General features: G+C 39.6%; 1 protein-coding gene across 1 annotated transcript; it reads right to left on the bottom strand.

Moving 5' to 3' along the window:
• Window positions 25,566–32,929, bottom strand: LOC109231409 (glycine dehydrogenase (decarboxylating), mitochondrial). The gene is made up of 15 exons (XM_019397075.1): window positions 31,441–32,929; window positions 30,875–31,120; window positions 30,702–30,779; window positions 30,516–30,616; window positions 30,241–30,436; window positions 30,024–30,149; window positions 29,344–29,529; window positions 29,150–29,263; window positions 28,427–28,579; window positions 28,106–28,294; window positions 27,877–27,954; window positions 27,649–27,774; window positions 27,445–27,543; window positions 27,216–27,333; window positions 25,566–25,855 (listed from the first exon to the last, which is right to left on the bottom strand). The coding sequence occupies exons 1-15, from the start codon at window positions 32,674–32,676 to the stop codon at window positions 25,761–25,763; spliced, it is 3,141 nt and encodes a 1,046-aa protein (XP_019252620.1). The 5' UTR covers window positions 32,677–32,929; the 3' UTR covers window positions 25,566–25,760.

Here is a 67,829-nt window from a genome sequence, read left to right on the forward strand (position 1 = left end):
AAACTCCTTTTTCAAATAATATATCCCTAACAAACATGATTGCCGTTGATTTAAAAAGGAAAAAGAATATTTAATATTTAATATCCCTATTAAAGTCAAGTCAAAATTATCGTAGGTTCAAAGAGAACAAAGAAGAAGATAAAATAAGCAGGAAACTATTAATATTTCATCAACCTAATTCATTTTTTTGGTAAAGCTCTTAAATTAGAATTTTAAAATTAAAATCATAAATCTTTTAAATTTTATGTGTGAATATTGAAACTAGGAAGGAAGAATAATAATTTTTGAATTTAGAGTGATGACATTATAAAACTAAAATAAATTTATAATTGAATATATTAACAGATGATTGAAAAAGTTTACGCGGTAATTTTTTCTTTTATTGAATTAGGTACACAAGATCAACATTTGTTATTTTTAAGAACATATACTTTTATATTATAAATCAAATATAATATTTTTTTTATTGAGATAGTGTACACGCGCAACGCGCGTATCATAAGACTAGTATGAAGTTAAAAGCTAGAGAATTCATTTTCCTCCTTTTGATGAAATCTCTTTTACATGGGGAATGATTTCCCTTATATTACAACAATAACAATAAAAAATCCAGTGTAATCTCACAAGTGGAGTTTGGGGAGGGTAATATGTACGCAGATGTTACCCCTACCTTACAAAGATAGAGAGACGATTTCCGATAAACCCTCAGCTCAATGAACAGTGAAACTAAAGCAACAAAAAGATACCACGGTAATTAAAATGACAGCATATACAAATACGAAACAGGAACAAGAAAATACAACAATAGAACTAGTAATACAGGCAAGCCTAGGAGAGACCACGACTATCTGTCAAGCTTCCACCCTAATACTCATCATCTACACCTTCCTATCAAGGGTCATGCTCTTGGTAAGCTGAAGCAGTAACATGTCCTGCCTAATCACCTCACCCCATAACTTCTTAGGCCTACCCCTGCCCTTCCTCAGACCCACCATGATCAACCTCTCACACCTCCTAATCGGGACAACTATGTATCGCCTCTTCACATGCCCGAACCATCTCAACTTCGATTCTCGCAACTTATCCTCCATAGGGGACACTCCCACCATGTCCCTAATCACTTCACTTCTAATTTCGTCTTCCTGGTATGCCCATACATCCATCTCAACATCCTCATTACAGCTACTTTTATTTTCTGGACATGGGACTTCTTGACGGGCCAACACTCAGCCCCATACAACATAGTTGGCCTAATCACCACTCTGTAAAACTTGTCTTTTAGTCTAGGTGGCACAATTTTATCACATAAAACTCTAGATGCAAGCCTCCATTTTATCCAGCTCGCTCCAATACGGTGAGTAACATCCTCGTCAATCTTCTCGTTGTCTTGTATTACAGACCTAAGGTATTTGAAACTATCTCTCTTAGGGATGACTTGTGCATCAATCTTCACTTCCACTTCCACTTCTGCTTCGTGCATCCCATCACTGAACTTACACTCCAAGTATGTTATTTTTGACTTACTCAACTTGAAATATTTAGACTCCGGCATCTGTCTCCACACCTCCAACCTAGCGTTCACCCTAAATCGCATCTCATCGATCAGCACTATAACATCTGCAAATAGCATACACCATGACACTTTCCCTTGTATGTGTCGTGTCAGCACACCCATCGCCAGGGCAAACAAAAATGAGCTAAGGGCTGATCCTTGATGCAACCCCATCTCCACTGGGAAGTGATCTGAGTCACCTCCCACGGTCCTCACCCTAGTCTTAGAACCATCGTACATGTCCTTAATCACCTAATGTACACTACTGGAATATCGCTAGCTTCCAAACATCTGCATAGAACCTCTCTCGGGACTTTATCGTAGGCTTTCTCTAGGCTAATGAACACCATATGCAAGTCCTTTTTCCTCTCCTTATACTGCTCCACCAATCTCCTCGCGAGGTGAATGACTTCTGTAGTCGACCGTCCCAGCATAAATCTGAATTGGTTCTTAAAAATAGACACGCATCTCCTCACCCTCCTCTCCACCACCCTCTCCCAAACTTTCATAGTGTGACTCAACAGCTTGATACCCATATAGTTGTTGTAATTCTGGATATCACATTTGTTTTTATATAACGGAATCATCAAACTCTACCGCCAATCATCGGGCATCTTCTTCGTCCTAAAAATGACATTAAACAAACTAGTAAGACACTCCAAACCTGCCCGGCCTGCGTCCTTCTAAAATTCCATCGGTATCTCATCAGGCCTAGTTGCCTTACCCCTGCTCATCCTCCACAATGCCCCCTTAACCTCCTCAATCTTAATATGCATACAAAACCCAAAATCTTGTAGCGTCTCCGAGTTCTCCAACTCGCCAAGCACGATGTTCATGTCCCCTTCCTCGTTCAAGAGTTTATGGATTTATGTCTGCCATCTACGCCTAATACATGACTTTTCCACCAATACCTTGCCATCCTCGTCTTTGATGCACCTCACTTGGCCCAGATCCCTAGCCTTCCTCTCTCTAACTTTCCCTCATATCAAACACCAAAAAATGACACTCATGGAGAATATTTTCCTTCATACCTAGTGAAAGAAAAATAGATTAAAAATAATTATTCATCTATATTATTCACTAAAAAATGGGTTGGATAATGATGAACCTTTTAAAAATAGTCAAATATGGGTAAGATCCATATTATCCATTTAAAAAATAGTAACCAATATGTCTAACTTTTACATTTGCAAATACTCAAGTTGGGGGTTCCTCAAGTGTGAGAGATAAGAAATTCTTCCAAAAGTGATCATATTCAAGAAGTCATGGATAATATTTTATCCGTTTTTGCATTACCCATTTTTTACCCGCTCATATTCGATTCAAGCCGCCCATTTGCCACCCCTACTCATACTAAACACACCTTAAGAGTTCTAATTTCTTAATGTGATGTTTCCATTTAGTACTGCAAATAATTTCTTTGCAATTGGTTTGTATTACCCATTGTTAGCTAGGAAAATATCAATTGTAAGGAAATAATGATAAACTTAGGGAAATAGTTAGAGAACTGAGGGCTATCTGTTTTCTTTTGAAAACGAAATATACTATGTATGTTTCTTCACTCTAGGGGTGTGCATTCGAATCGGTTTATCGATAAATCGAATTGATTATTTGTTATCGAAATCGAAATCGAAAAAATCAAAACCTTATTGAAACGATAACGATAAGCATATGTACAAATCGATAATCGATAAGTAATTATCGATAAGGGTCAAAATCGAATCGATAAATCGAATGCACACCCCTACTTCTCTCTCAGCCAAATATGTTGTCCTCAAGGGACAAACAATCTCCCCTTTACATCGCTTTTTTTTTTCCTTTCTTTCTTTACATAAACCAAACAAGAGATTTTTTTTGAGACTTTTCCTCCCTTTATCATCATTTTTAAACTCTCCAAACGTAGGGTTATCACTTATGAATATCCCCTTTTCCTACTAAAGAGGAGAAACTGGCTTGCATTATCCAAAAGAAAGAAGAAGAAAAAAAGCTCAGACTTTTGCATAAATTTGTGACTGTATTGTTGTTTCGTTAATTAATATTTGCAGCCACTAAATTTATGATCAACTTCTATACGATAATACTTTAGTGAGAATGGATATGGAGTTAGATGGTCCCCTTGTACAAGAACAAATGCGATATCAAAATTGCAATAATTATAAAAGTATCAAGCTGCTAACCCATACTATGAAAGTTTAGGAACGGATGGTGGAGATGAAGGTGAGGAGGAGTGCGTCTATTCTCGAGAACTATTTTGGATCCACGCCGGGGCGATCGACTACGGAAGCCATCCATATTGTGTAGAGACTGGTTGAACAATATAGGGAGAGGAAGTGAGACTTACATATGGTGTTCATCGACCTAGAGAAAACATACGACAAAGTCTCAAGAGAAGTTCTTTAGATTGATAAGTGTGGTTTTTAACCACTTATTAGTACCTTCTTGCTTTAGTTTTAGCTCGAAAGTGGTGATTTTTATTTTCGAATCTAATGAAATTGTGTGAATTGCAGGCATGCTGGAGGATGTGAGTTAAATGAAGAAATCTAACTCAAAAAGAAGATGCCCCAGCTCAACTAGTCAAAGAGGAGCAATGCAAAGAATTGTGAAGTTCGCGGAACTTATTCTGCGGCCGCAGATAAAGTTGCAGCCCGCAAAAATACAAGTGCGGCCGCAAATTTACCTTTGAAGCTTCAGAAGAGTTTAGCAACAGCGTGGTCCGCACACCAAATTGTGCGGCCGCAGAAGCTGTTCCCACTAACAAGCTTGGAAAGAACAGAGAAGTTGTCAAAGACCAAATCTAAAGCCTCCTTGAAGCGCGATCCGTAGACAAATTGTGTGACCGCAGAAGCTAAAGTGCGGCCACAGAAGTTATTATGCGGCCGCAAAATCCCTCCTACTGCAAGAGCAACAGAATAAAGTGCGGTCCGCAACCAAATTGTGCGGCTGCAGAACCTCCCGAAGGGCATTTTTGTCGGCGAATTTTAGAGCACTATAAATAGATGAGAAACATTTTTTTAGGTCAACTTTTGTATTGTAGCAGCTAGTAGCGGTTAGAATTAATTATTTTAGGAAATTGGTGACTATAATTAGAGAAGACTCATTAATTTACCTTTTAATTTTATATCTTCAAAATACTTCTTCTTTTCCATTTTCCATGCCTATGAGTATGAGTAGCTAGATTTTTTGTAGGGCTGTGACCCAAGCTTAGTGTGTAAAACTTATGGATATTTAATATTAATGCTTGCTATTAATTGGGTGTATGTTATTAAGCCTTATTTTTATATCTAGAATTAATGATTGCAAACATTGATTCATGCATATTCGACTTAGCTCTTACTTGAGAAAGAGGAATCTAGTCTAGGAAAAGTTGGCTAACAAGAAATTGAACTAGTTGAGGTATTGATTAGTTTGATTAAAACATTTGAACTAGAGATAGGAATAATCCCACTTGGACTCATATCAATTGTTTAGATTGCTACCCACTTGGTCTTGAGAAAGCCAATTTGGTGTTTGACCGAGAGGTATTGAATGGGTATTTGAGAATTGAGAGTCATAACACACCTCGATCTACCAAACAAGCATAGATTTACTCTACCCATTAGGTTTACACCTAGGTGAAGGTTACATCTCTAGATTTTTTTCTTATTGTTTAAAACACCAAAAAAATATTTCACTCTCTATTTGTTTACTAGTTATTTCAATCATCTAGAGGTTAATTTAGATAATAATTTTCTACTGTTGTTTGAAAGATAAATCTGGTTGTTTCAAGTTCTTTTCTTAAGTATTTACCTTAGCATATATCTAAACTCCATGAGGATCCGATCCCGACTCGCGTTGGATTTTATAATTGCAACAACCGTTTCATACTCGTTATTTGGGTGTGAATTGGACGTGATCAGAGATATATAGAGGCTAGAGGTGTACCTGTAGAGTACATTAGGGTGATTAAGGACATGTATGATGGAGCCAAGATCCAAGTGAGGACAGTGGGCGGAGACTCGGATCACTTTTTATTTTTGATGGGATTGCATCAGGGATCTGCACTAAGCCCGTTATTATTGCCCTGGTGATGGATTTATTGACGCGACACATCCAAGGGGAGGTGCCTTGGTGCATGCTATTTGTGGATGATATAGTACTGATTACGAGATGATGAGCGATATTAACACTAGGTTGGAGGTTTGGAGACAGACCCTAGAGTCTAAGGATTTCAGGTTGAGCAGGACTGAGATAGAGTACATGTAGTACAAGTTCAGTGGTGTAACACACGAAGCAGACGTGGAAATGTGACTTGATACACAAGTTATTTCGAAGATAGAGAGTTTCAATTATCTTGGGTCTATAAAATGTAATTAACAAGGATGACACGCATGGTATTGGGGCATGGTGGATAAAATGGAAGCTCGCTTCTGGTATTCTATGTGATAAGAACGTTCCACCTAGACTTAAATGTAAGTTCTATATTGTGGTTGTTAGGCCGACTATGATGTATGGAGAGGAGTGTTGGCTAGTCAAGAGCTCTCATATCCAGAAGTTGCAAGTAGTGGCGATGATGATGCTGAGATGGATGTGTGAGCATAATAAGAGAGATAAGATTAGGAATGAAGAGATTCGGGACAAGGTGGGAGTGGCCCTCGTGGTAGACAAGTTGCGGAAAGCGAGGCTGAAATAGTTTGGGCATGTAAAAAAGAGATGCCCAGATACCCCAGTGAGAAAGTGTGAGAGGTTAGCCATGGTGGGTTTGAGGAGGGGTAAAGGTAGGACTAAAAAGTATTAGGGAGAGGTGATAAGGCAAGATATGACACATCTTCAGCTTAGCGAGATAGGAAGGTGTGGAGATAGAAAATTAGGGTAGAAGACTAGTAGGTAGTCGCGAGCGTATCCTTCTTTTACTTGTAGGATTAATAGTATTCTCATATTTTCATATACCTAGACTTGTATTATTACCAGTTGTTTCTTTTGCTTCTGTTTTCTTGTTATCCTACTGTTGTTAGTAATATATCGTGTTACTATTTTCTTTTCATGGTTTGCACACTATTGTCTACTTTTCATCAAGTGATGTGACTATGCTTCCTCTGAGCCGAGGGTATATCGGAAACATCCTCTTTACCTTTCACAAGTTAGGGGTAAGGCTGCGTACATACTACCCTCCCTAGACCCCACTTGTGCGATTTACACTGGGATTGTTATTATTGTTGTTGCAATATTTTAGGGCGCGTCAGTTAATCGGTAGCCACCCAGACCCCCCCCCCCCCCCCCTAAAAAAAAAAAAACAGAAAAAGAAAAAAAAACTTATCTTGTAGTGTAAAACATATGAATTCCAAAATGAGACTAATTTAAAGGGGAAAAATACTAGTAATTAATCCAAGGTCATCCTCTTATGCTGTCTACGAACTCAACCATTTCAAGCAAAAGGAGAAAAAGGGCAGATTCTTTTCAATTTATCATACCTTCTAGAACATGACTTTAAGGTTTTAAATCGAAAATATTACTTACACTCTGTGTTTTATACTAAATCGATAAATACCTGACGTGTGCTTTTTAAATGCACTTCTATCACTAATCAAGGTTAATTGATATACATTATCATCTCAATCTACCGCTTAATTATCATAAACTAATGAGGTTTGGTGTAAACTACATATTTTCCGTTCTAAGTCAGTTACTACAATTAGATATGACATGACGATATACTGTGGGAAAATGTGAATACATTGAATAAAGACACGATTGGTAAAACCTAGGTAAGCTTGATCCTTAATTTTCTGCTCAAACAAGTAAATGGATGGTTGCTTTGTTATAACTTCTTTGCAACTTGAAGTCTTGACTCTTGTAAAACAGGAGTATTTTGTGTAGTGGTTTAATCAGATTTATTTTCCCAACACTTCTAGTAATAATGATATACTTGGAATCTAAAAAAAATTGTACTACTACTTGTCAAAAGAGTGAAAATCGTTTTACTCCTGAAGTTTGATTAAATGCCATGTTCCTTCTCCAAGTTTGGACAATTAACTATTTTGTCCTTTTCTATATCGATTTTATAACTACTGACTATTGAAATAATTTATAGAGTACCATATTGCGGTTTATCATTAATTTATTTGGAGTAACGGTTTGCCTTGAAAATACGAGTAACAATTAAATTTGATTTGTGGTTTTAAAGATATGTGATTTAGTTCAATACCAATTAATAATCAAGAAATATGAAGTAGAAATGAAAGAGATAAGTGAATCAAATCAATGTTACTTGACAGTAATGACCTCGAGACGGTTACCTCAAGACGGGCTAAGAGCAATAAAGTAAGAAAAGTAGAGCAAAAGCAGTAGAGCAAAAGGACAATGCTGATGAACAGTAGGCAAAAAGTAGAGAGTATATTCTTTTCTCAGTGATTAGATGATGTTACAAATGATTGGGGTCCCCTTTATATAATAGGGGAACCCTAAATATGGAATATTTCTATTTGCAATAGGGAATATTTCTGATACAGCTGTCTAACCGCCTAGTACGGAATCGTACAATCATATTCCGGAATTTGCGCCACGATCTTGGGGACGTTGCAGGAATCTAGCTCATTCTATTACAAATCCTCAACGGTACAATTTCGGGATCGAGCATGCTCGGCCTCGGTGTACGTCGTGCTTCAGTCTTCGGGCATTGCACTCTGTCCTCGAGCTCGGATCTGGTCCCTCAAGCTCGAACTCAACCTTGCCCGAACTCGGGCTCAAAATGACCCCTCGAGACCATAGATCGGAGGCATACGATTCCGACCGTATACAGATAGTCCCACGTTTCTTAGAGTAGGACGATAAGAAACGAATTGAGTCCTTGATCCTTACCCTGATTTGTTACGACATCATAAGTGGCGTAAGCGACTGAGGAGACAAAAGTTTGGAAGCTGGCCCTTTCCGAGGGCGACTCCGGGAACTCTAGCGAGTCCGGTGGTGGGGAAGATTCTGAGGGTGAAGACGCTTCTGCCGATAAAGATCGTGCTACTTATGTTTCGTGCTCTTCGTGATTCTTCGTTTTTGAGGTTGATCGGCCTTTATGAGGCATTCTTGATCGTGACCTATAGCCCTTGTAAATGGGTTTAAACAAAACTTTTATCCTTCCATGGCTCCGAAATCTGTTACTCCTTTGTGCGGGTCAGAGTGTCTTAGCATAAAATTCCCTTTGAATGTTCACAGACTTGAGATGGTAATGGCCGAAAATAAGTACAGCCCTCGACCGTTTCTGATCAATGGACCCCAAATGATCTTTGAACTTGAGTTTGAGTAGCTCTTAGACTAAACAGTCGATGAGGTAAGGTAGCCCTTGGGCTTGATAGTTGAGTGGGTATATGCTTCGGACTTGAAATGAAAGATACCCTTAGGCTTTATAGTCGAGTGAGGATTTGCTCGAACTCGAAGTAAAGTTAGCCCTTAGGCTTTTATAGTAGTCCCCGAGTGAGAATTTACTCGAACTCTGGTAGCCCTTGGGCTTAGTAGTCGAGTGAGCGTTTGCTCGAACTCGAAATAAAGTTAGCCCTTAGGCTTTATTAGATAGTGCCCGAGTGAGGATTTGCTCGACTTGGGTAGCCCTTGGTCTTAGTAGTCGAGTGAGTGTTTGCTCGAACTCGAAATAAAGTTAGCCCTTAGGCTTTATAGATAGTCCCCGAGTGAGAATTTGCTCGAACTCGGGTAGCCCTTTAGTAGTCGAGTGAGCGTTTGCTCGAACTCGAAATAAAGTTAGCTCTTAGGCTTTTTAGATCGGCCCTTAGGCTCTTTTATATTGGCCCTTAGGCTCTTTTGGTTGGCCTTTAGGCTCTTATATATCGGCCCTTAGGATCTTTACGTCGGGCCGATTCGGCCTCTAAAGTGGCTATAATTTTTCCCTCTTTTCGGCTAAAAGACTTAGTGAAAATTTTTGTATGCCTTAGCATGTATTTTTTGTACCCGTTGGGTTTTTCGAGGGTTCGACGTATCGGAACCTTATTAGTAACTTGTTTGTGTAATGGTAATCGAATACCTCTTGAGGTTTTATTCGAAGGCTGAAATTATCGAAGCCTTTAAATTATTCGAGGGCTGATTTTATCGAAGCCCTTTTTGCTTTTGCCGAGGGTATCCGAGTTTAACTGGTTTTTCGAAGTATTTGAAGGCCTTTAATTTATGGCGGAAGTCGGACGTCTCTGAGCCGCATTATTTCGGCCGTAGCCTTTTTATATGACCGTAGTCGTTAATATGGCCGTAGCCTTCGGGTATGTCTTTTGGACTTGTTTCTGGATAACATTTCGAACTTGTTCGAAATGTTAATCCCCGAATAGGATAGCCTTGGCCTGTATATTGGGGGTGCCTCTTGAGGTCTTATTGTTTAGATAGCTCGAGTAGTTATTCCCCGAGTGTTCGAGATATGCTTCCGTTTAGGTTAAGATAGCCCTTGGGCTTTTGTATCTGTTACGGATTTCGGGTGTCTCCGATTCGCGTTAATCTGGCCGTAGCCTTTTTAGTTCGGAACTTGCCCTTTGGGCTTATCTTCCGTTTCACTTCGAGCTTGACCAAAATGTCAGTCCCCGGGTGGGGTGGGCGTGGCCTGTAAAGTTGAGGATTGCCTTTAAGGTCTTATGGTCTCGAAATGTTAGTAGTTTGATTCCGTTTGCTTTTGGGACGGCAGTCCTCGAGCATTGGGTTGGTTGTTCGAAATTTCGTCGTGGTCGGCCCTTAAGCCTGTTTACACAATAGATCAAGAGTATAAAATATGAAATTTCTCTAAAGGCATGAGATATCAAGGAAATATACTTCTCTTAATGGATGATTATACATGAGCGCATGTTTGATGTTTGGGGCTCGAGTAACCTATATGGGTACGGTTCATCTGACCGTTTGACCCTTATAACATTTTCCTTTCGAGGCCCCGCCGTCATGAAGTAATCTCCTTGCCACAAAGTATTCATTCGAGGGTAATGTCCCCCAATACTCGAGGCTTATTGTAGGGAACTTCGGATACTGTTGACTTGCTCTAAGTTAGCACGATCAATGGTTGCCTCGTTAAAAACCTTGCCGAAAAAACCCATTTAGGATAAAACCCGGTCTAAGGGAAAAAGAGTGCAACGCGTTCTTTAAGACCCATAGCTTCCTGCCGATCCTCACCGATAACCTACAAGCGTTAGTCGAAAAAATAGAAAAGATGGGGCCGTACCTTTACTCGGATTTTGGATATTCGATGTGATCTTCCTCGGCGTTGAGTCCCCGTGAATTTTGACCTCGATCATTTCGTGCGAAGCTTCGCCCAGATCCCATGCTCCTACGATCTCCGTTGTACGATTGATGTCGATCTCTACTCGACCTCGTCTCTCGATCAATGTCCCTTTTGACCCTATCCATGGGCCTGTTAGAATAAATAGACCCCGAAGGAGTCCCAGTTGATCATCCTCGAACCTAATCTTCGACTGATACCGATTGTGTACGTCGGCCCAAGTGACAGTCGGATACTCGATTAAACTTTGCTTCAGTTGCTGCGAAGCTATAGAACTCTGAGTATTGAGACCTTGAGCGAAAGCTTGAACAGCCCAGTCATCGGAGACCGGGGGCAAATCCATTCTCTCCGTTTGGAACCGAGACACGAATTCCTTGAGCATCTCGTTATCTTTCTGCCTTACCTTAAAAAGGTTCGATTTCCTCATTGCAATTTTGAGGGCTCCGACGCGTGCCTTTACAAAGGAATCTGCAAGCATAGCAAATGAATCAATAGAATTAGGGGGTAACTTATGATACCAAATTAAGGCACCCTTCGATAGAGTCTCTCCGAATTTTTTCAATAATACGGATTCAATTTCGTCATCTCCTAAATCGTTTCCTTTGATGGCGCACGTATACGAGGTTACGTGTTCATTCGGATCGGTCGTCCCGTTATACTTGAGAATGTCGGGCATACGGAACCTCTTAGGGATTGGCTTCGGAGCCGCACTAGGGGGGAAAGGTCTTTGCACGAACTTTTTAGAATCCAGCCCTTCCAATATCGGTGGTGCCCCTGGGATTTGATCAACACGGGAGTTGTAAGTCTCCACCTTTTTGTCATTTTCTTCAATCTTCTTTTCTTCGGACTCGATCCTCTTGTCGAGCTCTTCGAGCATCCTCATAATGGTGGGGTCAGTCCCCGAGTTATTTTCGTTCGACCTCTCTGGTTCTGGTTTAGCATGCCGAGTATTTTCATGTTCAGCTACGCACGGAGTCTTATTTTGACTTTGAAGTTGAGCGATGGCGATTTGCTGAGCCTGCAGCATCTCGAATATCACTTGGAGGCTAACTCCCCCATCTCCTACTCCTGGTGTTCCTTGGTCCCCTGGCCGGGCTTCCTTGCGTACACTCCCTTCGGGGTCTGTGCCTAAGTTGGTGTTTATAGCAATATGAGAACTAACATCAACTGGTTCCATGTTTGGCACTTTCCCAGGGTTTACCGGTGGTATACCGATCCCTACATTGTTGTTTTCACCAAGACCTTCGTTGTCATGAGCAGGTGTATTTTGTGAGCTAGACATGTTTCAGCCTGAGAATCAAAAATTCTTGACAAGAAAAAGTGTAAAAATAATGTGTGTAATAAGAATCAGTAAAGAAACAATCACTATTATCTTTAGCCCCACAGTGGGCGCCAAACTGTTTACCTCGAAAGTACGAGTAATAATTAACAATTAATAATCAAGAAATATGAAGTAGAAATGAAAGAGATAAGTGAATCAAATCAATGTTACTTGACAGTAATGACCTCGAGACGGTGACCTCGAGACGGGCTAAGAGCAATAAAGTAAGAAAAGTAGAGGAAAAGCAGTAGAGCTAAAAGACAATGCTGATGAACAGTAGGCAAAAAGTAGAGAGTATATTCTTTTCTCAGTGATTAGATAATGTTACAAATGATTGGGGTCCCCTTTATATAATAGGGGAACCCTAAATATGGAATATTTCTATTTGCAGTAGGGAATATTCCTGATACAACTGTCTAACCGCCTAATACGGAATCGTATAATCATATTCTGGGATTTGCGCCACGATCTTGGGGACGTGGCAGGAATCTAGCTCATTTTGTTACAAATCCTCAACGGTACAATTTCGGGATCAAGCATACTTGGCCTCGGTGTACGTCATGCTTCAGTCTTCGGGCATTGCACTCTGTCCTCGAGCTCGGATCTGGTCCCTCGAGCTCGAACTCGACCTTGCCCGAACTCGGGCTCAAAATGACCCCTCGAGACCATAGATCGGAGGCATACGATTCCGACGGTATACAATAACAATGATCTTTTAATTAACTAAATATTTTATTCAGGTATGAAGAAATGCATGAAAGAAAGTGTCCACTACTAACACACACAATGCATAATATCAATCGATTTACCATTATGTCTTTAATTTGTCGTAGACTCAGATGCGGAGCCAGAATCTGACGTTTTTGGGTTCATGATTTTAGTTCTTTTAAGTTACTGGATTCAAAATTAATAATTTGAACATATGAAATGAATTTCTTAAAACAAATATATAGTTTGAACTAAAGTTACTGGGTTCGGCCGAACCCGCGCCTCGGTCTCTAGCTCCGCCCATGTGTAGACTAATAGCCTGTTTGGCCAAGCTTTTTTTGGGTCAAAAGTATTTTTTTTTCAAAAATTGAGGTGTTTGGCCAAGCTTTTAGAAGGAAAAAAAAGTGCTTTTGAGGAGAAGCAGAAGCAGTTTTTGAGAAGCAGAAAAAAGTAGTTTATCTCCAAAAGAACTTTTCTAAGAAGTATTCTTGAGAAAAATACACTTAGAAGCAGATTTTAAAAGCTTGGCCAAACACTAATTACTGCTCAAAAATGCTTTTCAAATTAATTAGCCAAACACAAACTGCTTATCACCAAAAGTACTTTTTTGAAAAATACTCTGAGAAAAACTTCACAAAATAAGTTAATTTTAGAAGCTTGGCCAAACAGTATAATACCACATTACCTTAATATGACCCCATGTAAATCAAATTTTTGTTTTCCAACAACTTGTTTAATTTTTTGCAACACGTTCACAACTTCAGAACAAAAACAAGTAAGAATATTTTCCTAGATTCTTCAAGGAATATTACACAAGCAAGGTTGTGTTGGTGCAATCTTTGGTCAAGCTTCAGGATTTCTGGATTTCATATCTACGCTAATCATATATAGGAGTAATTGTGTAAGGCACTTTGAGTAGCTTTTAATTTTCTCTAACCATTAATTTCCACAACGTGTAGAAAGTACTTAGGCGACAAGAATGTTGTTTGGTTGACAGGAACAAGCAATGGAATTGTGTTGTTGATTCTTATACTTTTCCGGCGTCTAATAAGTAGAAAAAATGTCGTAGCCATTTAACCATTTTAGCTTTATTGGATTTAAATCCGGAAAGAATTTGATGTTTGCTCAAAAGTTATCACATATCTTATGAGTATAAAATAATATAAATAAATCACGGGAAAATCATAGCAAATCGTAATAATCCATTGGACCAAGCGAAGAACATGAAAATAAGTATTCAAGGTTAGGAGAAGAAATCTTAACAACTTTTATTGATAATATTTGTTTGGTCTACCTCTCCATGAAGAGGTTCAGAGCCTTACAATGGTGTTTTCTCTTCCCATAAGATGGGTATATTTTTATCTTCTCTCTCTCTTGTGAATAGTGATGAAGAAGCAACCCCCTTTCTAGGGCTTCCACTCTTAGTATTTATAGATGTGAGCTTCGTGAGCTGCCAATAAATGGCCGTGGCCACGCCGAGGTTCCGTCCCCATGGGGGAATGAATGGGTCGTGCCCTCGTAGATTAAATCGGACAAGAGTCGAATCCTGTTATGAATAAGTGGCTATATCACTTATTAATTATGGATTAGCTCAAGACGAGATTAACTCCGTTAATTACCGTGAGATCGGATTCTGACCCATACAGTTAGTCCCTCCGCTTATTGAGGTCGTGTTTCGGCCGAGCTCGATGAGCGGACTTCATCGATTGTGATTTTTTTTTTAAAAAAACTCGAATAAGGGGGTCGACTTATTGACGGCGGTGGCCTTAGCCGTTTACCCGTTGGAGATGGCCGTAGCCTTTCATATGTTGGAGAGCCTTTCATACATTAGAGATGGCTGTAGCCTTTCATATAAAGGGGATGGCCATAGCCTTTCATATAATGGCGATGGCCGTAGCCTTTCATATTTTGGAGATGGCCGTAGCCTTTCATATAATGGCGATGGCCGTAGCCTCTCAAATGTTGGAGAGCCTTTCATACATTAGAGATGGCCGTGGAGAATGAGTATGCGCCGGGTACGTATTTGGTCACGTCCAAAATTTTGAAGGCGTACGGCGCATTCTTTCAGCTTTCGCAGGCCGTTGCGATTATTCTGACGGCGGGACGTTGGCGGATGGCTGAGAAGCCGCTTCGCGGAGCACGTCATAATGACGCATGCTTCGGCAGAACCGAATCGTTTTACGGTTGGTCGTGCAGTTAATGATGGCTATTGGGTTTCGCGGAAGCCATTTATGTTGCCTATAAAGGTGGGTTGAGGCATTCATTTCTCATATCTTCATTGTTCATCAGAGAGAGATTCTGAGGAAACTTTTTCATTCTGCTAATTCATCTTCTCCTTTCTTTCCTTTGATTGTGATAACCTTTGTCTTGCCCGCCGAATTCTATCCTTTTCTCTTTAGTAGATCAACAATGGCAGACAGTTCTTCCCATGATGCTCTTCGATAGATTTTCCGGTAGTTGAAGGGCCACCTCCGGCAATGGGAGGTGCAGAACAGATAGAGACCGGAGAAGTTCCGTCGGTTGACGAGGTAGTTCCTCGGCCCGGAGGTCTGGCGATTGATTTCACTGTCGACGGTGGAGAGGACGCGGTGGATGAAGCCCCGTTAATGGGGGAGATTGGGGTGGCCCGATTACGGGAACAGGGGTCATTCCCACCCATGCAGACATCGTTCTCGCTAGAAGCGAGGAGAGGGTCCACACCGACCGCAGGGGATACTGCATTTTTTACGCCTATCCTTTCAGGTTGGGGTTCAAGATCCCGCTCCCAATGCTGGTGGTGGATTTCTGCCATTATTACGGGGTGTGCCCGGGTCAGCTCACTCCTTCCCTCTACAAATTGTTGGCAATGTTCACCAAGTACGCGGAATTGGCCCGTAGGGAGGTCACGCTGCAGCATGTGCTTAGTCTCTACGCTCCCCAGAGAGTCCGTGGCACCATGATTCAGGCGTGCCCTCGTGGGTGGGCCTGGTCATGAGATTGGATGACGAGGTCGACCCTCGCCCTTTCGAGCACTTCTTTTATATCAGGACCAGGCATCTGGTGGCGGATGCTACTGGGTTCCCAGAGGCTTGGAACCATGCATGTAAGTTCTTTAGTGGTTGAATTCCCTTTTCTTCCCCTAATTATGATTTGTGATCATGAGTGTTAACTCGTGTCGTTTTTTGTAGCCGACAGGTCGCCGCCGGCCCCATTGCCTTGGATACGTGAGTGGGTCGAGGCCGTACTCCCCCATACGGTGGGGATACGCACATGGGCGTCTTTCAAATATAGTTATCTCAAATTATTTATCATTTTAGAAGTTCAAGACAAAATTAATAATTTTTCTTCTTATTTTACCCTTAATAGTAATTTTTCTTGAGGATGGAGATGTCACGACCCAAAATCCACTAGTCGTGATGGCACCTAACCCAATCACATAGCACATAATTCGGGGTTTCATACCATCAATACTAAGTTTAGAAAAGTTACTTATCCTGAACAAGTCGATTTCACTACCGAGCAAGCCAAGCGATGATCCAAAAATACCATCACGCGCGTTCCGACCTCCGAACGGCACTAAACTAACCAATAGACAAATAAAATACATCAAACAATGCTAAAGGAACCAATCCCAATCGAAAAAGGTCGAATCTTTAATCAAAAGCCCAAAATCGGCCAAAAAGCCCAACCCTGGCCCGCACCTCGGAACCCGACAACCCATTCAATTACGAGTTCAACCATACTAGTTTCACTCAAATCCGACTCCAAATCGGTGTTCAAAACTCCAAAATTCACTTTATCAAATTTTAGACAAAACCCCCAAATTTCACTTTGAAATCATCAATCAAATGCCATAAATGAAGATAGATTCATGAAATATAACCAAAATCGAGTATAGAACACATACTCCTCCATATGGTGAAAATCGCCTCCAAAAATTGTCTAAATCCGAGCTCCCCAACTCAAAATATGACCAAATGAACAAACATTCCATGTTAAGTAATTTTGCCCAGCTATTATGCCTCGTTTTGTATGCCAAACAATCCCGAAACTTGCTTTTGATACCTCCAATGGATTCCTTGTGAAATTTCAGTCAAGATAGGCTTTTGAATCTTTCCATTTGACCTTATAATGAAGGAGATATGTTGGTTTCAATATTTGAAAATAGTGCAGATTTTTTAATACGAAGCAGCGACAATTTCGTAATTAATCTGGAAAAAAATCTGGCAACCCAATTCTTAGTAAAATGGCCATAAAATCCTCATATGTCCAAATTCGACGATTCTTTTTACTATACCTCCGTAATTATAATTCGGGTCTAATTCTTCAATCAAAACAGAAATTCGAGCTCATTTGCTTAATATGGTACCATTTATGCTTGAAGAAACAACGTCGAAACATAAGAAAAACGAGCGCAACACAGCCCAAACCTATCTGAAACTCACCCGAGCCCCTCGGCACCCCGTATGAACATACCAACAAGTCTCATAGTATAATACGGACCTATTTGAGGCCTCAAATCACCTATAACAACATCTAAACGACGAAACGAACCTCAAATCAAATCTAATGAACTTTCGAACTTTCGACTTCAAAAACTCGCGCCGAAACATATCAAATCAACTCGGAATGAACTCAAATTTTGCACACAAGTCCTAATACATCATACGGAGGTACTCGTGCCCTCAAACTACCGAGCGAAGTGCAAATGCTCAAAATGACCGGTCGGGTCGTTACATTCTCCCCTACTTAATCATACGTTCATCCTCGAACATGCCAAGAGTTATTCCTAAGCCGTCAAACCGCTGTGTAACCTTACCATGCACATACCCGGGGGTGATCCCACGTCACCCTATACCATATAGGCCTGACAACACAACATAACTGAAGATCATTACTTCAACCTTAGTCCGTAAACCACAAATTCTAATTTCCAACATCCGAAATTTACTACAAGACCCGAACTTCGCATCTACACACTGTATAAGTCTGAACAAGATATATCAAGCCATAACCACAACCCAAGATGTACTCACCCGACATACCACACGACTCGCATACTCGTAGCAAAATTTCTGATCACAGTAGCTACTCAAAACAACCCAATACCGGTAATAAACCTCATGTCAAACAAAACCTCGTTCTAAAGCCTTTGTGTACTGCAGATGATGAAAGAAACACGCAGAAACTCATAACCATTCATCCGATGAACAATTCATGAAGCTCCCCCTCCTTCGACAAGAACTATAGCCAATTTCTAAGCCGATCAGCGACATTATCCTTACAAATATACCGCAATCAAATCCGATAGCACCCATTCTAGGTCCGATGACCTCATATTATCAAATACAAGCTACTCTACTGATATGCCTCACCAATACTACCCGAAGCCATAAACCGTGCAATCTTTGCTCCAATACGCAACAATTCAAACGTACTCAAACATAGAAAATGACTCCAATGAGAGAACCATCCCGCAAGCTCAACAAGTACCACCACAACACAATTCTAAGAACCCATCACACGCCGTAGAACCAAAATACACGAATCTAACACAAAGGATCATATCCCAACATAACTTTGTTGCAATGCGCGACCCCTTCCAAACACTGGTCCACATGAAATACCTCAAGTCACAATGCTCAAAATCAACAATCACGCGCAATTTGACGTCTACTACCAAAAGTACACGACCATAACTGCTGAAGCAAATAACTCAATACCATAGTCCGGAATGAACATAATCAATGCGCAATCAATTATTCAACACCCAAATACCCATCTCGCTCAAATTCCGCTATAAAGCCCGAATACAACTGCACCGTGTGTGTATATAACTAACGAATCACAACTCCTCGTAGCATAGAAGAGTAACTCACAGATCATTTTAGAACAAAAGTAAGCTCAACAACAACCGAATGGCACATCCCTCAACAATAGCAGTATGGAGCCAACCAATCCGACCCGGTATAGAACACACATCCTCATTGGGCCTACCAACGGACCCTAAACCAACTCTGGTCACCCAAAAATAGATACATAACACTCCGAAAGTCCACAATGACTGAACCATAAAATATACTATCATCTGTCTAGCTTTGGCCACATCTTCACAGTCCACAACCACGAAACAATCTGTTTCTGAGAACTCCCGTTCTCCAAATTCATAGAACACACGAATCACCTTATCCGATCCCAACTACACCGCTCGAATGTCTAACATATCTCTCATACACGATCATCCCACGAGGAATACTTATATAATTCTTCCGTTCCATATAGAAAAATCTGAATATCAGCAATCGATCAAACAAGCGAGTGCCGCAATACCAATGAAGTATCCATAAATCAAAACACAGTGCCCCTTCTGAAACTTACACTCACATCAAGCCATATCTAATAGTAATATCATTTATCTAGTCCTCTGAAATCGTCTATGCTGCTTAAGGATTCATGACCTTCCCTTTAAAACTGAACCGTGACCTTGCACATGAAAATCTCGATCCCACGCAACGCACCACCTATATCATGTAATCATATGAAAAGCACGAGAATCTCATAACCAACTCTGAGTCACCAGCAGAATACATACCTGATTATTCAGAAACCCCCCATTCAATCTTATCCAGGAGAAAATCCCAATACACATTATGTTCCATACCAGTAGGAAATATTCACCTCGAACCGTGATAGAAATCATCGAGAACTCTTCGAAATCCATTTTCACATAACCAGGCCATCAGAACCGAATCTTTGTAACTCAACCAAGCCACGCAGGTTGCCAGACCAAAGATTATTGCCACAAAACACCTGTAGAGACTAACCACATCATAAGAACTAAAAGAGTCCATCACATCCATTACCATGCTGATCCAACCCGTTACCAAGTTGTCCTAATTCACCGAGTTCCTTCTGAATTACCTTCAAATTGATACTTCTCCTCGCCATAGTACCACAATCCTCAACAAAAACTCACCACATAAGACCCTTGCATAAAACCACACCGCCCTAAGGATCATAAGTCGTTGAGTGCTCTCTTAAGAACCCAAAAGTACCACAACCGAGGTACCCACTCTGAAGAGACCTTCTGTAAATTTAAAGCTGTTCATTTTAGCTTCCTGATACTGAATGTAGAATCCATATGATATAGAAATATTGCAAGTCTCGACACCATCCAATGTAAATCTCAGTTTCTAGCCATATACAACTCCTAAAAATTCCCACTTGATACATATAAATCTTGCATTCATTAGAACCATTTTCGAGAGTCTTCTACTCTACTCAGATCTCAATTAAACCGACCAAGCGGACCAAACGAGTTGTGCCCCATTAGCACAACAACACCCAAGGAAGTAATCCACGCCCCCAAGCAACCGAGTGAACCCCTACTTCATGCACACTACATCCTTTACGAATAATAACTCAATCATTCAATGGTTCCCATATACCCACAAAACATAATACAGCCCGTATCCAGAAATTCCTTTACTCGAGTCATCCTCAATCTCACCCTCTACAGAACATAACTTATTCACAAGTATACCTCAAACCGAAACCAATACAACACATAACCGTGCAATCAACTTATCAATAGCAGACTCCCCTACTTGGCTCAAAGCCAAGGAATAAAGCATCTAATAACTTACAATAGCCGCCCCCATACTGGCATAATACTGCAATAGGATTCAGCTAAATCCTTCATAAGCTCATGTAACTCAAACCATATAATATCTCAAATAATTTGCAAATCTTGCATTCATCCTCGTGACGGTCCGGTAAGCTTTCTCAACCAATCCAAACTCAAATCACAACACCTATTACCCACTAGTAGAAGGAAACTCTCAACACAACATCATAAGGATCACACATCCATAGATTACCCCGCAGGTGATAACCCACCCGCTTAGCCTCAAACTGACACCTCTCTATACCCTTTCACAGCCACAACTACTACGCAATTACTTAATCTTCCTGATTCTGAACTCATCAACAAGACATGAGAATCTAATTCGTTCCACATTAAACAGCATGAAGGATCCTTCAATACACTCATACTCGAGACTATACATCACAGCAAGACAGAAATCAAGCACCCAATTTACAACTCAATCAAACTCTTTTCGTCAAATCCAATCTATCTAAACACATCCCGCGGTCATATCATACTCATCACATAGTCATCCAATCACAACTCAACTAATAGGGAAACTACCAGACATATAGGTCCAAAAGCACGTGCTTACACAATCAACAACTCTATGCTCAAGCTACAGTCAAAACCCGGCCTCAAGTACTCCAGACTGGCCCATCATCATCACGCGGATATCACATCTCGCACCTCATCCATAGAATCGCAAGCCATCGATGCACAACTGATACCAAGCGCTCATGCGCGCATACGAATGCGTGGAAGGACTTCAAAGGATTACGCTTCAAGCTGAATCGATGTCGCACAATAAGGAAAGAAAGATGGGAAGTATATCCTAAATGCCCTGTAGCCTCTCAAAGATAGGTATGGACGTCATCATACCGATCCACAAGACTCTACTAGATACTTGCTCATGACCTGTAGAACCTATGAACCTAGAGCTCTGATACCAATATGTCACGATCCAAAATCCACTAGTCGTGATGGCACCTAACCCAACCAGATAGGTAAGCCAACTAATATCTATCCAGTTTCAATGATATTTAACAGGACAGTTAATCAAAGAAATTATCTAAATCTTATACATTCCCAAGGACTGGCAGTACAAATTATGAGCTTCTAAGAATAGAGTTTACAAAGCTGATATGAAGTAAATACATCTGCTATTTGAAAAGTACATAAACAAAGTTTTATAAATCTAAGGCTACCATGAACAAGAGGCAGTTGAGTCTGGATTGCAGGTGCACCTTCAATGCTAGCTCCCGCCATACACAGTAATATCAGTATCCAAAATCTGCAAGCAATGTGCAGGAAGTGTAGTATGAGTACAACCAACCCCATGTACTCAATAAGTAATAAACCTAACCTTAGGTTGAAAGCAGTGACGAGCTAAAACATGGTCGGGTCCAAAACCAGTAGTCAATAACAATTCATAACAACATAGAGCATATAAATAGGGAAGTAAATCAGAGATAAAATGCTCAGCTTTTTCACAGTTTTCTGAGAAATATTTCTGCTTCTCAAGAATATCAGTGAAAAACCAACCCTTTACGAAATCTTCACAAAAAAATACGAGATAGTTTGAAAACTGTAATTGTTCCCAAAAATGATTTCCACGATAAATAAGATGTTTCATTTTCTTTCCAGATAGCAAGTGTGGAATACCCCTTTATGCCCACATATCAATGTGTGTAAAAAGAAATAATGAACGACGTGATACCGTACAATATGAGGAATAATGCATCTGTATGCATGTATGTCATGTATGCATGCCAATGCCATGTATCCTAGTGATGAACCATGTACTCACACTCTCCACTCATAAATTCTCAACCACTCGGTACTGTATATGGCTCATATGGCCCAGGAAAGATCCATCCCGGAATATATACATCACATTATCAGTCCCTCAGTACCGAGGAAGGCCAATCCGGCCCCATGGAGAAGATCCATCTCCAGGTATATATAAATGCTCAACCACTCGGTACTGTATATGGCACATGCGTCCCAGGGAAGATTTATCCCGGAATATATATATACATCACTGACCATCAGTCATCAGTACCGAGGAAAGGCCAATCCAGCCCCATGGAGAAGATCCATCTCCAAGTTCAGGGAAGATCCATTCCTCAATATAATCAACCGTGCTCATAGGGGGGTGTACAGACTCCGGATGGGCTACATCAGCCCAAGCGCTATCAAAAATCAATATAACCGCTGCGGCGTGCAGCCCGATCCCATAACTGTCACTCATAATCAGGCTCTCGGCCTCACTCAGTCATCAATCTCTCCAGTCACACCCACGGGCTCACAATGTCATGAAAACTGACCCGGAACAATGATATGATGTATCAATAAGTAGCAACTAAGGCTGAGATATGATATGAATACATGAATATGACTGAGTACGAAATATTAATGAAATCAATGAGATGACAGCAAAAAATGACCACTATGGTCCCAACAATATCAGCATAAAGCCTAAACATGATATCTAGCATGATGTACCGCCTAATTACTTTATCACATGGTGAAAACGCAGATATCAACAAAGTAAGGTCACTATACAGTGCCATGAAGACAGCAAAGTCACAATTCACAGGGTGCACGCCCAAACGCCCGTCACCTAGCATGTGTGTCACCTCAACACCAATCACATAGCACATAATTCGGGGTTTCATACCCTCAGCATTAAGTTTAGAAGAGTTACTTATCTTGAACAAGTCGATTCCACTACCGAGCAAGCCAAGCGATGTTCCGAAAATGCCATCACGCGCGTTCTGACCTCCGAATGGCTCTAAACTAACCAAAAGACAAATCAAATACATCAAACAATGCTAAAGGAACCAATCCTAATTGAAAAAGGTCGAATCTTTAATAAAAGCCCAAAATTCGCCAAAAAGCCCAACCCGGGTCCGCACCTCGGAACCCGACAAAATTTACAAAATCTGATAACCCATTAAATTACGAGTCCAACCATACTAGTTTCACTCAAATCCGACTCCAAATCGGTGTTCAAAACTCCAAAATTCACTTTATCAAATTTTAGACAAAACCCCCAAATTTCACTTTGAAATCATAAATAAATGCCAACAATGAAGATGGATTCATGAAATATAACCAAAATCGAGTATAGAATACTTACCCCAATCCATATGGTGAAAATTGCCTCCCAAAATTGTCCAAATCCGAGCTCCCAACTCAAAATATGACCAAATGAACAAACATTCCATATTAAGTAATTTTGCATGCCAAATGATCTCTAAACTTGTTTTTGATGTCTCCAATGGATTCCTTGTGAAATTTCAGTCAAGATAGGCTTTTGAATCTTTCCATTTGACCTTATAATGAAGGAGATATGTTGGTTTCAATATTTGAAAATAGTGCAGATTTTTAAATATGAAGCAATGGCAATTTCGTAATTAATCTGAAAAAAATCTGGCAACCCAATTCTTAGTAAAATGACCATAAAATCCTCATACGATGTTCGAATTCGATGATTCTTTTTGATATGCCTCCGTAATTACAATACGGATCTAATGCTTAAATCAAAACAAAACTTGGAGCTTATTTTCTTAATGTGGTACCATTTATGCTTGAAGAAACGACGTCGAAACATAAGAAAAACGAGCGCAACACAGCCCAAACCTATCCGAAACTCACCCGAGCCCCTAGACACCCGTACGAACATACCAACAAGTCCCATAATATAATACGGACCTACTCGAGGCCTCAAATCACGTATAACAACATCGAAACGATGAAACGCACCTCAAATCAAACTTAATGAACTTTTGAACTTTCGACTTCAAAAACTCGCGCCGAAACATATCAAATCAACTCGGAATGAACTCAAATTTTGCATACAAGTCCTAATACATCATACGGAGCTACTCGTGCCCCCAAACTACCGAGCGAAGTGCAAATGCTAAAATGACCGGTCGGGTTGTTATAGGAGAAGTCACATAAATAGAATAACTATTCGATGAAGATAGATTATATATTAAAACATAAATAAGCGTAAAATAGTCAAAAATCCCTTCTAATTAATATTTTTTAAGGGCCGTGTAAAACATATATGTACCTAAATTGAAGACATTACAATTACCTTATACTAAGAGATGTGTCAAATAATGTGGCGTACTAAATAAAGCAATAAAGTAAATGTAGCCAAGCAAAGGAGTCAAGTGAACAAACCAAATCAAAGCAAAGAAGTTTGTTTTCAAATAACTTCTTTCAAGTTATCAAACCGAAAGAGTTATCCACAGGTCAAATGATTATAATTACAAATCACAATTAAACAAACAAGAAAAAAGTTCTTTGAAGATCTAGAACTTCAAGGATTTATCTACAAACTGCAATAGCAATTCTTTTCATACTCAAGATTACTTGTTGTGTCAGTTTTTGAAAAATGATACAGATCACCTTCTTATCTTAAATCCTATTTTTCTACTCCAACAAATACATTAAGACATCGTCTTTCCTTTTACTTATAAATTCAGCTTTATTTCTCAATCACAAATAAGTTAAAGATGACTATATAAATCCAAATCCTCACCGTTCATGTCACTCCATTTAAACTCATCTTAGCCTTACGTTATATAAAATAAAATCAAAAAGACGAAACTTTTCCTGTAATCTTTTCCTTGATAATAAATAAAGATATTGTGACCAAGCATAGTTTAATCTTTTGTAGTCACCCAAAAGCTTTACACTATAGTCAATTATGAGGTTCTTCAATTTATTTTTCTCCAAAGAGTCGTGTGCGTTTGACCGCAACACAAGAAAAAACAAGGACAAGAAACCTAATGAATTCTTTAAAGAAAGAAGAAAGTTTTCCCTAGCCATACTCCTGCCCCTGTTGAGTATTATGTACCATATTGTCATGAACTATGTTGCTCAGACTCATTCACCGGTATGTACCCGGTTTGATTGTGTGAAAGCATTTGATATGAGTACATCAATTTTTTTTTTGCTTGCTACTTTTTAGTATATTTTGAGATTTCACACGATGTACCAACAATCTCGTCACATCAGTTAGGCACAGGTATGTCAAGACAAATGAAGAATCCGCGCAACATAGGTCATGAAAGAGAGATATATTTGGAAGAAAGACAGAGGGAGAGAGAGAGAGAGGAATTGATAATTATAACAAGTGAGCTGGAATCATCAACACATGTTAATGTAGCAGCTATTCATCAATATGGCAAGAAGATGAAAGTCATCAACTACCATCAAGTATATGAATATGAAACTTGTATGTACAACAAGATGGGAAGAGGATGTAATTTCATGTTTTGCAAAAGGAACTTCTGAACACTGAGGCTTAAGCATTTGCTGCAGCTTCTTCTTCCACCATTTGTGATACTGGAAGAAGGGTGCAGATCAGGTTGCGATCTCCATACACATTGTCCACTCGTGCTGGTAAATACGATCACAAGTAAAATTATTGTCAAAACCAAGATATAACAGCAGCTCTTACTAAATATGACAAGGGAAAAACGAAAAGTTAGGTAATTGTAAAGCATAGAAAAGGCAGTATTGCAATCTATAGTGCAATAAACGCAAGAACCATAGATTTCAGCAGATTCTTTGAGCTTTTCACAATCATCACATTGGTTCTATTCATGTGCACTTGCGAATTTCTTTTTCCAAGGTTTATAGCAGTTTCACTATATTCATGATGACAACAGCTATAGCCAGTAAAACAGATCTTTTCATTTCAAGTACACAAGAGAAGTTGAAGATAGTTTCTTAGAGCAGTTTTATTTTGACGGGACACGTTGAGGGCAAGTGGCCTACATGTATTCGGCTGCTAATTAGTCTAGAAGCTGTGATTATCTAGGTTGATTACTTGAAAACTGACAAGTCTTCAAATGAAGTTCCTATGAAACCAATAATGGAAAAAAGAAACATTGTGCGTGTAGGCTATATTCCTCGGACTCGGGTGCTGGTATCCTGACACGTGCGGATTTAGAGGTTGGATTCTTCATCACATAAATTTTAGGAGTTGCGGGTATGGATCCTAGTGCGGATACGGGTGCTAGGATACTGCCAATAAATATATATTACGACATATAAAGTATATATCTCGATTAATTAAAGCTATTGAACTAAAACTTATAAAATTCAATTCTTTATAAATACCTATATTTTATTCACAAGATATGTGGTGTAACAGAAAAGCATTCTCATTATATATATATGAAATGAACCCAAAAATTAAACCAAGTACCCTATCAATCTATACTTCTCGGTCATAGATGTAGTCAAAGCACCCAACGTAGGTTGACCTAGTCCAGTATGGATCACCCACACCATACCCAAGTCGTGTTGACACTGGTAAGGCAAAGATTTTGAAGGAGCAACATAGCATGTAGGTATAGATTGGATGTTAAGACTTTAAGTATTGGGGCATAATTTCAGTACTGATTGCTAGTACATTTTGAAACTTCCAAAAATATGCTGACCAGTAAAATAAAACTCAGCACTAAGTGCTGAAAAGTATATGTTTTATGGAACACCTCTATTTTTCAATGTTCCACTTAATAGGAGGGGAATCTTAGTAGCTCCGTTGGTTGGCTACCCGAACTTTCACTTTGTTGGTGACGGTTCAATTCCCCACCTTGTAATCCCCTACCCATTTTCCCCTTCCCCTACCCCGTATGAATAAAAAAAATGTAGGAGCAACGCTTAATAGGAGAAAACCCAGATACTTCAGAATTTAGCAAATGTTAAGTTTGTAGGAAAAAAGTTGGACTTATATAGTGATGGTAAATACCTGTAGTTGGCCAGAATTTGGCATTCCTTAGCCAGGGAGCAGGGAATGCAGCATATTCCCGAGAATAAGGTTTTACCCATGCATCTGCCATGAGCATTGATGGTGGATGAGGAGCCCCCTGCAACACAAAGTCCCGATTAATATCTCCTGAATTATGCAACCGTACAAAAAAACAAACATTTTCGTTTAAAACTAATTTACAAAAAGAAAAAAAGGACCACATATTTACCTTAAGAACATTGTTGTTAATATCAGCATTCCCTTTCTCAATCTGAGCGATTTCTTCTCTGATGGAGATGAGTGCATCACAAAACCTGTCTAGTTCCGCCTGCATTGATTTGCAACTACTTCAGACCACCAAAGAAAAATTATACTGTGTGTAATAGTGACTTTTTTCTTTCTGTATCATTGAATATGCATCCTTATATTATACCTTGCTTTCACTTTCAGTAGGTTCAATCATAAGTGTACCAGGAACTGGCCAAGACATTGTAGGTCCATGGAATCCATAGTCTATAAGACGTTTAGCAACATCTTCAGGTTCTATTCCAGCAGTATTCTGAAAGGCCAAGACTCCAATAGATTTAGTACACTAAAACAAAAGCAAAAAAAAGAAAAGAAAAGAAAAAAAGAGTGAATTGGAAATGATTCAAAGAAGTACCTTAAAGCCCCTCAGGTCAATGATAAACTCGTGGGCACATGTTCCATTGACACCTCGGAAGAGAACTGGGTAATGCTTCTGTTGATCAAAAGCAGAAAATATGATCAGCGGAGTTAGAATACTCAATTGGACACTTATGATGAATTAAGACAGGCATAGCAAAGTCCGAGAAAACAGAAAAGCAGAAAATTCAACTCAAATAGAAAATGAGAAATAAAAGAAGAAAGACCTCCAAACGCTTAGCCATGTAGTTCGCATTCAGGATAGCTATCTTTGATGCATCTGTAAGTCCCTTAGACCCCATCATTGCAATGTAGGTATATGAAATCGGCAAAATAAGTGCTGAACCCCAGGGTGCAGCAGAAATAGTACCAAGTGGCTCACTCTTGTCGGGGGATGGGATCCCTCCAGTTGGAACCTTCAGAAGAATCACACTGATTAAGTTACCAAGCTCACAACTAAACGAGGAAGATATAAAAAAATCCCAAGCCGATGAATTGACAAAGAGAGCTTTATGTGGTGAAGTAACTGGTGTTGATCGAGGACATACCACAGGGTGTGATGGTAAAAATGGTGCAAGGTGCTTCTTCACACCAATGGGGCCCATTCCAGGACCTCCTCCACCATGAGGAATGCAGAATGTCTTATGTAGATTTAGATGACAAACATCAGCACCGATAAAGCCGGGACTTGTAAGACCAACCTGTAAGAAGAAAATACAGCAATGAATGAAACAAATTGTACAAATCACTTGCAACCAGCCAAAAACAAAGTCGTATAGTTAATAGCTGAGTCAAAACTTGAATTTTGATAATGTATTGAGGAGCAATAGAAAAAAGGTAGTATAAATAAGTTAAAGAAGCAGATATGGTACTGCCTAGAAAGTTCTATCGATCACGGCCAAGCTCCTCATAAAACCTTTAACCAAGGTAAGCGATAGAGAAAGAGAGAGCTTTAGACTTAACCACGGACGTAGTATGACTTCACCAAAGTCAGAGCAGACAGCACATAAACACTATCTGACGCATCATGTGAGATAACTACTTAAATCATACAGGAGTAAAGAAGAAGAAGAAAGGACAGGAAAGGAAATTTGAGGTTCATTGCCTAATCCAAAGACATCACCTCATCTCTTAAGATATCAGGTCTGACTACATAATTTGTTGAGCAAGAAATTTATATAGATATAATGGTATTACCACTAAACTGACTAAGTGACAAGTAAAATCTACAAGAATTAAAATGATGTTAGGAGTTGAGATGAGGTAATTACCTGAGCATTCATGTTAGCTCCATCCATGTACACCTGACCACCATTGTCATGGATTATCTTACATATCTCATCGATTCCTTCCTCATAGACTCCATGTGTTGATGGGTATGTAACCTGAAATTTATTATATAATTAGATTTAAGGAAATACAAATAATACATAAAGGTGTCAGAAAGTAGTAGCACATGATTTACCATGAGAGCAGCAAGTTTATCCTTATTTGCCTCAGCAGCCTTCCTCAACTCTTCAATATTAATGTTTCCTTTGGCATCGGTTCCAACAGCAACAATTTTCATCCCACACATAGCAGCACTTGCAGGATTTGTTCCGTGAGCTGACACAGGAATGATGCACACATTGCGGTGATGGTCACCCCTCGCCTGCAGCAAAACTCAAATTTCAGTTACACTAGCAGCAAGCTTTATAGAGAATTAATGGCTAATGATGAAAACAAGGAGAAGAGTCGGAGCACCAAAAGCTAACATTCCAATTCTATGGCCATTAGCATCCCTCTATGGTAAATCAAGTGTCCTCGGATGATTAAAATTCTATTAGTCTTCTACAACTACATGAAGGATAATAGATGTGAAGTAGTAACTAGATAGATGAGGGATTATAGATGCCAAGTAGTAACTAGATGGAAGCAAGATCTTCACAAAGAATGGGGTTTCATCAGGTGGTTTCCCTAGTATATGAAAGCAGAAAATAGTAAAATCATGCAAAACAGTTTCGTGCCATTTGGCTATTAAGAGGTTATACAAATTTAATCCTAACTAAGTCCATTGTGAACCTTACTCTTGAAATACTAGCTAGGTATTAAGAGAGCTCAAACCAAAGCTGAAAGCAAACTATTCATTTAACTTGTGACAAGTACCATATGATAGGCAAGAATAACCATCAGCCCAGCATATTCTCCAGCAGCACCAGCATTAGGCTGCAAGGAGAAGGAATCAAAACCTGTAATTGTACACAATAGGTCACCCAAATCTTTGAACATTTCCTGCAGAAGAGAGCATGTAACAGTCTTGATTAGTTCTTCTGTTTCTGCATTATAATTAGCAAAAACAGCAATGCATCTAAGCCGTAACAACCTGATAGCCAGCAGCCTGTTCGGTGGGTGCAAAAGGGTGAATATTTGTGAAGTTAGGCCATGTCACTGGCATCATCTCTGTTGTGGCATTCAATTTCATTGTGCAGGATCCCAATGGAATCATGCTATGGCACAAGGAAAGGTCCTTCGATTGCAGCTTATGAAGGTATCTCAGCAACTCGTGCTCAGTATGGTACCTGAATCATCATTGTAAAAGTTAAACTAGCAGTAATGGTGCAGTACAAAGATGGTCAAAACCATTGACGGAGGCCTTACGAGTTGAATATTTGGTGAGTCAAATATGGAGTCTCCCTTACAAGTCCAGAAGGAATCAGATTCTCGACTTCTTGTGCAATTGATTGAGCAGTGAATGTGACCTATTAACGGCATCAAAGATAAGAATACACTATGTAGACATTGAGTTACTACCAGCAGCATGGATAGGGGAGTAATGATACTCACCGGCTTTCCCAAGGCAAAAACTTTAAATAGATTGTCCACATCTTCTAAGGTAGTAGTTTCATCAAAAGATACAGTTATCTGAAAAAACAAATGGAGTTTCACTTAATTATAACATAGATTTAGGACTATCTATAAGTTTAAAAACAGAAACAAGAAAAAGTAGCTAGACTTACAGTATTGTTGTCCACAACCCTCAAGTTAATTTCATTCTTGTAAGCAACATCAGCAATTGCTTTTGCATCAGCACACTTAACCTTCACAGTGTCAAAGAATGGAAGATCCTGAACTTCTACTGTTCCTAGCTTTTTGAGCCCAGCAGCAAGTGTTCCGGCAAGACCATGAACACGTTGGGCAATGGTTTTTAGCCCCTCCGGTCCATGATAGACAGCATACATGGCAGCCATGTTCGCAAGCAAGGCCTACATAAGAAATGTACAATATCATAAACCACTGCAAGAATATATGTAGCATAGCGTCATGCATCAGAGCATTCCAATGCACAAATGAGAGACAGATAGTTTCTTGCAAGAAAAACAAACTAGCTAGTTATTTCTTGTTACTCCCTACCGCTCATGTCTAGACAACGCATTGCATACAAGCAGAAAAGTAAACAATTTTCAACCCGCTTAAAATTCTTACTACTACAGTATAAGAATGTTGCGTAATAGAGAATCTAGGAGACAAAAATATCGGTACATATTTTTTGAAACAGTTGATGAAACATTAGTTCAGTCAGTACCTGTGCAGTGCAAATGTTGCTGGTAGCCTTGTCCCTGCGGATGTGTTGTTCCCTGGTTTGCATTGCCATACGCAGAGCAGGTTTCCCTGAAGAATCAACACTGACACCAATAATTCTTCCGGGCATCATTCTCTTGTATTCTTGAGAAGTGGCCAAGAAAGCCGCATGAGGGCCTCCATAACCCATAGGCACTCCAAACCTCTGAGCAGAACCAACAACAATATCTGCTCCAAATTCACCGGGAGGTTTCAACATTGTCAAAGCCAAAAGATCAGATGCCATAACAACCTTCACTCCTTGAGCATGTGCATTCTTAATGAACTCCCCATAATCCAAGATTTCACCTTCAGTTCCCGGATACTGAACTAGTACCCCACAAACATCACCGGATTTATAATCAATGTCCTTAAGATCAACAGTCTCTACCTTAATCTCAAATCCATCAGCTCTAGTCTTACAAATATCGATAGTCTGAGGGTGACAATTGCTAGCAATAAGGAAAGTTTTCTTTTTCCCCTTGAAAATATTATTACACATGGCCATAGCCTCAGCTGCCGCGGTCCCTTCATCTAGTAAAGATGCATTGGACATTGGCAAACCAGTAAGATCTGTAATCATGGTCTGATAATTCAGCAGGGACTCAAGACGTCCCTGCGAAATCTCAGCCTGATAAGGAGTATACTGAGTATACCAAGCAGGATTCTCCATAATATTCCTCAAAATAACAGGTGGTACAAAAGTGTTATAATATCCCATCCCAATATATGACTTGAAAACCTTATTCATTGAAGCTAATTTTGACATGTGCTCAATCATTTGTGCCTCAGTTAATCCCTCATCAAACTTAGAAAACTTCATGGATTCAATACGAATAGATTGAGGGACAGTAGCATCAATAAGGGAATCAAGGCTTGAAAAACCACAAAACTCAGCCATTTGGGTTTGTTCTTGTGGGGTGGCTGAGTTGTGTCGCCTTGGAAAAGTGTCACTTGGCTTCAATGCCTCAACAGATATTGATCTAACATGTTGTTGTTGCCTATTGAAATTCCCAACTTTTCCATGCAACATATTGTTACCATTTCTAGCCTGAAATGTGTAAGGTGACAATGAAGAAACATACCTTGACGGCCTGTATAATGCTGCAGATGATGGGATTTCATTGGCACGGCTCTGTTTTGATTCTGAAACCAAACGTTTCAGAATTGCTCTGTTTGCCAATTTTCTAGCACGCTCCATTTTCTTGGCCCAACAAAAAAAAAAAAAGTAATCTTGGTTTTCAAGATTTGAACACCCCCTAAAAGGGATGAAAGATAAAAGAAACGTTTACAAAGTTTTAAGCTTTGGTTTTTCACTATATATATAAGGGTTGGCTCTTCTTGTGAATGTTTATTTATGGTTTTTCATAAGGTGAACGAAAAGTGGGTGGTGGTAATGGGTTGTTGAGGTTGAGGATACGCTGTCTTTACACAAGGTTCTATTTTTATATTTGTGTTTAATTATTAATCTGCCCCCATATTTTTTTTTTTTTTATAATTTTATTGGGGAATACCAATTTTTAGATCTGGTGGTGGTGGGTGAAGAGTGAAGTGACACTAGGCACCAATTTGGAGGAAAAAGACACAAGATTTTTGGTTCTGTTGGATCTTGTTTTTCTATTAACCAGTAGTTTATTTCTTTTTTCTTTTTTCGACGTGTATCTCACGAATAAAGAAAAGATAGCTCCGTGTACAAAGTATCATGAAAATAGTATGGACTAGCTAAATTTTGGACTAATATAAAATCATTGAAAAATATCTACTATTTTATGTACAGATAAAATCTGGACAAAAATACTCTAGCTAAAACACGAAAAGTGGAATCTCATATATGAAGTTCGAACTTCAGTATATTATAATGGAATTTTTCTAGATTTTTAAGCGTATTTTTGTTCAGATTTTATCTCTATGTGAAAAAGTGGCTAAATTTTGATTACTTTTGAAATTGTGGCTATTTTTCAATTATCAGTTATAAATCAGGTTATTTCTGATTCCCCCCACCCACCCACCCACCCACCTACCCACCCAAAAGCATCCTGCATTCTTGTAGGGTGCGGAGAAATGCCCCACCCTAAGGGGTTGTGATGTAGACAGTATACCCTAATGTAAGGAGAAATGCCACACCTTAAGGGATTGTGATGTAGACAATCTATCCAAACGTAAGCATTAATGACTGCTTTTAGGACTCAAACCAATAACTTATAGGTCATAAAAGACAATTTTATTGTTGCTCCAAGTCGCCCCTTCATGGATCTAATGAATAATGAGGGAAAAAGAAAATAAGAAGTAAAAGTTTAGGTACTTTTGGGAGGTGGAATTTGTATGGAAGGGAATGAATGGAGGTGGATTGAATTTCAATGGATGAAATTGAAAGATTTTTCTTTTTTGGAAATTGTTATAGTACAATGAAACGAAAGCCTGAAATTGTCTTGGATTTTTTTTAAAACAATAATTTGGAAGATTTTGATGGTTTGGATTGGATTCTTTCTGGGTTGGCAAAATATTTAACACTTGTTGCTTATCTTGATCTATCACCTTACGATTTTTACACTTGAAGCCAAAATAATATTTACCTTTTTCCCAAATATATGGAGATGTGTGTGGAAGTAAATATTAACACATGGACGGTCACTCTAAGTGGATATTATCACTCTGTTTGAAACACAAAAAAGAAAGACTAAAATTAGGAATTTTTATCTCCTGTAGCAAAGGTTAACACCTTATTTATTTTAAATAAATATCATTTAAAAAAAGTATATTCTATAGATCCATTTTAAGGTCCCGCTGTATTCTATGTATTTCATTGTATTCACTGTCTCGCTATATGCCATGAATGTATTCATAAGTTTTTTTTAATTAATATAATTTATGTATTCAGATGTATTATATAATTTCTCTGAAGATTGCTATGTTTTTGGGGTATTTTTCGGTTGAGAATCTTTTTTATAACTGAAAATACAAATTTTGTGTGTTATAATTGAGTTTGTTGAGTTATATTAGGAGTCTATTATGTTAATTAATTCACTTTTCCTTTTAAAAACAGTGTAATCCCCTATTTCACGCCGTGAATACAGTCGAATACAATAATCTGTCCAGCAGTAATCCCATGTTTCACTCCATGAATACAGTCGAATACGACAACTGATTAGCTGGACTTCCCTGATTCACGCCTATTTTTGCTACTGTATTCATGAATACAATAGCTTAAATACATCAAATATATCTTATAACCACATAAAAGGTATCTATAATCCATAATATAACAAATGGTATCTATAGATGGCTAATTACTACGAAAAGATAGTGCTTTATGAAAATTTCTCTTAATATTATGAGTTGAAAGTAAAGGCCGGAGTTCGTGAAATATCTTGAGATTTCATTGTTTTTTTTTTTTAATTTAATCTTTAACCAGAATAAGAAAAAATATCATAATAGAATTGTATCTCTTCTAGTTTTATCTTCCTCTAGGTATCTAAAATTTACTTAAATGTTGAATTGAAAGGTATCTAAGTGATATGTACTGTGTTCACATAGAGGTATTCATCACGAAAAATTTGGTTGGCGTTTGGAATTTTTGTAAAATTCCAAAAAAAAAAATGATTTTTTTTTCATGTGAAAATGGTATTTGAAAATTAGAGTTGCGTTGGGACATGAATATAATTTTGGGTTGTTTTTGAATTTTTGTGAGTGATCTAAGTGAAAAATTTGGAAAACAGTCTTTTGGAGTTTTTATAAATTTTTCAAAAAAAATCCAAAATTCATATGTTCAAGTGAAAATTGAAAATTTTATGGCTAAACACTGATTTCGAAAATAAGTAAAAAAAATTCGAAAAAAGTGAAATTTCTTATGTCCAAACGGGCTCTTAGTCACGTGTGATATTTACATAAAATTACAGTAATTTATAACGCTTAAGTGATAAATATAAGTGAAAATGTATATTATTTAATGATGATTATGTGATAAAAATGCATATTATGTTATGTCTCATGTATTCATTTTGTTTGATTTAAACATTGAATGAGGATAAAACTCTTTTAAGTGTGAAATTTTATCGAAAAAAATTTACTTAGATATTTGATTACAAACTGACTCGTACTGATAAAATAAATGAAGGAATATGATACATCACCAACAAGCTTATGTATCACTTCTTTAGGAAGGCCTCAAATGGGATAAAATCTCCACAAAGGAAAATTTTTAATCAAATTTATTACTAAAATACTGAATATTTCTCCTGGGAAATAAATTCAATCAATTTAGTGAAGAGATCTGCTGTTTTTCCTTCTTTTTTTCCTTTTGAATAAAAAGGAAAATTCATTTTTTTTTTTCATGTGCATTTAATTCTTTTTCTCCTGACTCTTTACAGTTTATACATTCAAGCTTGATGATGATGTCTATAGTTTTCGATGAGGGTTGGTGTATTTAGTACTCCCTCCGGTTCAAAATAAGTAATTTTTTGGCCTTTTTTTTGTGATCCAAAATAAGTGATTTTTTCAGATTTCAAGAATGAATTAATTATTTTTTTCCTACATTGCCTTGGAGTAAATAGTGTTGGAGTATGTGTTAGGAGTATTTATGTGAAGAGATAGCAAAGTTTAATATGGTCAATTTCATTGCTAATTAATACTAAAAGGTGGATTTCTTAATCTGTGCGAAAATAACTAAAAAATTACTTATTTTGGACCGGAGAGAGTATAATATTTGGTGAGTAGGGTCTATTTGGTAGGTTACCCGTTCGCGTCGGCGCAGTATTGGCCGTTCGATCAATGATTGGGGTGGGTGGTGTTCAAATCTAACGGCTGAAACTTTTCCTCTTGAATTAATAAATATGAAGCGGAATATTTTATTGATAGATTCTTCTTATTATTGGAAGCTGAAAACTAGAGCCAGTGCACGAATAGGAATCTTTACTCGTGGGAATAAGTACATATAGATCCTGCTCAGAGAAACAAAAAAAGGGAATGAAAAAACAAAAAGAGCAAGGAAGAGTACATGTGATAGTATTAATTACTCGCACAAACTACGAATATTTGATTTTTTAAGATTCAATTTTTTTCCTTCATATTTACTCTTTATTTCACGTCAAAATAATGTGATTTGATTAATTAATGAATTTCCGAATATATTACTCATTCCACTTCATATTAGATCTCTTAATTCGACTTTGTACAGAATGAGTTAAAAAAGAGTACAAATTCGATCGGACTAGGACTAGTGTCGCATAATTCCTAGCTATAGGTTTGCATATATGAGGGAGACTAATTAAGAAAAAGAGGGAGAAAGATATGAAAGCAGCAAACAAAATTAAAAGCAGTGCATTGACACCGCTCGACAATGCTCCATGCTTGTCACGACCCGGAATTTTCACCGTCGTGATTATGATGACGCCTAACATTTCATTTGTTAGGCAAGTCAAAATTGGAACAATTTATCCATTTTTAACAGTTTAAATTAATTAATGAGACAGAACTGAAATAACTGCAATAATCCAAAGTAAAAAGATGCGGAAGCTAAAACAACCAAACGTCTAACACAACCCTGGACCCGGCGTCACGAGTGCACGAGCTACTAGAATAGTACAAACAAGGGTCTGAAATAACATAAAATTGTCTGAAAAGAAAGTAGACAGCTAAATAAAAAGGGAAGGAGACTCCAGGAGCTGCGGGCGCTGAGCAGTTGTACCTCAAGTCTCCACAAGCTGTCCGATCTGAGCACGCTAATAACCACCGTTGGGACCGACTCCAAAATCTGCACAAGAAGTGTAGAGTGTAGTATGAGTACAACCGACCCCATGTACTTTGTAAGTGCCGAACCTAACCTCGACGAAGTAGTGACGAGGCTAAGGCAAGTCACTCACACTACAACCTGTATGCAGTATATAATAACGAGAGAAAAGGAAATACGGAACGAAATAAGACACTCAACAGAAAATAATAACTGCAGCCTCAAGAAATAAGCAGTGACGATCAGAATAACCAATCCTTAGAATTTCAAGTGAAAATACCGACACCAACATAGCTCAAGGAAATAGAAACACATAGGTTGTTGCGGCGTGCAACCCGATCCCACAGCACAACACAATCCTCCCTTATTCCACCATAACATTATCAACAATCAAGATAAATAAATGTTGTGGCGCGCAACCCTGTCATCGACCCGAATTTCCCACCCTCGGGGTTCGTCATGGCTCCTACTAGTGAAAGCTAGGCAAGCCAACCAATCGATTTATTTACCTTGTTTCCATTTTAATCCGTTAACAATTAAGAACTAGCATTTAATAAACAACATAATTTAATAAACGGAAGACTGAAATGAAATGTTTTAATAATACTACCAATACCAATCCGTAACAAAACTACCCAAGACTGGTGTCATAATTTCACAGACTGTCTAAGAGTACTACAAATAAAGGTCTGAAAAAGTAATACAATACTGTCTCCGGGAATACATGAGAGAAACAAGATAAAAATATAGAAGGAGACGCCAAGGCCTGTGGACGCCTGCAGGACTAACTCGTCGCATGATGAACAAGAAGCAGCAATCTCACTGCGGTCCGAAAGCTATAGCACCGGGGTCTGCACAAAAGAGTGCAGAGTGTAGTATCAGCACAACCGACCCCATGTGCTGGTAAGTGCCTAGCCTAACCTCGGGGAAGTAGTGACGAGGCTAGGACCACACCACCAAATAAACCTGTACAGTTAAATCATATACAGCGAGAAATAAAAGGCAAAAATTTTACAATTTAAAAGTAAGAAGGGGGAAGAGAGACATGTTGCGGGGATATCAAGTAACAACAGGAAACAAATAAATAACCGTAAAGAACACCGTAACTCAAATATCAACAATAACCAGGAAATCAAACAAGTGCATGGCATCACCCTTCGTGCTTTTACTCTCGTCCTCACCAAATATCAATATAATCGGCACGACATCACCCTTCGTGCTTTTACCTCACATAATCATGGCACTGAATGATCCTTCGTGCATAATCACTCATATAAAGGCACAGATTGGTACATCGTGCGGCACGACATCACCCTTCGTGCATTAACACTCTCTCACAAAATAATACACAACATCACCCTTCGTGCTTTAACACTATCTCGCCAAAATAATGCACGGCAACACCCTTCGTGCTTTAACACTCTTCCTCACAAGGAAATAAATGAAATCATAATAAAATCACAATGAAGATCCCGGCAAGGGAACAATATTAAAAGAAACAACATCCCGGCAAGGGAACAATATTAAAAGCAACAACATCCCGGCAAGGGAGACAATATCATAATCCTCTTCTCTTTTTCACATTTACTTCACAACTCAATTTACAACTTGAGCCAACGCTCTACTATGCTCAATTACCAATGATACTTTCACAATTCGATTCACAACTTGAGCAAACGCTCTACAATGTTCAAATACCCATGATACTTTCACAAATCAATTCACAACTTGAGCCAACGCTCTTTAATGTTCAATTACTCAATTTACTTCCACAAGCCTTGTCCAACAATGGTAATATCACATAAGGCATGAACAATACAAAATGGAGTCACATTAATCGTAGTATAAGACTCACGGGCATGCTTGACACCAACGTATAGATACTCGTCACCATGCCTATACGTCGTACCCAACAATTAACACACAGCAAATAGGACACGACTCCTAATTCCTCAAGCTAAGGTTAGACCAAACACTTACCTCGATGCCACGAACACAATTCAAACCCCAACTATCGCTTTACCTCTTGATTCCACCACCAATTCACTTGTATCTAGCCACAAGTTACTTAACTATATCAATAAATGCTAAATGAATCAAATCCCAATGCATGAAAATAGGTTTTCTAAAGTTTTTTCCCAAAAAGTCAAAAATCGCCCCCGGGCCCACATGGTCAAAACCCGAGGTTCGAACCAAAACAACGATTACCCATTCACCCGCGAACCCAAATATATAATTTATTTTGAAATCGAACCTCAATTTGAGGTCCAAATTCCCAAAATTTAAAAAACCTAGGTTCTACCCAAAACACCCAATTTCCCCCATGAAAACCTTTGATTTTGAGTTGAAATCATGAGAAAAGATGTTAAAGATTAATAGAAACAAGTTAGAAATGACTCACAATCGATTTGGAAGAGTACTTGTCTTTGAAAAATCGCCCAAGAGTGTTTTGGTTTTGAAAGGGTTTGAAAAAATTCTAAGTTATGATTTTGCAGGTTGCAGATATCGCAATTGCGACCCGGGTTCGCAATTGCTAACCCTTCAGAACCTGTTAACTTCACAAATGCGAAGATATTGTCGCATTTGCGACACAGTGCAAATTCTGGTCACCTTCGCATTTGCGGGGGAACCTTCACAAATGCGATATCGCATTTGGGATAAAGGAGTCGCATTTGCGACCAAGGCAGCCCAGGCCATATTTCGCATTTACGATGCATTGTTCGCATTTGGGAGCTCGCATTTGCGAGTTGCGAAGCCTGCAGGCTTGCAACATACCAGCAATTCCTAAGTCCAAATTTCACTCCGTGGCCTATCCAAAACTCACCCGAGCCCTCGGGGCTCCAAACCAAACATGCACACTAACCTAAAAACATCATACGGACTTGATCGTGCAATCAAATCATCAAAATAACATCAACAACTATGAATTTAGCATCAAAATCAAAGAATATCTCAAGAACTTTCAAAGTTTCAAATTTTACAACTAAGGTTCCGAATCACGTCATATGACCTCCGTTTCTTACCAAATTTTACAAGCTCAACTTGAATCACATATAAGACCTGTACCAGGCTCCGGAACCAAAATACAGGCCCAATACCATCAAATTTCAAACACATTTCATTTCCAAAAACTCATAAATATTCCAGAAAACAATTTTCTTTAAAAAATCATTTTTCGGGCTTGGGACCTCGGAATTCGATTCCGGGCATACGCCCAAGTCCCATATTTTCCTACGGACCCTCCGGGACCGTTAAATTACGGGTTCGGGTCCGTTTACCCAAAATGTTGATCGAAGTCAACTTAAATTCATTTTAAAAGCAACATTTATTATTTTTCACAGATTTTCACATAATGACTTTCCGGATACACGTCCGGACTGCGCACGTAAATCGAAGTGAGGCAAAAAGGAGGTTTTAAGGCCCCAGAACACATAATTTATTTCTAAAACAAGTGATGACCTTTTGGGTCATCACAAACCCGATCCCACCATATAACAATATCAGTATCATAATTCACCCTTATTTCACCGTATCAATCCACCCTTATTTCACCTGTTGCGGCGTGTAACCTGATCCCACCGTATCATTACAAATTCACCCTTATTCCACCATATCAATTCACCATTATTTTACCTGTTGCGGTGTGCAACCCGATCCCACCATATCAGTACAAAATACTCAATGAGCACAATCAAATCAATAATTCAAATTACAAGAACCTCTATGATCAATGAATACAACACTGAACCAGCAAGGAAACCTTGTGCAACATGGGAATTCACATAAGTAATACTACACAACATGACAAGTCCAGTAATTGACAATTAGAAGGTGCAAGTAAGTCAATTAAAGCAAATTATAGGGAATCATGAAACTCTGAAAAGATCTAACAACAATATAGGAGAAAACATTAATTCACAGGTAGCAAATAAGCATGGAAGGCATTTAGAGCATATAACAATTAAGACAGGGAAGGAGATAATTAAGGAAAGTGGAAAATCAGGGGAAAACAAGTAATTCGACGGCGTATAATCACTCGTCACCTCGCATATACGCCGCAACACACGAAATTCACATAGCACATAATTCGAGGGTCCCTAATTCTCTCAAGTCAAGGTTAAACTCAACACTTACCTCACTTCGTAGTCAATTCAGAGCTCTACCGGGTCCTTTCCCCTAGAATCCGCCTCCAAACCACTCGTATCTAACCACAATTGACTCAATAATATCAAATATTGCTAAAGAAATTAATTGCAATGCATAAATTTAGAATTTCCAAACTTTCCCCAAAAATTTCAAAAATCAACCCCTGGCTCGCTGGGTTAAAACCCAAGGTTCGGACCCAAATCCATTTACCCATTCACCCCCAGCCCGATTATGTAATTAGTTTCGAAATCTGGCCTCAATTTGAGGTCTAAATTCCAATTTTACAAAAAACCCCAATTGTTCCTAAATCCCTAGTTTTCTACCATGGAAGAACAAAGATTAGGGCTAGGAATTAATGGGTGATATTAAGAATGGAAGAAAATGAGTTAAAGTGTACAAACCTATGAATTGATGTTGAGTTTTCTCTTCAAAATCGCTCCTAGGCCGAGCTCTAATGGAAGGGTTATGAAAAATGGGAGAAATCCGGTTTTTGAAATGTTTTAAGGTCTGGGCGTCAGTCCTTCTTCGCGTTCGCCAATGGCCTGCCGCGTTCGCGATGTGCAGCAGTCCAAGTGGCTTTTGCGTTCGCGAGTCCTTCGTGTTCGCGAGTCCTTCTTCGCGTTCGCGAAGGCTCCTCCTCCCTGGCCTTCGCGTTCGCGAGCTAGTGCTCGCGTTCGCATCGAAGAACGATAACCCCCCCCCCCCCTTCCAAGGTCGCGAAGGGTAAGGCCTTCATTGCTCCATGTTCACGACCCAGTCATCGTGTTCATGATGAATAAAATCCACTTAGCCCAGTTCACTATTCGCGTTCGCGTGAGTACCTTCGCGAACGCGAAGAAGGGAGCACCGGAAACAAGCAGAAGTGGAAAACCATCAATTTTTCTAAGTTGAAACCATCCGTAGCCTATTCGAAATTCACCCGAGCCTTCGGGGCTCCAAACCAAATATGCACATAAGTCCAAAAACCTCATACGAACTCGCTCGCCGATCAAAACACCAAAATAACGCCTAGAACTACGAATTGGACACCAAATCAAATGAAATTTTCAAGAAAACTTTAAAACTTCTATTTTAACAACTAAACGTCCAAATCACGTAAAACCAACTCCGTTTCTCACCAAATTCGACTAACAAGTCATAAATATAGTAAGGGACCTATATCGAGCAACGAAACCAAAATACGGATCCGGTATCAACAAAATCAAACATCGGTCAATTCTTAAAAATCATTAAACCTTTAAACTTTTAATTTTCGACAAAAATCAATAACTCCAGCTAGGGACCTCCGAATTCGATTCTGGGCATATGCCCAGGTTCCAAATTACGATACGGATCCACCGGGACCGTCAAAATATAGATCCGAGTCTATTAGCTTAAAATATTGACCGAAGTCGACTCAAATAGATTTTTGAAGCAAAATTTCATATTTTATCCAAAGTCAACTCAAATGGATTTTTGAAGCAAAATTTCATATTTTATCAGTTTTTCACACAAAATCCTTCTAGAAACATACCCGGTATGCACACACAAATCGAAAAAGGCTTAAAGAAGCTATGGGTGGCTCCAAAACACAGAATTATGTTCTAAAATTCTAGATGACCTATCGGGTCATCACATTCTCCACCTCTAAAATAACCGTTCATCCTCGAATGGACATAGAAAAGTACCTGGCTGGTGAAAAGGTGTGGATATCTACTCTGCATGTCCGACTCGGACTCCTAAGTAGCTGCCTCGACCGACTGGCCTCTCCACTGCACTCGAACTGAAGGATAACTCTTTGACCATAACTGTCGAACCTGCCGGGCTAAAATAGCCACCGCTCCTCCTTATAAGTCAAATCCTTGTCCAACTGGACCGAGCTGAAATCTAGCACATGGGACGGATCACCGTGGTAAATCCGGAGTATGGACACATGGAACACCGAAGGACTGTTGATAAACTAGTGGCATTGCAAGCCTGTAATCCACCTCTCCCAAATCTAAGGTTTAATATACCTAGGGCTCAACTTTCCCTTTTTCCGAACCTCATCACACCCTTCATGGGTGATACCGGGAGCAATACCCTCTCTTTAACCATGAATGCAACATCACAAACCTTACGGTCGGCATAACTCTTCTGCCTAGACTGAGCTGTGCGAAGTCAATCCTGAATAATCTTGACCTTTTCTAAGGCATCCTGTACCAAATCGTACCCAATAACCGAGCCTCCCCCAGCTCGAACCACCCAACTGGAGAACGACACTGCCTCCCGTATAATGCCTCATAGGGAGCCATCTGAATGCTCGACTGGTAGATGTTGTTGTAGGCAAACTCCGCAAGTGGAAAGAACTGATCCCAAGAACCTCCGAAGTCTATAATAAAAGCATGGAGCATATCCTCCAATATCTGAATAGTGCGCTCAGACTGTCCGTCTGTTTGAGGATGAAATGTTGTGCTCAACTCAACCCTACTCACGTTGTATTGGCCTCCAGAAGTGCGAAGTGAACTGTGTACCTCGATCAGAAATGATAGACACGGGCATGCCGTGAAGATGAGCGATCTCGCGGATGTAAATCTCAGCCAACCGCTTTGAAGAATAGGTAACTTCCACAAGAATGAAATGTGCTGACTTGGTCAGCCTATCCACAATGACCCGTACCGCATCGAACTTCCTTTGAATCCCTATGAGTCCAAACGACAAAATCTATAGTGATACCCTCCCACTTCCACTTAGGAATCTCTATCTTTCGAAGCAAACCACGAGGTCTCTGATGCTCATACTTTACTTGCTGACAATTCAGACGCCGAACTACATATGCAACTATATCCTTCTTCATCCTCCTCTACCAATAATGCTGCCACAAGTCCTGATACATCTTGGCAGCCCCGGATGAATAAAATACCGGGAACTGTGGGACTCCTCAAGAATCAACTCACGAAGTCCATCTACATTGGGCATACAAAAACGACACTGCATCCTCAAAACTCCATCATCTCCAACAGTAACCTGTTTGGCACCACCGTGACACACTGTGTCTCTAAGGACAAGCAAATGAGGGTCATCATACTGCTGCTCCCTGATGCACTTAAACAAGGAAGACCGAGTGACTGTACAAGCTAGAACACGACTGGGCTCTGAGACATCCAACCCCACAAACTGATTGGGCAAGGCCTAAACATCTAATGCAAGCAGCCTCTCACTGATTGGAATGTACGCATGGCTGCCCATACTCACTGCCTTTCTACTCAAGGCATCGGCCACTACATTGGCCTTCCCGGGATGATACGAGATGGTGATATCATAGTCTTTCAATAGCTCTAACCAACTCCTCTGCTTCAAATTGAGATCATTTTGTTTGAACGAATATTTGAAGCTCCGATGATCCGTGAAAACCTCACACGGCACGCCGCAAAGATAGTACCTCCAAATCTTCAGCGCATGAACAATGGCTGCCAACTCTAAGTCACGAACAAGGTAATTCTTCTCATGAACCTTCAACTGCCGTGACGCATATGCAATCACCCTGTTATCTAGCATCAATACCGCACCAAGTCCAATACGAGATGTATCACAATATACCGTGTAAGATCCTGAACTTGTGGGCAACAACAACACTGGCATCATAGTCAAAGCAGTCTTGAGAACCCCGTCTGAGCATCTGAACAGGGCTCCCTTCTAGGTCAACCTGGTCAATGGAGTTGCTATATATGAAAACCCCTCCACAAAATGACTGTAATAACCCGCCAAACCCAAGAAACTCCGGATCTCCGTAGCTGAAGTGAGTCTAGGCCAATTCTGAACTGCCTCAATCTTCTTAGAATCTACCTAAATGCCCTCCGCCGATACTACGTGCCCCAAGAAAGCGACCGAGTCCAACCGAAACTCGTATTTTGAAAACATAGCATATAACTGGCTGTCTCTCAGAGTCTGAAGTACGATCTGAAGATGCTGCTCATGCTCCTCTCGACTGCGGGAGTAGATCAAGATATCACCAACAAAGACAATCACAACGGAATCCAAATAGGGCTTGAAATCCCGATTCATAAAGTCCATATATGTTGCTGGGGCATTTGTCAGCCCAAATGACATCACTAGAAACTCATAATGCCCATATCGAGTCCAAAAAGTTGTCTTAGGGACATCAAATGCCCTAATCCTCAACTAATGGTAGCCAGACCTCAAATCAATCTTCGAAAATACTTTGGCACCTTGAAGCTGATCAAATAAGTCATCAATCCTTGGAAATGGATACTTGTTCTTGATGTTGACTTTGTTTAACTGCCGATAATCTATGCACATCCTCATCGATCCATCCTTCTTCTTCACGAACAACACAGGCGCACCCCAGGGCGAGACACTAGGTCTAATGAAGCCCTTATTAAGTAAATGTTGCAACTGCTCCTTCAGTTCTTACAACTTTGGCAGGGCCATACGGTATGGTGGAATAGAAATAGGCCGAGTTCCCGGAGCCAAATCAATACAGAAGTCAATGTCTCTGTCAGGTGGCATCCCCGGCAGATCTGTAGGAAACACCTATGGAAATTCACGAACAACTGGTACTAAATCCATGGAAGGAACCTCCGCACTAGAATCACAGACATAAGTCCAATAATCTAGACACCCCTTCTCGACCATATGTCGAGCCTTCACATAAGAGATAACCATGCTGGTAGAATGGCCAGGAGTTCCTCTCCACTCTAATCGAGGCAACCCCGGCAAGGCTAAGGTCACCGTCTTGGTGTGATAATCCAATATAGCATGATAAGGTGACAGGCAATCTATACCCAAAATGACATCAAAATCAACCATATCGAGAAGTGGAAGATCTACGCTAGTCTCAAGGCTCCCAATAGTAACCACACACGAACGATGGACACGACCTACAACAATAGAATCTCCCACAGGTGTGGACACATACACAGGAGCACTCAAAGAATCACGAGGCACAACCACATATGAAGCAAAATAGGATGACACGTAGGAATAAGTAGAGCCCGGATCAAATAGAACTGAAGCATCTCTATGGAAAACTAGAACAATACCTGTGATAACATCGTCTGATGACTCAGCCTCAAGACTGGCTGGGAAAGAATAACATCGGGGATGGGCCCCACCACTCTGAACTACATCCCTAGGACGCCCTCTACCTAGCTGGCCTCCACCTCTAGCAGCCTGACCTCCACCTCTAGCGGCCTGACCTCCACCTCTACGGCTTGACCTCCATCTCTGGCTGCCTGACCCCTGCCTCTAGTTGGCTGAGCGGGCGGTGGTGCAACCGGTGCCAGAAACATGGCACGAGAACTCTACTAGGGCGTGCCGCCCAATAATCTCGGACAGGTCCTCCTGATATGCCCAAAACCACCACACTCAAAACATCCATCCTGGTGCTGTGGCTGCTGAAACTGAGACAGACTCGAACGGGCCGGATAAACACGGTGATAACTCTGAATTGGAGGTGCACTGATAGAAGCTGATGGTGCACTATAGGCTGGCTTCCCAGAATAGGGCACATAAGGACCACGACTCCCTGAAGCACTGTGGGATACCTGAAGCGCTGACTGAAATGGCCTGGGAGGATGGCTCCTACCAAAAGTACCCCTGCCTCCAGACGAGCCACCACTAAAACCACCGGAATGACGAGGCCTCTTATCAGACCCCTGCCCTCTCTCATGTGCAAGAACATCCTAGATCCGTCTAGCGACATTAGCAGCCGTCTGAAAAGAAATCTCACCCCCGGTCTCCTTGGCCATTTGTAGCTTGATAGGGTGAGCGAGTCCCTCAATAAACCTCCTTACTCTCTCTCTCTCTCTCTCTCTCTCTCTCTCTCTCTCTCTCTCTCTCTCTCTCTCTCTCTCTCTCGGTAGGAAGCAGAAGAATAGCATGACGGGCTAGATCCACAAAATAGGTCTCATACTGAGTGACTGATATACTGCCCTGCTGGAGACGCTCAAACTGCCTGCGGTAACTCTCTCTCAGTGTGAGAGGAAGGAACTTTTTAAGAAATAGGTGAGTGAACTGGTCCCAAGTAAGAAAAGGCGACCCAACTAGTCTAGTAGATACACAATCCTTCCACCATCTCTTGGCCGAACCCGTCATCCGAAACACATCAAAATCAACCCCATCGGTTTCAACTATACCCATGTTCCGCAACACCTCATGGCATCGGTCAAGATAATCCAGTGGGTCCTCAGAAGGTGCTCCACTGCAGTAATCTGGGAAGAGCTTGGTAAACTTGTCCAATCTCAATAAGCCCTCAGAAGACATGGCATGTCCATCACCGCCCTGTGCCGCAACAACTTACCGGGCTACCCCAACTGGCGGGGCTGCTGGAGGTTGATACTGAGGAGCAATCTGCTTTGGAGTGTGAGTAGTGGGAGTCTGTGCTCCTCCCCCATCCTGAGAGACAGCTGGTGCCATAGAAAATGTACTTTCCTGGGCCACACTCTCCATAAGGCCCACCAAACGGCCAAAGCGTCCTGAAGTACTAGGGTGGCGATGAACCCTTCCGGGACTTGAGCTGGTCTAACAGGTGCAGTCTGAGATGGAACCTCCTCATCAAAATCTACCTGAGGCTCCACTGCTGGTGTTGCTACTCGAGCTCTAGGCTGAGCTCTGCCTCTGCCTCGGTCTCTGATGCGACCTCTGCCCCTAGTAGGAGCTGCCACTAGGGGCTCCAGCTATTGTCCAACTGAAGATGTAGTGCGTGTTCTCGCCATCTGTGAGAAAACAAGAATAGAAGGGTTCAACCAGCAATGATAGAATAAAATCGCACGACAGAGAAGAATAGAAGTGAAATTGTTCCTAACTCCATAGCCTCTTGAAGACAAGTACAGACGTCTCCGTACCGATCCTCAAGACTCTACTACGTTTGCACGTGACTCGTGAGACCTATGTAACCTAGTGCTCTAATACCAACTTGGCACGACCCAGAATTTCCATCGTCGGGATTGTGATGGCGCCTAACATTTCACTTGTTAGGCAAGCCAACGTTAGAATAATTTATCCATTTTCAACAGTTTAATTTAATTAATGAGAGAGAACTAAAATAACTACAATAATACAAAGTAAAAAAATATGGAAGCTAAAACAACCAAACGTCTAATACAACCCTAGACCCGGTGTCACGAGTGCACGAGCTACTAGAATAGTACAAACAAGGGTCTGAAATAACATAAAGCTGTCTGAAAAGAAAGTACACAGCTAAATAAAAAGGGAATGGGACTCCACGAGCTGCGGGCGTTGAGCAGTTGTACCTCAAGTCTCCACAAGCTATCCGATCCGAGCACGCTAATAACCGCCGTTGGGACCGACTCCAAAATCTGCACAAGAAGTGCAGAGTGTAGTATGAGTACAACCAACTCCATGTACTTTGTAAGTGCCGAGCCTAACCTCGACGAAGTAGTGACGAGGCTAAGGCAGGTCACTCACACTACAGCCTGTGTGCAATATATAATAAAGACAGAAAAGAAAATACGGAACGAAATAAGACAGTCAATAGAAAATAATAGCTACAGCCTCAAGAAATAAGCCAGTGACGATCAGAATTACCAATCCTTAGAGTTTCAAGTAAAAGTACCGAAACCAACACAGCTCAAGAAAATAGAAACACATAGGGTGTTGCGGCGTGCAACCCGATCCCACCGTACAACACAATCATCCCTTATTCCACCATAACATTATCAACAATCAAGATAAATAAATGTTGCGGTGCAACCCGATCCCACCATATAATAATATCAGTATCATAATTCACCCTTATTTCACCGTATAAATCCACCCGTATTTCACCTGTTGCAGCGTGCAAACCCGATCCCACCGTATCAGTACAAATTTACCCTTATTCCACCATATCAATTCACCTTTATTTCACCTGCGGTGTGCAACCCGATCCCACCATATCAGTACCAAATACTCAATGAGCACAGTCGAATCAATAATTCAAATCACAAGAACCTCTACATCAATGAATACAACGCCGAACCAGCAAGGAAACCTTGTGCAACATGGGAATTCACATAAATAATACTACACAGCAAGACAAGGCCATTAATTGACAGTAGAAGGTGCAAGTAAGTCACTTAAAGCAAATAGCAGGGAATCATGAAACTATGAAAAGATCTAACATTATTAACAAGAGAAAACATTAATTCACAGGTAGAAAATAAGCCTGGGAAGCATTTAGAGCATATAACAGTTAAGACAGGGAACGAGATAATTAAGGAAAGCAAAAAATCAGGGAAAAACAAGTAATTCGGCGGCGTATAAGCACTCGTCACCTTGCATATACGCTGCAACACATGAAATTCACATAGCACATAATCCGAGGTTCCTTAATTCCCTCAATTCAAGGTTAAACTCAATACTAAGCTCACTCCGCAGTCAATTAAGAGCTCTACCGGGGTCTTTCCCCTAGAATTAGCCTCCAAACCACTCGTTTCTAATCACAATTGACTCAATAATATCAAATATTGCTAAAGGAATCAATTACAATTCATAAATTTAGAATTTCCAAACTTTTCCCAAAAAATTTAAAAATCGACCCCGGTCGCACTTGGTCAAAGCCCGAGGTTTGAACCAAAATCCATTCTACCATTCGCCCTCGAGCCCGATTATGTAATTAGTTTCGTAATCCAACCTCAATTTGAGGTACAAAACTCCCCAATTCTTCCTAAATCCCTAGTTTTCTACCATGGAAGAACAAAGATTAAGGCTAGGAATTAATGGTTGATGTTAGGAATGGAAGAAAATGAGTTAAAGGGTACAAACCTCTGAATCGATGTTGATTTTTCTCTTCAAAATCGCTCCTAGGCCGAGCTCTAATGGAAGGGTTATCAAATGGGAGAAATCCCGTTTTTGTAATGTTTTAAGGTCTGGGCATCAGGCCTTTTTTCGCGTTCGCGAAGAGCCTGTCGCGTTCGCGATGTGTAGTAGCCCAAGTTGTTGTCGCGTTCGCGAGTCCTTCTTCGCGTTCGTGAAGGCTGCTCCCCCTTGACCTTCACGTTCGCGAGCCAGTGCTCACGTTCGTGTAGAAGAACGATGATCCCCCCCTTCCCAGGTCCATAAGCTACGCGTTCGCGAGAAGCTGGTCGCGTTCGCGATAGTTCGCGAAGGGTAAGACCCCCACTGCTCCACGTTCACGACCCAGCCATCGCGTTCACGATGAATAAAATGCACCCATCCCAGTTCACTCTTTGCGTTCGCGTGAGTACCTTCGCGAACGCGAAGAAGGGAACACCAGAAACCAGCATAAGTGGAAAACCAACAATTTTTTTTATGTTGAAACATCCGTAGCCTATCCGAAATTCATCCGAGCCGTCGGGGCTTCAAACCAAATATGCACACAAGTCCAAAAACCTTATACGAACTCGTTCGCGCGATCAAAACACCAAAATAACGCTGGAACTACGAATCGGACACCAAATCAAATGAAATTCTCAAGAAAAGTTTAAAACTTCTATTTTAACAACCGAACGTCGGATCATGTCAAACCAACTCCGTTTCCACCAAATTTGACAGACAAGTCATAAATATATTAATGGACCTGTACCGGATTCCGAAACCAAAATATGGACCCGGTATCAACAAAACTAAACATCGGTCAATTCTTAAAAATCATTAAACCTTTAAACTCTCAATTTTCGACAAAAATCAATAACTCGAGCTAGGGACCTCCGGATTCGATTCCGGGCATTTGCCCAGGTCCCAAATCACGATATGGATCCACCGGGACCGTCAAAATACGAGTCCGAGTTTGTTTGCTCAAAACGTTGACCGAAGTCAACTCAAATGGATTTTTGAAGCGAAATTTCATATTTTGTCAGTTTTTAACATAAAAGCTTTTCGGAAATATACCCAAACTGCGCATGCAAGTCGAGAAAGGCTTAAAAAGCTATGGAAGGCTCCGAAACACAAAATTAGGTTCTAAAACTCTAGATGACCTATCGGATAATCACAGTGGTTTGGTGAATCATAGCATATTCTATGTGCTTTTATTCAATTACTTTCATATAACTTCGAGATTACAATCATTTGCTTGTCAAAAGTAAATGATACTGTATTGATTCGATTCGGTTCGCTTATGACGATCCCATAACGATATGGTTCCTTTATGTTAATGACAAACTAATACTTAATCGAAAATATTTTATTAAGGAAATAAATTTGGGTATTAATGCATGATCAATTTGATGTTGGCTAAAGTCAAACTACTTAGTCAAGTGATTCTAACATAATCATGATTTCTATAGTAACTACCCTTTTCTATTAGAGTAAGTACCTTTTTACGTCTAATATTAGTTTTGCCATGTGAGAACGAAAATTTGCTTAATTATTCTGTAATAATGACTCCAGTGAAAGGGTTTCATATGCCAAAAGCTAGATTTCCTCTAGGGGTGTCTAGGGTTGGTTCGGTTTTTATTAAAACCAAACCAAACCAACTATATCGGGTTGGATTGGTTCGGTTTTGTCGGGTTTTTCGGGATTTTCGGATTTTTTCGTTATGTGAATATTATTTTAATCTTACTTTGTTAAACTTTTTATAAGAAAATATATGTTTAGTAAAAATTGAAAATCTTGACAAACATATGATCTATTAAAATATTTTTATGGTAGAATTTTTTGATAACACATGATAGTTATTTTTTAGTAGTCTGACAATAATTTTTCGTTGATGTATACTTACAAGGTTAAACGAATTTAACAATTAAACATAAAAATCAATATGATACCTAATTAATGATAAGTACTATTTAATTTTAAATTATCGAAATAACACTTCAAATTTGAAAAAGATATAAGAATTAAATAAATCTTGACATATGAACATGGAAGAACAAAGAAATTGACACATTCAGTAACACTTGATAAGAAAGTGATCATATAACCCATTATTTAAGGTTAATAAAAATGGAGTACTTCAAATTCTATTAAATATTACATTCCATAAGAGAATCCCGAATATTTCTAGAATTTTTGTAAAGAAAATTCTATATAAAGTCTTAAAAAGTATATATAAAAATAATATATTTATATGTCGGGGTGGTTCGGGTTTTTTACTCAATATCAAACCAAATCAAACCAAACCTAGTCGGGTTTTTTAATCGGTTTGGTTTGACTTTTCGATTTGGTACGGTTTTTCGATTCGGTTTGTACACCCCTAACTCCAGCTTTTTTAACTGGAGTTACTAATGAATTATCTTTTCTTGTTTTTTTTTTATTTCCGTCTTTCTGAGCCGAGGGTCTATCAGAAACAACCTCTCTGTTCTATCGGGGTAGGGGTAAGGTCTGCGTATACATTACACTCCCTAGACCCCACTTTGTGAAATTTTACTGGATAATTATTGCTGTTGTTTTGTACACCCCTAATTTCCTCTATAATATTTTCTCTCTATTATTAACAGTCCACCTTTAGTCAATAGATTTTAAAAGATATCGAAAAGATAACCATTCTCCCAAAAAGAAAAAAGAAAAAAAAGAAAGAAAAGATAAAGGACGTTGAAATGGGAGTTCGGGAAAATGATATATAGATGACTTATAGTATTTTCTTTTTCTTTCTACTAATAAACAAAAATGGAAGTTCTTAAGAGCTAAATTACCTTTGGACCAAAAAAGGAGAGCTAATTACCTTCTTCTGAGCATGCGAGGATCACATATGCGGCAAACATGCAATCCAACTCTTTACTGTCAGTTTAAACTGTATTTATGTAGTTAAAAGTTTTCAAAATATATAAATTAAGTTTTGGTATTTCATAGGAGTAAGATGCAGTGGTATCACAACTAAAAAAATGACAGAATTGCGAATGAATTTCCGACCGGAAAAAGTAGTCCGACTGTTTCGGTCGGATTTTTTTTTTTTTTTTTTTTTTAAAAATCATTTGAGTTGTGTATTATTTTAGATACTTTAGTTAGTTTCCTAAGTTGTTTGACTTGTATTATTTTTTTAAATTGTTTTTGTATTTTACAATCTTGCCTCTAGGATTTAGATACTTTTTAGTTTCCTAATTGAATTAAAGTTGAAATTATTTTAGAATTTTCATAGATGTTTATTTAGAATTGCCATAGATTTGTTTGTAGAATTGCCATAACTTGACTTAACTCACATACAAAGGTGAAAATGATTAGGTGGATACGCTAAAATGAAATAACATTTAACCTTTCAAAATGAATTGCCATAGGTGCATTCGCGCATCGTAGATGGAATCGCTATATAGTAACCATTCACGGTAAAAGCCAAGTTTTTTATAGAACCAATTTTCATAATGTGTTATAATATATGTTCTCTATAACATCATTTCGCTATAACATTCAAAAAAATCTGGAACAAGTGAGGCTGCTAGAGAGGTTCGACTCTATAATAGGAACCATCCTAATCGTGTCGAGTTAATGGATGAATTTAAAGAACGAGTTGCTGGATTTATTGCTAAGGCAAGGACACTTGATGATTTTCGTATTGAAGGGACGATTAGGTGCCCTTGTGTCAAATGCAAGTATTTTAAGTTATTGGGAGAAAATATTGTTACATGTTATCTTTTTATAAGGGAATTTATGAAAATTTGTTATGTGTAGACTACTCATGGGGAGAATCTTAATAGCATATATGATATTGATTTTCATAATCTTTTGGTGGTGAGGAGGGTAGTCCTGTAGTTGAGAATAATATTCAAATTCTAGATTGTAATGACCTGACCGGTCGTTTGCCTTTTTAGAATCCCGTTCCCCTAGATAACACTCTCCGTGCTTGCTTTAACTAATTTACGACCAGCGGGGATGGTTGGTTCGGGATTTGGAAGAGTTTGGATTGAAATATGCACAATTGACTCTTTAGGATTTTCCTAAAAGGCTAAGTTTGACTTTGGTCAACATTTTGAGCAAACGGGCCCGGATTCGTGTCTTGAAGGTTTCGGAGGGTTCGCAGAAAAAAATAGGACCTGGGCGTGTGCCCGGAATCGAATCTCGAGGTCCCTAGCCCGAGTAATGAATTTTATTTGAAATTGTTAAACTGAAATTCTATGAATTTAAAGAAACTAATTAATGATTGATCACGTTGGTATCGGGATCGTATGTTGGTTTCAAAGCCCAGTACAGGTCCAATATAACATTCAAGACTTGCCCGCAAAATTTGGTGTCAATCCGAGCAGTTTAAGGGCGTTTTGGCCCGTTAGAGGAAAATTAAGAACTTGAAGTTCATAAGTTTGATTCAATTGGTTTTAGGGGGTGATTCTTAGATTTAGCGTTGTTTCGGGCGTTCCGAAGGTTTGAGTAGGTCCGTTTCGTGATTTCAGACTTGTCGGTATGTTCGGGCAGGGCCCGGGAGCCCCGAGCGTCAATCGGACGAGGCTCGAGTGAAGTGGAAAATTTTTAGAAGTGCTGAAGTTGCTGCTTTTGTCATAACCGCACCTGCGGTTGGTGGACCGCAGGTGCGAGATCGCAGATGCGGTCCATCTGTCGCAGATGCGGCCCAGGGGAAGGCCAGGCAAAACCGCAGATGCGAAAATCGCTGAAGTAGTGAGCTTCATTTAATACGGGTTCCAAACCAATTTTTGACACTTTTCACTCTTCCATTGGCGATTTTAGAGCTTTTGAGAGAAAACCTTCACCTAGCATCTTGAGGTAAGTTTGTTCTACCTATTTCTAGTTTAATACTTATGTCTTAGGTAGATTAAACACTAGTATTAAGGTGAAATCATGGGGTTAGAGCAAAAACCTAGGGTTTTGACAATAGTTGAATTTGACCACGAAATTTGTCATGAAATGAATTAGAAATCATATATTATTGATTTTTGGGTCATGAAGAACAACTTCCCTTGAAAAATTTAGGAATCCGGGCACGTGGGCCCGGGGTCGGATTTTAGGAAATTTGTGTTTAAGGGTGGGAAATTGCGTAAATAGTTAGAAAATGATCTTGTAAGCTTATATTGACTAGTTCCTACCTTGTTTATCTAGTTTTGAATTGTTCGGCTCCAATTTGAGGGTTCGGCTCATTCTCGGTATTGGAAGTACACATTGGAGTGAGGTGAGTCTTCTATCTAACCTTGTAAGAGGGAATTGTCCCCATAGGTAATGTAATCTAATAATTTGTTATTAAATGCGGGGGCTCCGTGCGTAGCTATTATTATGCTAAATCCGGGTAGTTTAGGACCCAAAAGCATGCTTTATGTGGTATCGTTGCAACTCTATGCTTAATTTAGATTGTTTGACCGTGTGATTATGATAAATGGGATTAATTGAGAGGAACATGACCATTCTTGGTGTTTAAAAGAGAAGATGACAATGCATTGAGTAATTTCTCTCTAGTTATATGTCATTGTCTGTCTGTTGATATGTTTAATTATATGTGACCGCGTCTCATGGTTTTTTCGCGAGCGGGGTAATAGATGCATCTATGGTTCGTGACGCTCGACCCTCGGCAGTGTACAATTTACTTTATGTTGGATCGGGCCGAACGACCTCGACACTATTTGCGCCTGTTTATTACAGAATTTCTATGATTTAGATTACAAAGTTCCCTGAAATGAAGTTGCTAGTGGTGACATTACTTAGGAGAGAACCTGTTAGTTCTTGCTACATACTGCTATTTGATTACTTTTATCCATGCAAAAATGTAATTTTTTATCTCATATTATTTGACCCTAGTAAGTGCAAGTCGACTTCTCGTCTCTACTTCTTCGAGATTAGACAGGATACTTGCTGGGTACATATTGTTTATGTACTCATACTACGCTTCTGTACTTAATTGTACAGGGTCTGAGGCAGGTACATCTGGCTATCAGTCTGGTGCGTATCACTGAGCCTACTCCGAGAATTCCACGGTGAGCTGCTCCCCTCCTGTGCCGTTCAGCAGCTTGATGGAGTTTCTCTTATTTGTTTTTGCTGTCTAATCCATTTCAGACAGTAGGATAGGATTGTACTTTTGTATATTCTACTAGTTGCCCGTAACTTGTGACACCAGGTCTTGGCACATACTTTAGTAGATTATTTCTTTTGGGAATTGTATAATTATTTTGGGTACCTTAATGGTCGTTACTTGTTTTTTTTTCTTACCTTAAATTTAAGAGATTTCTGAAACTAATTGGCAGAAAGGTAAAAAGAAGAAATTATTTATAATTCCGCGTTGGCTTGCCCGGCAATGGTGTTGGGCGCCATCACGACCTATGGTGGAAACGGGTCATGACATAGATTCACTGACATGATGAGGGATGCCTTTGAGATGTTCCCAGGGACTCAATCTAAACCAAATGATGAGGCTAAGCAGTTCTTCAAAGAATTAGAGGAAGCTAGTTGTCCATTGCATGAAGAGCTCAGTGCATTCCAAGCGGGCATGAATTCTATCATCGGGCTTATGAATGAACTTAATCCGAGTAATATTGACCTACCCAAAGATTTCTACACTGCAACAAATTTAGTTTTCAAGTTGAGCCATTTATCAGAGAGGATTCATTGTTGTGAGAATGGTTACACGTTATTTTATAAGGATGATGCATCTTTAGAAAACTGCAAATTTTATAACGAGCCTCGTTACAAGGATGCCACAAATGATAAAAAGAAGAATATCACAGTGAAGTCGATGTACTACTTACCCTTTATACCAAGGTTAAAGAGGTTGTATGCATCACTGAGCTTCGCTTCTCATATGAGATGGCATTATGAGCATAGAAGGTCAAATGTTATTCTATGTCATCCATCTGATGGAGAAGCATAGAAGTATTTCGATAGGGAGTTCCCGGACTTTGCTTGTAAATTAAGAAACATTAGGTTGGGATTATGCACTGATGGATTCACTCCGTTTGCAGTCTTTGTTGCACCATATTCATGTTGGCCAGTGTTTGTTACGTCGTATCATCATCTACCTTTGTTATGTATGACAAGTCCATATTTTTTTCTAACTTGTATTATTTTAGGTCCAAGCAATACAAAAAAAGTTGATTGATGTTTACGCGTATTCTTTGATTAATGAGTTGTAGTTATTATGGCATCAAGGTGTGGAAACATATGATGTATCAACTAAGAAAACCTTCAGATTGTGTGCTACTTTGATGTGGACTGTAAGTAATTTTATTATTTATAGGATAATGTCCGAGTGGTCGATTGCCGGAAAGTTAACTTGCCTGACTTGTGTGAAAGATACAAAGGCATTCACTTTGAAACATGAAAGTAAAAGCACATGGTTTAACTGCCATTGCCGCTTCTTGCCAATGTATCATGAGTTTAGGAGAAATACTAGTGCATTTATGAAGAACAAAACTGATTATGTGGAGCCATTGTCTTTCTTGTCTCCAGAAGAGATTTGGAACAGAGTTAGGGATATACCTAAGGTAATAGAGTATCCGTTGGCTAATAAAATACCTGGTTATGGTGCTACACACAACTGGACTAAACAGAGCATATTCTAGGAGCTACCTTATTGGAAGCACAGTCTTCTTTAGCATAATCTTGATGTCATGCATATTGAGAAGAATTATTTTGACAACTTGTTTAATACTGTGATGGATGTCAACAAAAAAACATAGGATAACTTGAAGGACATGATGGACTTAAAGGAATATTATAGCCGAAGTGAGTTGTACCTGATATACTTCAACAACAAGATTCAGAAACCCAATGCTAGTTTTACATTCACCATGGATGAAAGAAGAGAGATTTGTGATTGGGTTAAAAATTTGAGTATGTCTGATGGGTATGCATCAAACATTTCTAGGTGTGTTGACATGAAAGAATGAAAGTTAACGTCTATGAAAAGCCACGATTGTCACATTTTCATGGAATCTTTGATGTCTATTGCATTTAATGGATTGACTGATAGAATGTGGAAGCCCATCACAGAGGTAAGCTTATTTTTCAAGGAGTTATGTTCTAGCACCTTGAGGGTGGAGAACCTAACTTACATGGAGAGTAACATTCATCTAACTTTAAATAAGTTGGCAAATATTTTTCCCCTGATTTTTTTGACGTGATGGAGAATCTTCCAATTCACCTTACACAAGAGGCATGGCTTGGAGGGGCAGTTCCATGCAGATGGATGTATCCATTCGAGAGGTAATGACTTTTAATGATTAATCCTTATGTGTTTCATTTAACATCATTCTATCTAAAAATAATGCTAATATGCATACTATTCGCAAATATAAGTGAGCTGTCAAAAATAGATCTAAGATTGAGGGATCGATTTGTGAGGCATATGTGGCTAGAGAAACTTCTTATTTTTGTTCATATTATTTTGAACATGATGTGACATGTTTGAGAAATAGACATGATCGGCATGAAAATGGAGGCACCGATTCTTTTTATCCATCATTTGTCATATCCAATCAACCAGGTAAAGGCAATTCAAAACGTAGTCTAAAACGACTTGAGTAAGATGGCGCTAAAGTCAGCTACAACACATGTACTTTTAAACTGCCTAGAGGTCCAACCTTACTATAAGTAAGTATACATTTATATTATAGACATATATTCAAGATTCATCATCGTTTTCACTAATGAAATTTTTTATTTTGTCGGATTTGTGGGTACATATGGGCAAGATCTTGTTTCTCCTAGATTTTTAAAATGGTTTAAAGAATTTGTAAGTGTTACTTAATATAACACATGGTCTTATTAACGGTAAATTATTATAAGTTATATGTATTTATAGAATTCTAAATTATTTTATCCTTTATAGGTTTATAATCCAATTAATTGCGTAAATGATCAATTTTTGCAAGATATAGCTTGGGGACCTGATCTTAGAGTCAGAAATATGTCTAAGTATTGTGTCAATAGGTACAAGCTTCATACAGAAGAATGGTCTAAGGGAAAGAAAATAAATAATAGTGGTGTGTGTGTGTGTATGTGTGAAAGCCGATGGGGGATATTGATTATCATGGTGTGCTTTAAGAGATTATAGATTTCGAGTATAAAGTGGTGTAGGATCAAGTTGGCCCTTGCGAACAGCTTGATGCACTATCTCCCTTCAACCTTTTGAGCGAAATGCGGCAAAAGAAAAGGAAGGAAAATCCATGGACCGACCCCATCATCTCCACCCTTCATGACTCGTTTAGGAATAACCAATTCATGGGGCGGTTGGAGTATCACAGGGGGGACTGTAACGAATCCGGGTATTTGGAGTTACGAAGGTGTAGCTGGAGCACATATTGTGTATTGGTAATCCATGATCAACTTCCTTTCGTAGTACCCTACCCCCAGGGGAATTCGAATCCCCGCTGCCTCCTTGAAAGAGAGATGTCTTGTCACAAGCTTACTCCTATTTTTTTATTTTTTATTTTTTGTAAAGTTTTTGTAAAAACGAAGAATTTGATTCGATTTTCTCTCCTATTTACTACGGCGACGAAGACCTATTGATTCTAACAACTGATTGCAGAGTTGATCATTCGGACCTTGTATTGTACGATTCTCTTCACCGGTTGATTACCGTTCCCCATGACGACGGGTGAGTTTACCTTTAATTTCCTTTTAAAAAATTTTAATAAAATTTTGCATATAATGAATTTAATGAATGTTTATTTTATATGTTAAATTTAATGCAGGTTTTTACCATCCTATTAGGCCATACATATAGTGGTAGAAGCTATGAAGCCATTTTTTCATGAGCCGTGGAATTCCTAGAAAGAAATAGCATACCAGATTAGAATGAATATGTGGAAACGATTTAAGGTAAGAACAAATTAAATTTTATTAATACTTATCCTCATTCGTCTAGTGTTATTTATTCCTTTTTGCAGGTTAGGTGTTTATGGCAGCCTGCACTTAAAAATGAAGTGAATGTTAACTTCGAGAAGAGAGCACAAAAGCGAATAAAAGATTCACATCATGTTAGTAGGAGAGGTGGCAGCAATCCTGATTAGATACGTGTAGATGTCTGGAATCAGCTCTTGGCGAAGTGGAACATCGCTGAGTGGAAGAAGAAGAGTGAACATGCAAGTTAAACAGAGCTTCTAGTAAGCGTGGAGCATTGCATACTAGGGGTTCAATTAGTTTGCGGCCCATCGTTTGAGATTGATAATTTCGTTTTAAAATATTTCTTAGTTTTACAAGTATGAAGATAGAATATATATATATATATATATATGTATTGGGTGATACCCTTTTTTGCTTGAGCCCGACCGGGTTGGATCCGGTCCGGAGCAAGTCGGGGCCATCGAACCCGACCTGGATGCAAGGTAGAACGACGGCCACGTCTACAACCGAGGTCGAGTCATTTCGAGACCGTTACAGAGCTCGAAAGGAATCACCACCGGATGGAGAAACACACAAGGTCGGAAGCCGGGCTCGTAACGGATAACCAAGCGTCGCCGGATATCTCGCCCAAACGTGATTTTCTCAACCACTTCAGGCCATTAAGGCGTAATTACAGGGATCCACGATGTAATCAATTTACCTACCTTATTTTTACCCTTAATCAGAATATATAAATGGGTATCTCTCTAAATTCTTGTGGAGGATCAAGCGCAATTGTTCTAAGCAATATTATATTCTGCGATTATTTACTTTAACAGCAATTGTTGAGTCTTTATCTTTATTTTCCTCAACCTAAAAGCCTTTTGTATCTTTTAGTTCACGGATCCTTAAAACCCCATATAAATTCAATTGTTATCCGGATTCGAGGGTAAACACAGACAAAATTAGTTAGTCGAGATTTTGGTATGAAATAGTTAGTTCCTTTATGCAATCATTGAAGCATTTCTTTTTTTTTTTTTATTCCTCATTTCTAATGTGCAGTTTCTTCTTCAAAAGCAGCAATCTGCTTTTAATAATGCAATTGTCAACTACAAGAAACACAATATAGTTCACTTATTTTGTTTCTAAGAAACAAGAAAGGTGCAAGAACCAAAAAAGGCTGTCCCTTCTTAAAAGAAAGTTGTTATGATGTTGATGAAAATAATATTTCATTTGAAGGAGCTTAATTGGGATTTTTGGAGAAGAAAGTTAACGATTTGGATATTTGATTAATGAAAAAATATAGGATTTTTTAGTTTAATCGTGGTAAAAAAATATTTTTCCAATCAGAATGAAATTCTCACCAAAATTTTCGGATAGCTATCTTCACTTTCCAATTAAAGCCTAACCCAACAAAAGAATGTTTATTTTAACCAAAGTTTACTCTAAATAAACCTTGGCTCCTAAGAAGCAACCCTTTGCAAATTGAACGACGATGCGTGCTTGCCTTATTAAAGTTGATATTGCATACAAGTCAGAGATGTTATATATCATATTATTATTCGTAATATCTCTATATTATTTTTTTAACAAAATTATCCACTTATTAAAGTATTACAAAGCGTCAAAAGCCGTTGAAAAGTATGTTTCGAAAGGGAATAATAAAGTCTAAGTGATCAGGTCCTTTGCCTTTGGTCAATTCACGTGCTACGTTTTATGCTTGCTAGCGAGTACCGCCTCCCTCTTTATGCCTTTGTGTATGTAATTAATTACGTACCCATGTTTATTGAAATTCATTTTTTACACCGTTTAGTTTAATTGCGTATATAGTAGTAACTCCCCACGTTAATATTTTCAATATGAGTCATAATTCCTTATTTAATTTGTTTTGTAAATTTGTTGTTTCACACTTGAATTTTTACTGCATTTAGAAAAATTCAGTTCGATGACTTCACACCAACATATTAGAGGAGTACCTATAAAAGTGAAATTATTTATCCTGCCCTACCCATAAAAGAATTCTACCCACTAAATAATTACAATCTCCTACCCATTTAATAAATAAACGGGAATATCAAAATAACTACCCACGCTTAATGCCCTAACTATAAAAACCCAAAAGCTGCTCAAAATTTCAGAAAATAAGCGCACAAAATTGAGATTTCCACAGACATTCCCTAACTTGAAGATCGCTGATGCTGATACGCATCTTGTTTTCGGATTTTTATTTCGCTGTTGTTTTGAGATTTGATTTCCCTGTTGTTTTCGGATTTTGATTTAGCTGGCAGAGCAGAATCTCAAAAATTATAAGTATCACAGAAGTTTAGCACTCAAACTTCTGAGTTTTTAGCTGAAAATTCTAATCTCGGTTTGGAGATCTGGAGATTTAGATGTTTGATTTCGAAAAATCTGTTGTTGAAATTCAATATTTGACATCAACACTGTCGAAATTTGCATTGTTGAGATTCAATTTTGGACATAAAAGTGATTATAACTTCAGAATCATGGAAAATATACCAATTCTGCTGCAGCATAGTGGAGAATGGGATGATAACATTAATTTCACAAATTTTCATGTTGATGCAATTCTAATAAAGACCTATTGAAAATTTGAACAACTTCTCAGAGAAATTGCAAAGCAACTGCAAAAGGACAGTAACACAATAGTTATTCAGTATGCTATTGCTCAAGGATATCCACCAATCACAATTTGCAGCGATATGAGTGTTAGTGTTTACATGGAATTGAAAAAATCAAGTGCAGGGATGACAACACTTCCCCTGTGTGTGTCGTTTGCTAAAAACACTATAGCTGCAAGCACCTGCAGTTTCGATATTGCTCCAATTTCATCAGGAATTGCACAATTTGAAAGCACTGATATGATTAGTACGTTTGATGTGCAGGAAGGAGATGACGCCATTTTACAACTTGATGATGCAAACATCATAACTGATCAATTTCATCAAAATGTTGAAAAAGGACAAATTTACAAAGACAAGAACCTGCTGGCTCTCGTTATGAAACAGTATGCAGTTAGAGAAAAAGGTCAGTATCGGATTCATAAATCATGCCCAAGAAGGTTCGTCAGCATGTTTTCAAGTAAAAAACTATGTGATACCTATATAGTATATAAGTACGCTAAAGCAGTATACTATGCGAGTATGGATTGGTTTGTCTGTGTTTTATATCAGTGATACTGGTATAGTATATAAGTATGCTATATCAGTATACTATGCAAGTATATAACTGTATTGGTTTGTCTTTGTTATTATCAGTAAAACATAATACCAATATAGTATATATGTATGCTAAATCAATATACTATGTGATTATAGAATTGTGCTGCTTTGTCTATGTTTTTTATCGGCAAATATGATACTGATACAGTATATAAGTATACCAACAGAGTATACTATGTGACTATATAATTGTACGGATTTTTGTGTGTGTTTTTTATCAACTAAACATGATACATAACTGTATTTGTATTATAAACAGGTATATCCTTGAATGCGTGGATGAAAGATGCACTTGGAGACCTAAGGCATCAAGCCTGCGAGCATCAAATCTTTTCAAAGTGACGGATTTCAATTCTGTCCACAGTTGTTTAACTCATAAGAGATTTTGTTCACAAAAGCAAGCTGTCTCAGCTTTTGTTGCAGCTGTGGTACAAGATAAACTTGTTGACCCGAAAAGCATATATACACCAACAGATATCCAGAGAGACATCCAAAAAGCATATGGTATGGACTTAAGCTACATGCAAGCGTGGAGATCAAAAGAAAAAGCAATGCAATTGTTGAGAGGAAAACCAAGTGAGTCATACAAGAAAATGCCAACATATCTTTATATGTTAGAGTACGCTAACCCAGGATCAGTGACACGACTACACACTGAAGGAGATGGGAGCTTCTTGTATGCATTCATAGCTATATATGCATCGATTAGAGGATGGGTCTATTGTAGGCCAACAGTTGTAGTTGATGAAAGTTTTTTAAAGTCAACATATAGAGGGACCATACTAACGGCTTCCACGCAAGACGCAGAGGGTAAGAATACAATCCAGTTACATTCAGTTAAAGAAACAAAAGATTTTCAAATATTATATGATACTAGTATGGTATACAAGTATACCAACAGAGTATATAGTTATTTTGCTACATAGCTGTACGTACCTATGACTATACTACTATATGAAACACTAAATTAATATTGTGTGTACAATCCAATTACATTCAGTTAAAGAAACAAAAAAGATTTTCAAAAATTATATGATACCAGTATGGTATACAAGTATACCAACAGAGTATATAGTTATTTTGCTACACACCTGCACCTACCTATGACTATATATTTTGTTCTTTGGGTTTACAGGACAAATTCTACCCCTCGAATATGCAGTTGTTGATTCGAAAAATGATGCATCGTGGGAGTGGTTCTTCGTGCAGTTCAGAGAAACCTATGGACAAAGAGAGGGAATATCAGACAGGCATGATGGTATATGGAGATCAAGTTCAATCATCTATCCAGAAGTCCCTCATTGTGCATGTATGTTCCATTTGTGGAACAACATAAAGACAAACTTCATGAAGAGCCAAAAACAAATCAAAGAAGTATACTTTGCGTTAGCAAGAGCATACACTGTTGAAGAATTCAACAGGCATATGGCAGAGTTAGAAGCTATTGATAGTAGAGTGAAAACATACCTGATGGATATTGGATATGATAAATGGTCCCGGGCGCATTCCAAGGCAAATAGAACCATGACCATGACATCGAATATTGCGGAATCAGTAAATGCAGCAAATAAGCACGCAAGAGACCTTCCAGTTGTGAATTTGCTCGACTTTATGACAACATTGATTCAAAAATGGAATTACACCAATCGGAAGGATGCACCAAAGATGGAAAAAGAGCAATAAATGGCAAAGGGCAGTGTTGCATAAAAAGCTCGCTACCGAGCAATTACATAAGAGGGGAAAAACAAACAAAGCCTAGCCTATTCCCGAGTCAATCGGACCATCCTCGAATTCTTCGGGGAACGGTCGCCCTTCTCGAAGCGTCCTCAGCATCGGCGGCTTTGGCGACGTCCGATGCAAGATCGAAACCGCGACGTTGGAGTTCAGTAAAGAACTTCAAGCCGGGCCTGACACTTCGCATATTCGGCTAACATTCTTGATGCTGCGTTGCCGCATCAAGCATCGGCCCTATATTGGGCCACCATTATCGTTGGCAGTCTCCTCGGCCTGAGAAACTTTAGCCTCAGCTCCCGAAATCGATTGGTCCATAGCTCAATTTCAAGGACCGAGCCTCAGTTGGCCAACGTCAAGTCCGCAACCTCTTCCCGAGGGGAAGTCTTCTCCGACTCCAACTGTTGCACCCGGCTTCCAGTTCGGCATTGTTTCATCAAGTTCGGCTCTGCTCTCGTCAAGCTCGGCCTTAACCCGATTAAGCTCGCTTGCACCCCCCTTAGCTTAGAACCGAGCTCTTTCTTTGCTTCCTCCAGCCGGATAGCAACAGACGCGTGCTCTTTATTCAAAAGGTCCAATCCGGTCCGGCTTTCTAACAGCTTCTCTTCAAGGACCCGGCGACCCCCTTCGCTCCGCCTCCATCTTGTCCTTGATTCGGAGGAACATCGAGTGATATAGCACCGATGCCTGCAAAGGAAAAGTCTAAAGAGTCAGTACTGGGTCACAAGGCAAAAAATATAGAAATAAAGAAGAAGCAAATAACTTAGCTCGCCTGCTGGGCTTCGTTGAAAAGCATGTCCAATCTACAGCCTCGGTCGCAGCCCGGTCTTCCCCGTCATCAGATGATAAGGTAGCTTGCAACCCCGACCGGGGGGCCCCAGAGCCCGGACGTCTTGGGATAGCAAAAGTTACTATCCTGTTACAGTCCGGGTCCAGGCTCGGAGCTGGAACCTATCAACAAGCTTGTTGACGGCCGAAGTCCCACTTGATTCGGCTGAAGTCTTTCCGGGGGATTTCGAGCCCGAAAGTGTTGGCGGAGGGTACCCCATCAAAAAAAAGTCTCGAAGCTACCTCCCATTCATTCGGGATTGTCGTCCGGCAGCTGCCCCCAAGTCGAGGAAGATGGAGGGACGAACCGGGTGATCGGTTACCCGGGATGCCCGCGGGAGTGCCGAGGTGTCACTAGCATCCTCAACCTCACGTCCTCGAGAGGAGCCTCAACTGGATTGGACCACCGCTCAGGGTCCGGTCGAATGGACCGGTGGCGACGAGCTCCGGCTGCTCCTCATCGTCTTCCTCTTTGTCATCCTCTTCCTCGGAGGAACAAGACGATTGGCTTTTTGGTTTGCGGGCGGCCCTTTTGTCCGCTTAGTCTTCCTTTGAGGCTCGTCCGTACCGGACTCCCCGGGCCTTTTATTTTCTCACGGAACCGGAAGGGGCATAGTATTGAGGACCTCATCTCCGCGTCCTTGGGCAAGCCTGCAAAACACGAGGTTATGATGCATTCCCGATATACAGGAAGAAATGCGCTACCGGTCGAAAAAAAAAGGCTTACCATGGTTTTTCGCCTCCCACCGACCTTTGGAGATTTCCTTCCAGTTTCGCTCCGAATATGGCCGCTGGCCACTACTTGTTTACCCAGCGGCCAGATCCTTTGACGGCAGCTGGGGTTTGGGTCACCGCTGCACAAGAAAGGGGGGTTTTCAGGAAGAAGTTGAAGAAAACACGCTCCAAAAGATGAACAGTGAGAAAATACTTACGTTTGAGGTTCCACCTCTCCGGAAATGCATGCAATCGGCCGGAACCAGGTCGGACGTCCTGATCCGGACAAACCTGCTCATCCAGCCTCGATCTTTGTCTTCATCGATGCTGGAGAATGTGGGTTTGCTAGCCCGGCGGGCAGTTTTATTAATCCCCCCCGAAATATTCGGGCTGTAATAGTCGAAGAAGATGGTCGAGGGGTAAAGGGGAATCGCCCTCGACTCTCTCAACAAAAAACCGAAAGAGATATACGATCCGCCACATCGAGGGGTGGATCTGACCTAAGGTCACCTCGTACCGCCGGCAGAACTCCACTATGATGGTTCTAAGGGCCTAAGGTGAAGGATATGTATATTACACTAAGATATCCCTCAACGTGATCATAATCGACTCGTCACGGGAAGGGGCGACCAGGTCTTTCCCTTCCCATCTACATTCAGCCCTCACCCGGTCTAGGCAACCGGGAGTGATTAGACTAATATACTCCGATGCCGGTTCGCCACGGCCCGGGACCGATGATGGGTTTTCAACCTGGAAGTCGGCAGATACCGAGCAACCAGTCGGTGTGAATGCTTTCAATGGGGTTCTGGTGCAGGTTCATCAGATCTAGCGGGCTCGCGGCCGAGCTTGGTCTAGAAGGAACACTTTGTGAAGTTTTCGCCATTTCTTAAAGCTTTACGAAGAGACGAAAAGAAAATACAACCAATGCAGAATTTGAGAAAGATAGGAAATGTTGAACCTGGAAGGGTCATTTATACTTTTTCCATGAGGCGCGTGGCACGAATCACGAAGCCACAAACACGAAGCGACAGATAATTAAGAGAAGCAATTAAATGCCTGCAGCAGCGCGTGGTCAGAGCACTCGATGGCTTTTTCACCTGGCGTATGGCCATACGTCATGGGCATCACGTCACCGGTCATATCGTTTATTATCATTACTCTCTAATAAACGAGGGACTATCTGTATTGGGTGATACCCCTTTTTTGCTTGAGCCCGACCGGGTTGGATCCGGTCCGGAGGCAAGTCGGGCCATCGACCCGACCTGGATGCAAAGTAGAACGACGGCCACGTCTACAACGAGGTCGAGTCATTTCGAGACCGTTTACAGAGCTCGAAAGGAA

The sequence above is a fragment of the Nicotiana attenuata genome, chromosome 8, assembly GCF_001879085.1.
Source record: "Nicotiana attenuata strain UT chromosome 8, NIATTr2, whole genome shotgun sequence".
NCBI classification, from domain to species: domain Eukaryota; kingdom Viridiplantae; phylum Streptophyta; class Magnoliopsida; order Solanales; family Solanaceae; genus Nicotiana; species Nicotiana attenuata.

Excerpts from the sequence above, each read along its gene's own strand:
- LOC109231409 (XM_019397075.1), bottom strand. The coding sequence starts at position 32,676 with ATGGAGCGTGCTAGAAAATTGGCAAACAGAGCAATTCTGAAACGTTTG. Across the intron at positions 30,437-30,515 it reads ACTCACCAAATATTCAACTC|GTACCATACTGAGCACGAGT; the intron begins GTAAGGCCTCCG and ends ATGATGATTCAG. Across the intron at positions 27,955-28,105 it reads ACATGGCTAAGCGTTTGGAG|AAGCATTACCCAGTTCTCTT; the intron begins GTCTTTCTTCTT and ends TTTGATCAACAG.